This window comes from Staurois parvus, unplaced genomic scaffold, assembly GCF_062004578.1.
Source record: "Staurois parvus isolate SC_StPar_1 unplaced genomic scaffold, SC_StPar_1.0 ptg000018l, whole genome shotgun sequence".
NCBI lineage: Eukaryota > Metazoa > Chordata > Amphibia > Anura > Ranidae > Staurois > Staurois parvus.
This window is the reverse complement of record NW_028317814.1, coordinates 13,586,262-13,658,350: the sequence shown is the minus strand read 5'-3', so window position 1 is coordinate 13,658,350 and position 72,089 is coordinate 13,586,262. Positions and strand designations below refer to the sequence as shown.

General features: G+C 42.2%; 2 protein-coding genes across 2 annotated transcripts; one reads left to right on the top strand and one right to left on the bottom strand.

Annotated features, from left to right (window-relative positions):
* Positions 1 to 26,081: 26,081 nt before the first annotated feature.
* On the bottom strand, positions 26,082 to 34,908 carry LOC149473100 (small ribosomal subunit protein mS34-like; the record flags this gene model as incomplete). Its single annotated transcript, XM_089683891.1, has 3 exons — positions 26,082 to 26,374; positions 31,073 to 31,115; positions 34,810 to 34,908. Coding segments are annotated over 3 exons (435 nt in total), but the record flags the coding sequence as incomplete, so codon positions are not given.
* Positions 34,908 to 55,822, top strand: LOC149473099 (structure-specific endonuclease subunit EME2-like). Its single transcript, XM_089683879.1, has 8 exons — positions 34,908 to 34,914; positions 36,866 to 37,002; positions 42,339 to 42,430; positions 45,985 to 46,089; positions 48,169 to 48,271; positions 50,033 to 50,148; positions 53,161 to 53,350; positions 55,592 to 55,822. The coding sequence occupies exons 1-8, from the start codon at positions 34,908 to 34,910 to the stop codon at positions 55,820 to 55,822; spliced, it is 981 nt and encodes a 326-aa protein (XP_089540005.1).
* Positions 55,823 to 72,089: the final 16,267 nt, after the last annotated feature.

Below are 72,089 nucleotides of genomic sequence, written 5' to 3'. Positions count from 1 at the left end.
ACATGCAGCGGGCAAAATAACTATTGAACACGTCACCATTTTTTTAGGTAAATGTATTTCTAAAGTTGCAATTGACATGAACTTTTCACCACATGTCGATAAAAACCCATGCAATCAATACATACAAAGAGACCAAAACAAATATGTTCAGGAGATAAGGTATGTGTAATAAAATGGAATGACACAGGGAAGAAGTATTGAACACATGGAGAAGGGGAGATGCACAAAGGCATGGAAAGTCAAGACACCAACTGACATCTTTCAGTAATTAGAAAGCAATCCTGTCCATTGTCAGTGCAAATGAATATCAGCTGGTTCAGTCTCAACTGATGGCCTATAAAAGGGTGTCTCATTACCAAGGTGTCACACAAGAAACATCTCATGATGAGTAAAATCAATGAGCTCTCTCAAGACCTTTGCAACTTTACAGTTGCAAAACATACTAATGGCAGTGGTTACAGAAGGATTTTTAAACTTCTGAATGTTTCTGTGAGCACTGTTGGGGCCATAATCCAGAAGTAGAACATCATTTCACCATAAACCAGCCACAACCAGGTGGTGCTCACAAGATTTCTGATAGAAGAGTGAAAAGTATTTTCAAAAAGGTTGTCCAAGAGCCAAAGACCACTTGTGGAGAGCTTCAGACAGAAAGAGACATTTAAAGTTTGCTGCACAACATTTAGACAAGCCTGTGAAATACTGGGAGAATATAGTCTGGTCAGATGAGACCAAATTTGAACTCTTTGGATGCCATAATACACACCATGTTTGGAGGTCAAATGGCACTGCACGTCACTCCAAAAACACTATACCGACAGTGAAATTTGGAGGCGGGAACATCATGGTGTGGGGCTGTTTTTCAGCATACGGTACTGGCAAACTTCATGTCATTGAAGGAAGGATGAATGGAAAAATGTATCAAGACATTCCTGATAAGAATCTGCTGCCATCTACCAGGATCATGAAGATGAAACGAGGGTGGACATTTCAGCAAGACATTGTTCCCAAACACAAAGCCAAGGAAACTCTCATTTGGTTTCAAAGAAAGAAGATAAAGCTGCTAGAATGGCCCAGTCAATCACCTGACTTGAATCCAATAGAAAATCTATGGAAAGAACTAAAGACCAGATTTCCTAGAAGGGGCCCACGGAACCTTCAAGGTATGAAGACTGTGTGGAAGAGTGGGCCAAAATCACATCTGAGGAGTACATGTGACTAGTTTCTTCATACAAGAGGTGTCTTGAAGCTGTCATTACAAAGTAAGGATTTTGAACAAAGTATTAAACTTCAGTTAATGTGTTCAATACTTTTTCCCTGTGTCATTTCATTTTATTACACATAACTTAATCTCTGAGAGAGAGAGATACACACACACACACACACACACACACACACACACACACACATTAGGTGTCTAAGGACTATATGTTACCAGTAAAAATACTAAATGAACCCTCTGCATGGTGCTATAGCCCCCTTCTAGTAATCTTTGCATGAACACAGCAATTTTTAGTTCACATGCATTGCAATACATGTTTAAGCTGGCCAACTGCGTCAAAGTAATCCCTCTCTGGCCAGCCCTACTCTACTCTAACTCTAGTCTACTCTAACTCTAGTCTACTCAAACTAATTTTTTTTTTTTTTTTTATATATATATATGTATATGTATTTTATATATATATATTTGTTTATATTTGTATATGTTTTATAGTTTTTAATTTTATTACCATACTCCTAATCTTCTCTACCGTAGTTTACTCTAGTTTACATTAGTAGTAGTGGTAGTAGTAGTAGTTTACATTATTGTACTCCAACTCTACTCCACCTCTTCTCTAATTCCTGCTACTCTTCTCCTACTCTAGTCCTCTCCTGCTCCTTCTCTACTCCTCCTCCACTTTTTACATTTTTACTAGTTTACATTAGTAGTAGTAGTAGTAGTTTACATTAGTGTACTCCAACTCTACTTCACCTCTTCTCTAATTCCTGCTACTCTTCTCCTACTCTACTCCTCTCCTGCTCCTTCTCTACTCCTCCTCCACTTTTTATATTTTTACTAGTTTACATTAGTAGTAGTAGTAGTTTACATTTGTGTACTCCAACTCTACTCCAATTCCTGCTACTCTTCTACTCTACTCCTCTCCTGCTCCTTCTCTACTCCTCCTCCACTTTACTCCTCCCATATCCTGCTTCTACTCTACTCCTCTTCCTATGCTACTCCTCTCCTTCTCCTCCTCTTTCTCTACTGTACTGTATCTCTAGCCTGCTGCTGTACTCAATACTTACCTCCTCATATTTGGTATATGATTTGTTGCATAGTGAATATGAAAAATCAGTTGTTAGAAATTGGATGGTCCAACCAAAATTATGCCTATGTGGGTTTGGGTGGTTTTGGTGGTGGACGCTTGCGTTTCCTGGGAAATCGGGTAAATTTTTGATTTTCCAGGCATTGAATAAAATGTGGTCTTAGGAGCTTTATATTGTACTTACACTCTGGATTACCTCCAGGAGTCAAAAGCTCAACCATATTTGCAGCTGAATACATGACACAACTGGGATCATTTGCTGGCTGCTGCTGCACTTTTAATAATGTAATGTGTTTTAGTCGGTCTTTCAGAAGAACTCTATAGCATTGTTCAGTCTGTTTAAAGGCAGCTGATGTATAATCGATCACCAGTTGACTGTCGGCCATCACCACCCGATTACCATTATAGGCCGTTACAAAAACATGTCCTGGCAGTAGGTGTAACTGAATGGTTGGTTTTAACACTGGTATTACAATTGAGCCAACCATTCTTATGTGCATGTTCTGTGTGTGTTGAAATTGATTTTTCATTATTTTGACTACAGCCTGGACAACAGCAGAGCTGACAGACTGATCATTTTCAATGTCAGCCTTGTCCTGCATGCGGAGTCCCAATTGTGGGATCCAGGCTGCAGTAGGGTCAAGTTTTAAAACCTTCGCCTGTGGCTCGCTGTCTTTACATGGTGGCCTCTTTCTTTTCCTCTTTCCACGATCCTGCTGGCGTTCCAACGTAGGTGGGTCCTCTGTAGAGCGGCTTGTTGAAGCTGAAGAAGATAAATCATCTAACATATTATTATATGCCGTGCTACTTTGCTATATATTTATATACAGTATATATATGTGTTTTTGCGTTTTTTGCACACGTTTAAAAAATCATTTAGGGCCTAAAGATGACACAAAACTCCAAAACATTATATATATTTTCTGAAATCAGAGACCTTAGAGCAGGGGTCCTCAAACTTTTTAAACAGGTGGCCAGTTCACTGACCTTCACACTGTTGGGGGGTCGGACTATAGTTTGAAAAAATATGAACAAATTCCTTTGCACACCGCACATATCTTATTTGTAGTGCAAAAAAAACAGGAAAAAACAATACAATATTAAAAATGCACTGCACGCGGTAACGCACTGGACACCGCAATGCACTGTAACTCACTGAACACCAAAATGCACTGTACACTGTAATTCACTGGACACCAAAATGCACTGCACACTGTAATGCACTGTACACTGTAATTCACTGTACACCACAATACACTGTACACTGTAACGCACTAGACACCAACATGCACTGTACACTGTAACGCACTGGACACCAACATGCACTGTACACTGTAACGCACTGGACACCAACATGCACTGTACACTGTAACCCACTTGACACCGCATTGCACTGTACACTGTAATGCACTGGACCTGGTGCATTGTATGCTCTCCTCCTCCTCTCCTGTTGCTCCTCTGGCTGCAGAGAAATCAGCCTTAAGTCAGGGGGTGATTCTTCACCAGGCTGCCGCATGCTTGGTCCTCACAGCCGAGAACCCAGCAAGCAGCCTAGCTATTTGCTGGCGCCATATTTTGTTTTTTTTTTTTGGGTCAGGTAGATTACTTTGGCGAGCCGTATCTGGCCCACAGGCCATAGTTTGAGGACCCATTGCCCTAGAGAATAAAATAGTGGTAGTTCCAGTTTTTTTTATGTCACACGATATTATCGCAAAGGTCTATGAAATGCAAAATTTCAGTAAAAAATACACTTAAGTTAATTTTAGGGCACAAAAAGCAAAAAATTATCTATTTTTTTAGTAAAATATAAAAGACGAGGTTGCATCGAGTAAATAGATATCCAACATGTCGAACCTTAAATTTGCGCACACTTGTGTAATGGTAACAAACTTTAGTAACCCTATATTTTCTATAGGTGACACTTTTAAAGCCCCTTATAGGTCATCAGTTTAGCGTTACAGAGGATATCTCGTGCTAGAATTATTGCTCTCATTCTGGCGTGTGTTGCGATATGTAACGTGTATCGCAATCATCGCTTTCATGCGTAGACGCCCCTGCGCACGCTTTTATGTTTGTACGTGCGTACATATGTGGGGGTGGGGAGTCCTTGAAAAATTTGTTGGGGTTATATATTTGGATGTAACTTTTAATTTTTTAAAAATTAAACTTTTTTTTTTTTTTTACTTAACTTTTTTTTTCATCACACATGGGACAAAAAGTGATGATTTTTGGTGACAGATTCTCTTTTTTTAAAAACATACAGGGTCTAAAAGACCCTGCATGTCCCTCCTGTGCTCCACTGAATTTAATGCTGTGCATATCGCAACGCATTACATTTTATTCCAGCCTTGATGTCCGGTAATCTGCCGACGGGGACCCGGAAGTGACGTCACATCACTTCCAGGTCAGGACAAGAAGGGGAAGGGAACAGATGTGTTCGCTCTCCTCCCTCTGCTATACACGTTGGCAGTCACTGAAATGGTCCTGAGCCCGCAGATGGGCAAGCGGAGCCGGGGCAGAGGCTGGCAACATAGTAGGCTGTGTGGAAGCAATCGGGCGGCAGCGTTGCCACCTGAATGCTTCCACCTGACAGGTGAGCCCTGCTGCTTGCCCGCAGCAGGGCTACAGGTAACAAAAAACTACCTGACCGACGCCCGGAACTACATGTCCTCGGCGTCGGCCCATATGAATTGCACATCCCTGAGAGAGATATACAGTCATATATATAAAAGCAAAGTGAAAACCATAGATATATGTAAACCTTAACTTATAGCAGATATTCAAAGCCCAGTTCTATCCACATAAAAACACTTGTGATTGGTGCTGCTTCTCCTTTAAAATGCTCACTCATCAGACTGTATGGACCCCTTAATAATAATCAGGCCTGAATGCATGTTGGATGTAATCTCCACACTCTCCTGCTGTTATACTCCACCTTGCTCTTCTCCAACCTTGGAAGGTAAAAATATCTGTACCGCCAGTTAGCTCCTTTCCTTTAACCATCAGACTCCCAGAGTCGGTCACCAAACTGTCACTTCATAAAGCTCATGTGATGACACAGACCAGAAAGAACCCTCATCATTTTCCATCTGTATTATTTTTAACACACATATAAAAACATAAGCATATGTATTGACGTTGCCCTGTGCCTGATCCTGCACCCGGAATGACAAGCCTGCATAAGCTGTAAGGGAACCCCGCTGCTCCACTACTCACCTGGAGCCAGAGTGTGTCACAACTTAAGCAGAGGTGAGGTCACCAACTGAAGTCACAACCAGGGGCGGACTGACCCTTTGGAAACTCGGGCACTGCCCAAGGGCCCGGGGTCAGTAGGGGGCCCCATGAGATGCCCCTGGTACCTTTTTCATAGACTTTTCTGAGTTTGGGCAAGGACACAGGGGCCCCATGATCTCCTATTGCCCGGGGGACCCATGAGTTGTCAGTCCGCCCCTGGTCACAACCTACACATTTTGCAACATCCGAACGTCATCAAGCAGAGGTACGGCTGCGACATCCTCCACTCGCTAAGAACTATTTTACAATGAACCATCTGCATGTAAGTTAGCCAGCTGGGCCATGATATATTATTATAAGCAATTATTTTTTTACAAATATCATGTGGAAGAGCAGGATTACAATTAAGAACCAATAAGATCAACCAATTTGTACCCAGTAATAATAAAAATCCATAAACCGTTATCTAAGAAAATTGCCATTTAGTGATGTTGTAATACATAACCATCATCATCAAAAATGCATATACAATCTAATGTCATCTAGTGGCCATTTATGAAAAATAGTAAAATGAAAATAAAAATGAAAAAATGTGTGCTCCCCATTTATAAAATCGCTATCAACACCTATCTAGCTTAGTTTGAATGATAAAATCTCAGAAGTATGAAATATCTCCTCCTTGATACTGGAGATAAAACAATTGAGATCTTTCTCTATCTTCAAATCCTGTGGGCTCAGGGCTTCCAATTTGTAAATCCCCTGGGTTTTCTTTCTAGAATTATTCCCCAGTTGTGTTTTCTTCACTATTTTTGTTTGCATATTAGGGTCACCTACACACACACATATATATATATATATATATATATATATACTGTATATGGCTTGTTCTTTATTCTAGGAAACTATATTCTAAAGTTGAGTGATAATTCACAGACTTATAGGTAGAGCTGCCTAGCGGGTACATCTGAAAGCAGCGGCTGGGTTCATTTGCTAGTAGCACACTAAAAAAATTAGAGCTTTCAAAAATAGACGTGTTAATAGTTTATGTAATTTCCATTTTGCTCATAAAAATAAACAGCAGAGAATCCCAAATCAAATCAATATTTGGTGTGACCACCCTGTGCCTTCAAAACAGCATGAATTCTTTAAATCTTCTAGGTACACTTGCACACAGTTTTGAAGGCACTTGACAGGTAAGTTGTTCCTAAACATCTTGGAAATAACAACAGATCTTTAGATGTAGGCTGCCTCAAATCCTTCTTTCTCCTTATGTAATCACATACAGACTGGATGATGTTGAAATCAGGGCTCTGTGGGGGCCAAGCCATTATTTTCTGGACTCCTTTTTCTTGTGTACACTGAAGATAGTTCTTAATGACATTGGCTGCATGTTTGAGTGTCGTTGTTCTGCTGCGGAATAAATTAGGGGCCAATCACACACCACAATGATGGTATGGCATGATGGATAAGTATCTGCCTGTATTTCTCAGCTTTGAGAACATCATTGATCCTGACCAAATCTCCAACTCCAAATCTTCAGCTCCATTTGCAGAAATACAGCCCCAAACTTGCAAGGAACCTCCACCATGCTTCTGTTACCTGCAGACACTCATTATTGTACTGCTCCCAAGCCCTTTGCAAACAAACTGCCTTCTACTACAACCAAATAGTTCAAATTTTGACTCATCGGCCCAGAACACCTGCTGCCATTTTTCTGCACCCCGGTTCCTATGTTTTCATGCATAAGATATGGAAACAAGGCCTAGGCGACTCAACTATGCATGAAAACTGGCGTGCAAAAAAATGACAGCAGATGCTGTGGTCCAATGAGTCAAAATATGAAATATTTGGCTGTGGCAAAAGGCAGGTAGTTTGCCAAAGGGCTGGAGTGCGGTACAATAATGAGTGTCTGCAGGCAATAATGAAGCATAGTGGAGATTCCATGCAAGTTTGGGGCTGCATTTCTGGAAGTGGAGTTGGAGATTTGCTTAAGATCAATGGAGTCCTCAATGCTGAGAGATACAGGCAGATAATTATCCATCATGCCATACCATCAGAGAGGCGTGTGATTGGCCCAAATGTATTCCTCAGCAGGAGAATGACCCCAAACATACAGCCAATGTCATTAAGAACTATCTCCAGTGTAAACAAGAACGAGAGTCTTGGTAGTGATGGTTTGGCCCCCATAGAGCCCTGATCTCAACATTATCATGTCTGTCTGTGACTACATGAAAAAACAGAAAGAGTTGCGGCAGCCTACAGCCATAGAAGATCTTTGGTTAGTTCTCCAAGATGTTTGGAACAACCTACCTGCCGGGTTCCTTCAGAAACTGTATGCAGGTGTACCTGGAAGAATTTATGCTGTTTTGAAGGCAGAGGGTGGTCACACCAAATATTGATTTGATTTGGATTCCTCTTCTGTTCAATTACTTTCCATTTTGTTCATTAATAAAAATAAATGATTAACACTTCTATTTCTGAAAGCATTCCTTATTGACAGCAATATATATATAAAATCTGTCTAAAGTTCCTCAAAGTATAGGTGGAAGAACTACTCACCCCCCTGCCTCTAGGTCAGGCTGTTCTCCACCTCCTACCCACTCCTAGCACAACCCCTTGTCTGAGCCGCCCCCTCCTTCTAGCATTGCTCTACATCTGCCTGAGCTACATGCAAACAGCCTATAGAAGTAGATGCATGTCACAATCTGGATCATCTGCACGGCCCTGTGTGCACACAATCTGCATTTGGGGCTGCGCAGCTATCACATTTTGACATGTGGCTGTGTCATTGCAGCTGCTGCATCTGCATCCGCTTCTGTAGTTTGTTTCTGCATCCACCCTGAGCTGCATGCAGGCAAAGGCAGCCTGCACACAGGACGGGGTCCAATGCCCATCTGAATGAGGCTTTAATTGCGATATTTGGCATGGATGCGCTTCATATTGTTGCGCTCTACTACTCCGTGCCTGGTGGGTGACAGAGAAGTTGAGGGCTCATGCACATAGGCCCTCTGAGCCATATAGTGTAATACCAGGCATATCTTTGCCATAGGTCTTATGTATAGTTGGCTGCCAACAGCCTGTAGAAATCAATACCAGAATGATATACGCAGCAGCTGTATTCATATTTACACATCCCAGCAGTAATTCCATACAGGGACAAATACCTACAGGGATGCAGAGCATATGTCCCTATACACATCAATCACAAAACTCCAGTACCACGGGGGATGGGCATTAATAAATGGGAACTGCTGCTGTGTGTTGCACCTTGGCATTGATTTCTACTAGCTGAATGCAAGACCTGTTATTTGCTAGCACAGGAACATGCCCAGTTTTTATACAGTACAGCTCTCAGTTCCCATGTGCATGAGCCATTAGAACACATCTTTGCATGAACGATAACCCCCACTGACTACGGGAATTATAGGCCCCTTCTAGCAACAATAGTTACCCCAGCAGGAAGAATATATACCCCAATAACAACAGTAGATGTATGAGCAACAATAAATAGCAAGAATAGTTACCCCAGCAGGAAGAATATATACCCCAACAACAACAGTAGATGTATGAGCAACAATAGATAGCAGTAATAGTTACCCCAGCAGCAAGCATATATACCCCAACAACAACAGTAGATGTATGAGCAACAATAGATAGCAAGAATAGTTACCCCAGCAGCAAGAATATATACCCCAACAACAACAGTAGATGTATGAGCAACAATAGATAGCAAGAATAGTTACCCCAGCAGCAAGAATATATACCCCAACAACAACAGTAGATGTATGAGCAACAATAGATAGCAGTAATAGTTACCCCAGCAGCAAGAATATATACCCCAACAACAACAGTAGGTGTATGAGCAACAATAGATAGCAAGAATAGTTACCCCAGCAGCAACAATAATTAGCCAAGCATCAAGAAAAGATAGCCCAGCAGTAACAATAGATACCCCAGCAGCAATAATGTGCCTCTTAGCAGCAACAATAGATGCCCATACTGTTCCTCAGCAGCAACAATAGATCCACATTCTCTATGTAACATGAACAATTAGTTATGGGGAAACTGTGCACTCAGCCAGGAGGAGCGAGGACACTAGGAGTGGGCACAGGCAGCAAACCTACAGGCAGCAGATCTCTCTCAGTCCCTGCAGCCTGTTCCTGGCTCCCCTGTCAAGGCATATCCCCTACCCTATACAGGGAGAGGGCAGCTTCACATAGATCTCTGCTGGAGACTGTCAGAACTGCTGCAGCCGCCGGCCAGCACTATAGAGGCAGCGTTGGCAAATGCATCCGCCTGCTTACTCTGTGGCCGGCACAGCTGCAGAGAGCTGAGAAAGTCCCACTCGTTCCCCGCGTACATCAGTGGGGGTGTCAGACCCTAGTTCAGCCAGAAGGAAAGCCCTGTGTATATATATATCTATCTCACACATGGACATGTTTTCTGTTCAGCATTAGGGACTCAAGCCTCCACATCACAAGGCCCCAATGATGAAGAGAACTGAATGACATGTCACTTGGGACACTTCAATAACATTCTAGCAAAATGTAAACAACCCCATCCACCAAAATGTGATCTAGTGAATGAATTCTACAAATTCTACATAATTAGGGGATTAAAAATGCATTGTATGACAAGTGTATTATAAGGAAAAATCTATTGTTGCTATTAGCAACCAGTCAGAATTCATTTCACAGCCTGGTGCAGCACTGACAGCTAGAGGCTGACTGGTTGCTAGGGGCAACAAGAGATTTCTGTCACAGCACACTTCTCCTACATCATCCCCAGACAGGGCTTTCAGTGATTGCTGCATAGGGATGATGGCAGGCTGTACATAACACACAGCCCTGATACCCAAAGGGATGCTGGGACTTGTAGTCTGCACAGACTCCAGCCTCAGGCTCATCACTACATCCTATATCATGGCATATGGGAGGGGCCTGGAAACCACAGGGCAGACCTACCACACCAAACCCCACCCACAGGGAGAATAACTAGTCCTCTAGAGGAGGGGTAGGCCTTGTAGGTGGGGCTAGCACTGTAATTGGGATTACTGGTGGGCCATTCAGATTCCTAGGGACACTGCTGGGGACAGGCCCATCAAAACAGAGAAACGGTAACCATAGCAACGGTTTAAAAAATTTATTTAATAACACTCACTTATTGTCTCTGGGCGTTCAGACGTCATCTCCGGTCTTCTCTGAAACGAAATCACTGTAAAATCGCTGTGGATGTGACTAGAAATTTCCATTCAAGTCTCTCTGCTTCCCTCCTCTCCAATCTCTCAAAGCAGAGTGAGCTGTTAGTGTCAGAAGTGACAGTTGGAGGTCACCTGACCCTGACCGACCAATCACTGGAGACTTTCTTCATTTTCTTGCACTCCGGCTAAACTGCACGATTTGTGGCTCACAATGACTTTATATTCCTAATAAATTATATATTTTCCGAAAGCAGAGACTCTGGAGAACACATTGATGCTAGTTTCAAATTTTTATCTTACAGCATACTAGCACAGCGGTTTAATAAACCCCCTATTGTTAGTAAAAAAATGTATATAAGTTAGTTTTGATGTATACAAACACTAAAAAATTCTCATTGTTTGATGAAATATAAAAGATAAGGTTGAGCCAAGTACAAACCCAACATGTCAAGCCATAAAATTGAAATGGCAACAAACTTTGATACCCCAAATTATCCATAGGTGATGCTTTAAAGGGCTCTTTGCAGGTCATCAGTTTTGTCTTTTTAGATCTGTCCTAATAAAGAAATGGTTTTATCGGATGGCAGTCATTCCTCCATGCTTAGATCTAAGCTAGACTAGCACTTGATAGTCCTGGCAGACAAGGGTGGACCAGCCTGGAGCAGTAGTTTTGGTGTTCTTCAGTTCACAGTTAACCATGAATGATGGCCCTAGAATTGTTCTCTCATTCATATTTAATATGTGTGATACAATCAGTTTTTCTTTGGCACACTCTACATACGTGTTTACATTTGTATGTGCATGCACTTATGTAGACGGTGGGGGGCATTACCCCTTGGTGACCAAAGGTAAAACAAATGTTAATGCCTGAACACCATTTTGCAACTTTGGCAAGTGTTAGTACAACTGTACATATCGGTGCGACTACTTATTGTATCCAGGTCCATTATACCATGGTGTATTTCAGGACAAATGGGGCTTTCTTATAGTGGTAAATGGTAATGGATAGCTCCTGATTTTTATTTTTATTATCAAAGGGAAACTGATTCAAATTATTTAAAAAGAAAAGCAAAAACTTATTTTTAAAAATTTAGCTTTTGTATTTTTTGCTATTACCATGCTTTACCACCAAGAAACAACCCAAAATAATATCTCCTACTCCTGATGATCGCAGCGATACCACATATGTGTACATTATTTGTTTGTACCCGTAGTACAGCCCATAGACAACAGTGTGTATTTTGCTTTTTTTATCCTACCTAAACAGTACTAATTAATAATTTAAAAAAAAAAATTATTTTTTAAATCCTACTTAAAATATACTGTCCTTGACCTTTTACCTTTACCTTAACCCTAATGCTGACCCTGGCATTGATTTAGATCGTACCATGGTATAGCTAATTTTTTCTTTGTTTTCATTTTTTCTAATATATTTTCTTTACACACATTTGTTTATTTACTTCTTCCTCTCGTGCAAGAAGAGAAAGATACAATGTATCCTCCTCCCACCTAGAGTAGGAAACACATGATCCACAATAATATAAAAATCCTGGGCACATGCTACATACGTGTTTACTTTTAAATATGCGTGGGGGTGGCGGCTTAAAACAATTTTTTTAATTCATTTTTTTCACAGGAACAGGTGTCTCCACTACGCCATTTCATTTCACTTCTTGCTCTAGTGGAAATGCTAACATTCTGCATTTTGTCGCACTTTCTGTCCCAGTGGCAGTGGTCTGCAGGATGCATAGAGAGGGTGAAGGGTGAATCTCCCCAGATGGGGACACCAATAGAAAAAAAGAAAAAGACAAAAATCGAACCCTTCCCCCAGACTATTTCAGTTTCATTCAGTAACAATGGTTGCTAAAACCAATGAAATGCAAAAAAAAAAAAAAATCCTTGCCCAGAGTAGTACAATATTACTATGGTAACATTGTATTGCTTTGGGCACCATGTGTTGAAAATGGTAATAAAATAAAAAAGTAATAAAAAAACTGAAAAAAATAATTAAATTATTATTTATTTTTACATACTGTCACCAGGTCAGTGTCCCTAATCACCACCACACCACTTATATGATAATACTGGACTGGACTGGTGACAATATGTTAAAAAAAAAATATATATATATATATTTATTTACAACTTCAAAAAACTTGCCGTGCCTCTTACTAAATAACTTTGGCTGTCTATTTTCCAAAAATGGGTCATTTGGGGGGTATTGGTACTGTCCTGGCATTTTTGGGCCTCAAGAATTGAGATTGGCCATCAGTACATTAGAATTGATTGATTGGTAGATATACAGTGGGGATCAAAAGTTTGGGCACCCCAGCTAAAAATTTGTATTAATGTGCATAAAGAAGCCAAGGAAAGATGGAAAAATCTCCAAAAGGCATCAAATTACAGATTAGACATTATTATAATATGTCAACAAAAGTTAGATTTTATTTCCATCATTTACACTTTCAAAATAACAGAAAACAAAAAAATGGCATCTGCAAAAGTTTGGGCACCCTGCAGAATTTATAGCATGCACTGCCCCCTTTGCAAATCTGAGACCTGCCATTGTCATGGATTGTTCTCAATCATCATCTGGGAAGACCAGGTGATGTCAAGCTCAAAGGTTTTAAATGCCCAGACTCATCTGACCTTGCCCCAACAATCAGCACCATGGGTTCTTCTAAGCAGTTGTCTAGAAAACTGAAACTGAAAATCGTTGACGCTCACAAAGCTGGAGAAAGCTATAAGAAGATAGCAAAGCATTTTCAGATGTCAATATCCTCTGTTTGAAATGTAATTAAGAAATGGCAATCATCAGGAACAGTGGAAGTTAAAGCAACATCTGGAAGACCAAGAAAAATATCAGACAGAACAGCTCACAGGATTGTGAGAAAAACAATTCAAAACCCACGTTTGACTGCACAATCCCTCCAGAAAGATCTGGCAGACACTGGAGTTGTGGTACACTATTCCACTATAAAGAGATACTTGTACAAATATGGTCTTCATGGAAGAGTCATCAGAAGAAAACCTCTTCTACGTCCTCACCACAAAAATCATCGTTTGAACTTTGCAAATGAACATATAGACAAGCCTGATGCATTTTGGAAACAAGTTCTGTGGACCGATGAGGTTAAAATTGAACTTTTTGGCCGGAATGAGCAAAGGTACGTTTGGAGAAGAAGGGGCACAGAATTTAATGAAAAGAACCTCTGTCCAACTGTTAAGCATGGGGTTGGATCAATCATGCTTTGGGGTTGTGTTGCAGCCAGTGGCACAGGGAACATCTCACGAGTAGAAGGAAAAATGGATTCAATAAAATTTCAGCAAATTTTGGATGGTAACTTGATGCCATCTGTGAAAAAGCTGAAGTTAAAGAGAGGATGGCTTCTACAAATGGATAATGATCCTAAACACACCTCAAAATCCATGGGGGATTACATCAAGAGGCGTAAACGGAAGGTTTTGCCATGGCCTTCACAATCTCCTGACCTCAACATAATTGAAAATCTATGGATAGACCTTAAAAGAGCAGTGCGTGACAGACAGCCCAGAAATCTCAAAGAACTGGAAGACTTTTGTAAGGAAGAATGGGCAAAGATACCTCAAACAAGAATTGAAAGACTCTTGGCTGGCTACTGAAGGAATCAGCCTTTCAGCATTACCATACCGCCATTTTGTCTCTTAGCCTAAGCTCTGCCATTTTAAGATAAGTATCCATTTTAAAACTTAGTACTTAAAGATGAATTTGTGTTTTAAGACTGTTTTTTACTTTCGATAAGAGCCTAAGGTTCCTCTTTTCCCTTCAGGTATAACTTCCCTTTTTCTTTTAGCTAGCACAAGACTGAAAGTCTGCGGTTGGATATATCCTGTTGCAAGATTATTAATAATTATAGCCAATGTTAAATAGGGAAATTGTCTACTTTCTATACTGAACAAAAGGTCATGTTTGACGCACTTAATAATAATTTACATAAATGCCAAATGATTGGGCATGACTGACGTATGTAATATTCTGATTGGTTTATGCATATCTGACAATTGATTGGTTCTTCTATTTCCATGCATTGTTTTAAGTTTCATATATAAGTTTAAACACGGAAGAATAAATTCAGTTCCTTCTGAGATACCACCTTGTGTCTGTGTGCATTTCCTGTGTCTCAGAGGGGGCTCCAGGCCTGAGGACAGACACTGATCAAGGCCAGGGACTGACGGGGGTCAGTGGCTCGAGAGGAACGACAGTCAATTCCTTTCAATTGGGGGCTCGTGTCCGGGATGAGATAATCACCCTTCGGTAAGTAAGATTTTTTGTCATTCTGCCAAATAAGTCTCTTGCCGTTAAGGCTCTGATAAAAATTTCATGCCCTATTGTAGCACTGGACCTCACGTCATAAGACGCCAGTGGCCAGGCGCAGAGTGCTGTGGGAAGCACTCTGGAAAGACCGGAGCAGTTTTGGGAACTGCAAGTCTCTTAAGAGAAGGGACTGAAAAGAGTTTCTTTAAGAAGAAACCAGAAAAAGTCCGGGGTTGATCAGTTCTGTCCTGCAACTCTTTGCTTTTCTTCCTATCGCATAGAAGTATAAGATAATTTGTTTGTGTGACACAAGTGTCCAGGTGGTAAGTGTATGGACCAGCGGTTACTGAAGGTATTGTCAATTTCAGTGTGACATGCCCCACCCCTTCAGCTAAACCTTATTGGTTGATGATCTGGATGGGGTGATTGCGTGGCAACACTGAGTTGGGTGCCTATGTAAATGTCTTGTTCAAATTGTGTTGTAGGCTTATTGTTAGAAAAAGTGGGAGGTAGTCAGAGTCAGGATATTATTAGAAGTATTGTATATCCAGGTTATAATCTCCACTTTTGGTCAACCACTAGAGAAAGACCCAATCAATATCTTAAGTCCAGACATTTTTATAAAGTAAATTGTCATTTGGAAGTTGACCCCTGTCTTTTGGGACAGCCTATAGGACAGATTTGTAACACAGACCTTTGTAAGTGTAAAAAATGGGAAGTGGTCGAAGTAAGGATAAACTCCCCCCCCCAAATGTTGGTGAGATATGTAAAGATTATGTAGCCCGTATCTGTGGGACAGATTACTATCTAGTTAACCCCTGGGTGGATAAATTAGCAGACTGGAGTGAATTCATGGGAAGTGTTGACCCGTTTCCCCGTGATGGGAGTAATGATACTTTTCATATGGATATGATTAGGGGTCTCTGTCTGGGGGATAAACAGGCTTTTCCATGGTATGAGGGAGATCCTGCGTGGGATCAGAAATATATGGCCAGAGGAGGACAAAATTGGTTAGAATTTGCCCCTCTCTGGTTTCATAGACAAACTGGGAAACAAAATAAAGCCAAAGCTAGAAATGTAGATGCCACTAAAAGACATGCATTAGAGTCAGAAATAGACAGACCCACACACCCTCTCATGCCATTCCCTCCCCCATATGTCCCACCTGTCCCACAGCCCACAAAACTTTATCCATCTCTAAGAAGATATTGATTTTTTAGCCGGACATTATGCAGTCCAGCACCCCACTGCACCTCCAGCACCAACACTTCCACAGACCCCTCAAATACCTAATGCTGTTCACATTTGTACCACACAGCCTAGTACAGTTCAAACTCCCGCGCACTCCCAGGGTGTGGTTCAAATTCCTACCACACAGGGAGTGACAGGGGGAATAGCTGTTTCTTCAACTACTGAAGCAGATGACTCACTTGTTGATGATTCCGCTAGTTCAGGCTCTCTGCTGTTCAGAGCAGCTAATAGTCTAGGTATAGTGGACATGCTAAGTCCATCACACACACGCCATAATACCCAATATGGTATTGATTCCAATACACAACAGATGCCCTTCATGACAATAGGAGACAATCTATTAAATAAACCCATTGAGATAGAAGACATAAATAGGATTGTCAAACATTGTCCAAGACCCACTGTTTCTTCAACGGCTACTGTGAGCTATTTGAAGAAAGCATGTAAAGGTAGAAATTACACACAAGAGGATATGCGCCTTATCCTCGATGGAATATTGGGACAAATTTCCCCTTGGAATTGGGGTAATGTTGGGACCATATCCATCTTAGAAGCAGGCAACATTACTGCCACAAATTATAAATTAAACACAGAAGATGATAGGGACAATATGTGGAGAGAGGTCTCAGAAGAAATGGAATGAGCTTTCCAGTCTAGATCCTCCCTCCCTACCGCAGTAGCCTGCAAGCAAAAGTCAGGAGAAACTGTGTTAGATTTTTGGAAAAGATTTAATGAGACATGGACACAAGAGGCAGGATTGACATTGCAAGACACCATGCATAGTCTACTGATTCAGACTTTCCTGTCCAATCTAAAACCCAGTGTCATGTTAACTGTAAAACAGATGATTTCTGAATGGCCCACTTGTACCAGAGAACAATTTCAATTAAAATTGACTGAGAAAGATGCTGCCGGATGTCTAGAGATACCCAAGGCGGTGGCCACTCATTTTCAGGAAGATCCTTTTCCCCACACAAACCCGCCGTACAAGAGAAGGGGGGGTTTCAATAACCGAGGCAGAGGCCGGTTTAGGGGAAGAGGGAGGAATAATAGGGGACGGGACACGGGTTGTTTCAACTGTGGGGCTGAGGATCATTGGAGAAATCAATGTCCATATGAAACTCAGGACCACGCCCAGCATAGCCCCTCCCCAGGCCAACCACAAAGGGACCTCCCACAGCAGAATGTGAGGTTTCCTATCTCTTGGCAGACACAATCACAAAATAAATGAAGGTGCCCAGAAGGTGGTATCCCAGCATTCCCGCTTGTCTCTCATTCTTATAAGGAACAACCCCTTGTATCCTTACATATACAGGGCAAATTAATCCCATTTTTGTTGGACTCCGGGGCCACTCGTTCGAGTCTGAGTGAGGATTATTATAAGGGAGAGGTAATGAATGCTGAACCTTCCATGGGAATAAATGGGATACTGACCAAGACTTATAAAACACCGCCTCTTCCAATTTTTGACCCCATACAGGGAATCACTCTGCTAGATCACTCATTCAGAATCATACCCAATTGTACAGTTAATTTGTTAGGGAGAGACCTCCTGGGAGAGTTGAACATCAACTTGAAATCCACAAAGAGAGGTGGTATTGTGGCTCACTCTGCCAAAATGCCAATCATCCCTGCCATGACAATGATTACTAAAGAAGACCCCTCATTTCCTGCTGGAATAATTAATGACAAAGTTTGGGCAAAAAGTGCCTTGGATGTGGGATCCATTTCCTGCACTCCATATAAGGCCACACTGAAACCATGGGCTCAACCTGTGTTTCACAAACAATACCCTTTGTCAAAAGAAAAGGAGGAAGGAATAACGCCCATGGTGGAACACTTTCTCAAGGAAGGAGTTCTTGAAGAGGTGATTTCACCATACAACAGCCCAATAAATCCAGTTAAGAAGCCGGACGGCTCTTACAGATTTGTGCAGGACCTGAGGGCCATTAATGATCTTGTGATTCCCATTGCCCCAATAGTGCCTGATGTACCAACACTCATTTCCTCCATCCCAGCTGATGCTGAGTTTTTCACAGTGATTGATCTGACAAATGCATTTTTTTCAATCCCTGTTGCCAAGGAGACACGCCCAATTTTTGCGTTTCATTACAGGAGAAAGACCCTTGCTTGGTGTAAGTTACCGCAAGGGTATGTAGATTTGCCTGTGGTCTACTCTGTCGTCCTCCAGGCTACCTTAAAGCCATGGACTCCTCGCCATGGTTCAGTTTTGGTTCAATACGCAGATGATTTGCTTCTCTGTAGTGTTAATCGGGCAGCCAGCCAGGGGGATAGTGTAGATCTCATGAACTGGTTATATGAATGTGGTCATAAAGTGTCTAAGAAAAAGCTACAATGGTGTCAGAAAACTGTTGAATACCTTGGTTTTGTTCTCACAAAAGGTGAAAGGAAAGTCAGCCACAAAAGAGCTGCGGCTCTTATGGGTCTGCCCCTCCCATTGACCAAGAAAGACATGCTAACCTTTCTTGGTATGATTGGTTACTGCCGCCAATGGATACCTGACTGTTCCTACTATGACAACATTTTGAGACAAGCCACAGGTTCAGAAATGTCCGATCTTGTGAAATGGTCAGATGATATGTGCAATGCTTTTGTGTATCTGAAAAATGCTATGGTAATAGCCCCTGGTCTTGGTCTGCCCGCATATGATCAAATGTTTCATCTGTATGCTAGGGAAAATTGTAAAACTATGGCAGGGATCCTGGCCCAGGAGCATGGAGGAAAACTCCGCCCTGTTGCTTTTTTCTCAAAAATGGTTCCAGTACAGGTCCAAGGCATGCCTGCGTGTCTCAGAGCACTAGCATCATGCGCTATGGTGGTCCAAATGGCTACGTCACTCACTCTGGGACATGAGACCACCTTACATACCACCCACAATGTGTCTATTCTACTCAAGAATATACATACCCAACACATGTCAGCCCAGAGACTTAGTGGATATGAGGTTATACTGTTGTCAAACCCTAAGTTGAGAATAAAATATACCTCTCCCACTTCAGGTCCAGCTCCAATTTTGAATGCCTTATTAGGCTTAAAGGGAGAGCAGGATGAAGTTGTTCCACAGCATGATTGCCTGGAATTGATTCATCAGGACACCTCCCCAAGACAGGATATGTCTTCTGTGGCTCTTCCAGAGGCACAGAATGTTTTTGTAGATGGCTCTTGCTCGAGACCCACTAATACTGTTTACCATGCAGGATATGCGGTGGTGCAGTTGCCAGATAAAGTACTTGAAGCAAAACCCATCCCATACCAGTCAGCTCAGGCCGCTGAGCTGATAGCCCTTACAAGAGCATGTCAGCTTTTTGAGGGACAGGATGTAAATATTTACACAGATTCCAGATATGCGTTTGGCGTGTGCCACGATTTTGGAATAATTTGGGAAAAGAGAGGAAAATCCATCTCACATTCATCTCTGGTGAAGGCTTTACTCAAAGCCATACAACTGCCAAGATCCCTTGCTATCCTACACTGTAGGGCACACACAAATGAACAAACTGATATTGCAAAGGGAAATGCTCTAGCTGACAAAGTAGCAAAAGAGGCGGCCCTTACCCAGCCTGCCATGATCCAGATGCCAATGCTCACCCCTGAAATGCCACTGATGGATCAAACATTGCAGGATTTACAGACATATGCTACCTCAGAAGATATTAAGCAGTGGAATGCAGCTGGTGTGACCAAAGATCCATAAACTGGACTTTGTGTCACAGAGGGGAGACCATGCATTCCAAAGGCTAGTGCACCTCTGTTCATCTCACAGTATCATGGAGTAGGTCACAGGGGATGGCAGGTTACATGTGAACTGCTGGATAATGATTTTTTCATTCCTGGCCTTCCCTCTTTGGTAAAATCTTATGTGTCTAGATGCATTACATGCATAAGGAATAACCCAAACAATCCTCACAAGGCAAGACATGAACACCTGACATACCCATCAACACCTTTTACCCACCTACAAGTAGACTTTACACACATGCCAAAGGTAGGAAAAAGACAAGAATATCTTTTGGTAATTGTGGACATGTTTAGCCGCTGGGTAGAAAACTTTGTAACCACAAAAGAAGATGCCCAAACTGTAGTGAGGATCCTCACACGGGAAATTATTCCCAGGTGGGGATGTCCACTCCAGATTAATTCTGACAACGGTCCAGCATTTGTGGCCAAGGTATGTCAGGAATGTCCCACTCCCTGGGCCAGACAGCCACTCATGGTAGAAAGAGGGGATTTGGAATTGATTCAGGAGGAATATGTGAGAAAACGTATTGAAACTTTGGACAAGGTTGAAAGAAATGTTGCTCGCACCTTTCCTCTTTCTTCACAGGAACCAACTCACTCTTTCCAAGTCGGGGACCGTGTGGTGATACAAGCCCTCCATAGGAATCGGAAGCAAGAGTATCCCTTTGGGCCCCCTACTTCTGTGATCGCTGTCACCAGGACCGCTGTCCTGACTGAGGATTCCAAGGCCTGGATCCATGCCAGTCGTGTAAAAAGGGTGAACCAAGCCCCTAAGAAGCAAGACAAAGACACAGATAGAGAAGAAGAAAAAGGAAGTGAAGCCGGTGTAAAAGTCTTTGAAGAAGATGACCTTTCTGATGCTCTCACAGAACTCTGGGCAGACATTTTGCTTCCTCATACTAGCAACCCTGACTGTGTTCCTCCCAGTATGGACAATAACTAACTGTATTTATCACCCAGATGATTATGGAGTGATTAAGAGTATATGTAATACCCCCATCCAAGCTAATGACCCAGATAATGCAGAACCAGTGCACACACAAAACCATAGTACACAACATTCTAGTGTCAGAAAGAAACGAGGTCTAACCCGCACTAAGAGAAGGATGAGAAGAATGTCAATACAAGATAAGGGATGGGGGTTACAGGAAACACCAGTCTTGACTACTGAGGATGTAAATCAGACCATAGTGTTTACTCTGACTAAAAACCAGGTGTTTGACCCGACTAAAGTTACTTATGATATTGGACCTTATAATGTGTACATGTGTGGGAGGAATAAGCCCTGTGGTTACTGGGAGAATATATGGTGGACAACAGACCCTCATAAATGGGAGACCCAATCAGCTAGAATTCCCCTAGAGGACATAGGCACCTATCAAAGAATCTCTATAGCAAAAGGCCAAGGGAATATCATTTTCACAATAAGGAACCCACAGGTCAGAGATAGTGGGGAATATAGGTTGGGAATAACTGTGTCAGGAACAGACCCCTGGGCCAACCTCATATTACAGGTAAAACCCTCCCCAAGAGTCCATGTCAATACCATAGACAATTCATTCCCCAAAGTTAGGGATCGACTGGATAATGAGGTGACAGGAGTAGTGATGCAATCAGAAGACAGATTAAGCATTGAAACTGGTTACTCTGACAAAAATGAATGGATTGAATGGGTGAGATGGACCACTAAGAGCAAGGGACAGGGAGACTGTGTTTCATGTGCCAATCCCCGCCCCCTACTTGCCACAGTTCCTTTGTTAGAAGAAGAAACTAATATGTCCTGCCTAATTAGAATGTATAAAGATAACATCACTGAGAAGGAATGTTCTGATTTTGTTAAGAAGTTCCCTGTTACCGGATTACGAAATTTACCTTTGGCCTCTAAACCGGTACCAGGAAATTTCACCTGCTTTGAACATGATGATGCTAAGGGTAAAGATTTAGGTACATTTCCACCTAATTACTGTATTAAGACCAACCACACCTCCGCAGAAGGCTACCGGAAGGAATGGTTTCAGGACCACCGGCAGCAACTGTCAGATGTGTGGTGGCTGTGTGGAGATATGAGACTCAGAGCCAGACTCCCCAGCAGATGGAAGGGAAGCTGCGCTCTGACCCATCTTCTCATGCCTTTCTTTATGATCAAAGTAGAAGATGGGATAAGAAGCTTGCCCATCTTGGAAAAATCCAGATCTAGAAGGTATAAAAGAAATGCACCCAGTGGTTCCTTTGACAATAGAGTTTACATAGATGTACCAAGAGGAGTCCCTGATGAATTTAAAGCTCAGGACCAGATTGCTGCAGGGTTTGCCTCTATTGCTATATGGGTACAGCCTAACAAAAATGTGGATTGGATTATTTACATTTATTATAATCAACAAAGGTTTGTTAACTATACTAGAGATGCTCTAAAGGGGGTCTCTGCCCAACTTGATGCAACATCCCTTACTGCTTGGCAAAACCGCATTGCTCTTGATATGTTATTAGCTGAGAAAGGAGGGGTATGTAAAATGTTTGGTTCCTACTGCTGTACTTTTATCCCCAATAACACCGCTCCTGATGGAAGCATTACTAGAGCCCTTCAAGGCCTCCAAATGTTGTCTGAAGAATTGGCTGAAAACTCAGGAGTAGAAAATCCACTAGCTGGTTTATTTGAAAATTGGTTTGGTAAATGGGGAACCCTGATGAAAACTATGCTGATTTCCATAGTAATGGCTGCTGCAGTATTAACTCTGTGTGGTTGCTATTGTATCCCCTGCATCCGAGGTTTAATGCAGAAACTTATTGACGCCACCATTACTAGAACCATGTGGAATCAGTATCTTGATAAAGGACCTACTAAGGGCCCCAGGTACCAACCTGTAAAAAAGGTGTAAGGTCACGTGCGTGACCTAAGAGGGGGTTTGAAGGAATCAGCCTCTCAGCATTACCATACCGCCATTTTGTCTCTTAGCCTAAGCTCTGCCATTTTAAGATAAGTATCCATTTTAAAACTTAGTCAGTACTTAAAGATGAATTTGTGTTTTAAGACTGTTTTTTACTTTCGATAAGAGCCTAAGGTTCCTCTTTTCCCTTCAGGTGTAACTTCCCTTTTTCTTTTAGCTAGCACAAGACTGAAAGTCTGCGGTTGGATATATCCTGTTGCAAGATTATTAATAATTATAGCCAATGTTAAATAGGGAAATTGTCTACTTTCTATACTGAGCAAAATTTCATGTTTGACGCACTTAATAATAATTTACATAAATGCCAAATGATTGGGCATGACTGACGTATGTAATATTCTGATTGGTTTATGCATATCTGACAATTGATTGGTTCTTCTATTTCCATGCATTGTTTTAAGTTTCATATATAAGTTTAAACACGGAAGAATAAATTCAGTTCCTTCTGAGATACCACCTTGTGTCTGTGTGCATTTCCTGTGTCTCAGAGGGGGCTCCGGGCCTGAGGACAGACACTGATCAAGGCCAGGGACTGACGGGGGTCAGTGGCTCGAGAGGAACGAGAGTCAATTCCTTTCAGCTACAAAAAGCGTTTACAAGCTGTGATATTTGCCAAAGGGGGCAGTACAAGATATTAACTCTGCAGGGTGCCCAAACTTTTGCAGATGCCATTTTTTTGTTTTCTGTTATTTTGAAAGTGTAAATGATGGAAATAAAATCTAACTTTTGTTGACATATTATAAGAATGTCTAATCTGTAATTTGATGCCTTTTGGAGATTTTTCCATCTTTCCTTGGCTTCTTTATGCACATTAATACAAATATTTAGCTGGGGTGCCCAAACTTTCGATCCCCACTGTATATACCATGGTTTGTGGACTCTATAACTTTCCTACAGACTAATAATATACAATAATTTGGGTTATTTTCATAACAGAAACAAAGAAAAATGCGTGGTTTTTTTTTCAAAAGTTTGTGTTTTTTTGTTTATTTAGCAAAAAAAAACTCAGTGGTGAATAAATACCACCATAAAAAGCACCTTACAGCATCTGTCTCCATCCTGGGGATAATGGGATCCTGCCGACATTGGGGATCCCTGTAGACCTGCTCCGCTGCCTGGAGCGGGGAATCGGGTTCTGTTTGACCCCCATCCGTAGAGCTGGAGGTTCACGGCCTACGTGGCTTCCGAGAGGGGCCACACTATATGCCACGGCTCATATATCCCCTCCCCTCGATGTGCTAGTGTCCTGCGATACCATGGGCAGAGTTGCTTCCCTCTGATGTGGGTTCAGTTTCCACCTAGTTTAAACTTATTCAGTAATATTCAAGAAAATATTTTTCCTAACAAATTCATTCAAGACCATATTGCAAAAATGAATACACCTCAATGAAAGTCTTAGACGCAAAGCTAAGTTTTAGACAATAAAATCCTAATTAACAAGAATTCAACTACAGGTGAGTCTAAATATTCATTAAACAGGTGTACAGCAGTTGATTATAAAAGGGCATTACTTAACAAAGAAAACCCCTCCCATTTCATGCTGTCAGCAATGGCACCACATGGAAGAGAAATGTCACAAGGCCTGAGAAAGAAAATAATTTCTTTACACAAGAAAGGTGAAGGCTACAAGAAGATCAGCAACACTTTATTTATCAGTCAGAATTCTGTATCAAAAGTGATACAAAAATTTAAAAAATATGGAACTGCAACCATCTCACAGAGACTTCCAGGCTGTCCACGGAAGTTGACACCTCGACAAGAGCGTCTTCTGATGAGAGGGGTTAAAGAAAATCTCCATGCAAGTTCATTGCAGTTGTCTAAAATAGAAAGCAAAAACTGGGGCAATTGTTTCCTATGACGCAATATGGCGTATACTGCAATGGCATGCATAGGAATGGCATGCATGGGTGTCATCCACATAGGAAACCTCTCCCATGCACAAAAAATCCTGCCTAGAATTTGCCAGGGAGCATACTCAAAAAGAAGACTACTGGGACTCTGTACTCTGGAGTGATGAGACCAAGATAAATGTTTTTGGAACTGATGGCTTCAAAACTGTACGGTGTTGCAAAGGTGAGGAGTACAAAGAAAAATGCATGGTGCCTACAGTGAAACATAGTGGTGGCAATGCCCTTCTGTGCTGCCGCATGAGTGCTGCTGGTGTCGGGGAGCTGAATTTAATTCATGGTATCATGAATTCACTGATGTACTGCTCTGTATTGAAAGAGAAGTTGTGCACTTTTCCAACATGACAATGATCCAAAACACACATCTAAGGCCACTGTTGCATTTCTGAAGAACAAGGTGAAAGTGATTCAGTGGCCAAGTATGTCTCCTGATCTGAACCCAATCGAACACCTATGGGGAAATCTTAAAAGACAAGTTGAGCATCACTTTCCATCCAGCATCCAGGCTCTAAGAGGTTGTTCTCGAAGAATGGAAAAATGTAGATGTTGCAATGTTGCCAACTTGTTCATTCCAAGCTTAGAAGACTTGGTGCTGTCCTTACAAATCATGGAGGTCATACAAAATACTAGATATAGTAGTTTTTGTTGTGGGGTGTATTCATTTTTGCATCAACTAATTGGAGTAAAACTGAAGATTTTGTAATCTACGTTATACTATTAACCTTACTTTCATGTAATGAGCAAAACAAATGTTACATAAAACTCAGTTTTGCCAACATTTTGGAAATTGTTCTTGTGTTGAGATGTTGAATAAAATCTTACTTTTCAAAAGGGGTGTACTCATTTATGCTGAGCACTGCATATATGGAATGCCTTTAAATTCTCAGTAGCACATAATGGTGTGATTTTATATAAAGTTTTATTACAGCCCAGTAAACATCAAATAGGAAAGTCCAACAGTTACTTATGGTGTCATTGAGTAAAAATGACAATTTTCAATTACGGAAGGTGTTGTGTAGTCTTTACTCAGTATGGTCTATAACTGAAAACAACCCTCAACAAAGAGCAGAGCCCACAACCCCAATTACCATGGCACTTTGTTGCCATTTTGGTTTGAAGGTCACGCTGCTGACAATAAACTGTACATGAATCCATGTTTCTAGGAAGTAGCAGAAGTCCATGGCCTTATCACACTGGTGTCCCTGTTTTGGCTCTCCTCACTTTAAGCTCCTTTTGGAGCTCATGATCAGATTCCCGTAATCTCCCAATGTCCAGCATGGGCTCTGTTAAAGGCTTTCCTTCTTTCTGCAACTGAGCCAGAGCAATAGCCCTCAGTAGTGGTGGGTATGGCACATAGCGGACAGGTTCTGGCTCCGGCAGAGGGATAAATTGCTTGAAGTTCTCTTCTTCATGCCGTGGTATAAGACGCCAGTCATGGTACATGACTTTGCTGATCTCCTGCTCTTCAGGCACGGTTTTACCTGGGTGAATGAAGAAGATGACCATCAATATAAGATCATCAAGTCACTCTACCTAAGATAGGCTCTGCTTATGATCCTGGATGAGAAATACGCTATATGGCCAAAGCTACAAGGACCCCACTCCAAATAATTGAGTGAATGTGTTTTAGTGAAGGGTACTGTTCATTCTACAATTCTCTAGCATACAAAGACATTTAGATTTGGATGTCAAGCCTACTACACACGGGCCAAATGTCGAGCGGTATTTTGGCATCTTCCAATTTTTATTGGATATTTGGCCCGATGTGGTAGCCGGTCTGTCAGAAGCCAGACGTTCGGTCGGCTTCTGTCAAAGAGGCATGATTGAAGAAGGTCTGCTGATCAGCTCCTGATCAGTGCTCTCAGCCAATGGCTGACAGTGTTGACCGAAGTGTTCTGTCCGGGATGGGGGGCATCCCTGTCAGAACCCAATAGCACAGCAGGGGAGCTCGCTGTACCAATATCGGATCATTAGTATACTATGACATACAAAGCCATCCACAACACTGCCCCAATTTACATATCTGATCTTATCTCTATCACCCAAACCGTACTCTTTGCTCCTCGCAAGACCTCCTACTCTCTAGCTCCCTTATCTCCTCCTCCCATGCTCATCTCCAAGACTTCTCCAAGGCATCACCCATTCTCTGGAACTCCCTACCCAAATCTATCAGACTATCACCTACTCTACTTACCTTTAGGCGATCATTAAAATCTCTCTCTTCAGGGAAGCCTATCCCGCCCTCTGCTAATACTGGAATCCTCTATGCTTCCAACCACTCCATCCCCCACAGTTTTACCTATTGTACCACTCACCCCTCCCTCCTAGATTGTAAGCTCCAAGGATCAGGGCCCTCAATTCCCTCTTGTATTGAACTGTATTGTTACTGTATTGTCTCCCACTATAATGTAAAGCGCTGAGCAAACCATTGGCGCTATAAAAATCCTATATAACAATAATAATTAGTACAGTGGCTCCTCCTGAGCTGTCCGTTTTTTTTCTCATTCAGTGTGTACCAGGCTTTAGTGCAAATAAAAAAAGTATCATGGACAATACTCGATTGTTCCTAAAGACATTCAGACAATTACAATCTGGTGGCAATTGTTCAATACGAATACCCTTAATTAACCTGAGATGTCCAACAAACTCATATGGGTTTGATGGTCAATAAATGTCCGCAAATCGTTAACCATATAGTGTACTTCACTCTCTTTCTTAACTACCTGCCGACCGCAGATAGCCGAATGACGGCTTCACTGCGGCCGGCCAGTTCTGAGTGGACGTCATATGACGTCCCCCCAGAACGCGCTCTCCTGCGCGCCCCAGGGGGCGCGCACCCGGCGATCTCCGTGATCGCTGTGTCCTACAGACACAGCTGATCACGTGATGTGGTAAAAGGCCAATCACAGCGCCTTTTACCACCTGATCAGCGGTGTCCAATGACACGCTGATCAGAGGGAAATGCAAGTGCCGGTTCTCGGCTGCACTTTCCTCACGCTGTCAGATCGTGAGGAAAGTACTGCCGAGAACCTGCAGTTGTCAGAGCGGGGATCGGCACCGATCATCAGGGCACTGATGATCAGTGCCCTGATGATCGGTGCCCAGCAGTGCCACCCGCAAGTTCCGCCCACCTGTGCCCAGCAGTGCGCCCACTAGCTCCGCCCACCTGTGCCCAGCAGATCACCCACCTGTGCCCAGCAGTGCATCCACCTGTGCCACTCTGCAGTGCCACCTACCTGTGCCCAGAAGTGCCACCTACATGTGCCCAACAGTGCCACCCACCTGTGCCCACCCACCTGTGCCCACCAGTGCCACCCACCTGTGCCCACCCACCAGTGCTGCCCACCAGTGCCACCCACCAGTGCAGCCCAGCAGTGCTGCCAGTCAGTGCCACCAGTCAGTGCCCAGGGGTTGTGCCAGTCAGTGCTGCCAGTCAGTGCCCAGCAGTGATGCCAGTCAGTGCCGTCTATCAGTACCCATCATCAGTGTCACCTATCAGTGCCACCTATCAGTGCTGCATATTAGTGCCGCCTATCCGTGACACCTCATTAGTGCTGTCTATCAGTGCCGCCTATCCGTGCCACCTCATTAGTACTGCCTATCAGTGCCCTTTAGTGCTGCCTATCAGTGCCCATCAGGGCCGCCTATCAGTGCCCATCAGTGCTGCCTCATTAACGCACATCAGTGAAGGAGAAAAAAATGCCTGTTTGAAAAATGTTATAATAGAAACAAAGAAACTTTTTTTTTTTTCAAATTTTTTGCACTTTTTTATTTATAGCGCAAAAAGTAAAGCGCCCAGTGGCGATTAAATACCACCAAAAGAAAGCTCTATTTGTGAGAAAAAAATTATCAAAATTTCATATGGGTACAATGTTGCATGACCGTGCAATTGTCAATCAAAGTGCGGCAGCGCTGAAAGCTGAAAATTGGCCTGGTAAATAAGGGGGTATAAGTGCCTGGTAGGCAAGTGGTTAAACAGCTTAGTTCATCAATTACTTTTCTACACTGTTTACCAAACTATTCACTGCAAACTCTACAAAGAATTAAAAGGAAACAATAGGGGTTATCTACTTAAACTGGAGGGTGCAAAAGCTGGTGCAGCTCTGCATAGAAACCAATCAGCTTCCAGGTTTTGTCAAAGCTTAATTGAACAAGCTGAAGTTAGAAGCTGATTGGCTACCATGCACAGCTGCACCAGATCCTGAACGCTCCAGTTTTAGTAAATCTATTCCTATGTATATGTGTAAGAATTTATACTAGAATTTGGAAAATTAATATAATGAGTTAGTTTGGCCAATTATTTTTTTTTTTCACATTTCATAACCCCTCATTTGCTGTGGTTTCAGTTTGTGTTGCTTGCCTATGAGTAAAAGGTCGGATGTTGCAATCAAATTTTATGGCATACTCCCTTTCAGATGCTATCATTTGAAGGCTGCACTGGGTTCTAAGCAGTCCTGCCAGAAAGACTTGCTTTTTTTTTTTTTCTTCAATAAAGTCATCTGCAGACAACAGGATCTATGAAAACAGAATTATATAACAAAATGCATCCACAAGATTCCTCTACGTTGATATGTTCCCTCAAGACTAGCTGGACGGGATCATCAGAGAGCATGTACGCACGGTTTTAAGCAAACTCCCACACCCCTTCCTTTATAGAAAACAGTATTTTAGATGTCATCCAGACATTTTTACCACCAACCTTAATTATTAAACTAATTGTAAAGGATTGCTTTTTATTTTTTTTTAACCACTTCCTGTCCAGCTGTTGTATATAAACGGCCAGACGGTGGCAGTACAGGGTCGGGTAAACATTTATAAACAGCCTCCCCGCCCCCTGCTTGTGCGCACTCCCTGGGAGCACTGTGATCTAGTGCCCGCTGTGTCCTCCGGACACAGTGGAACACCGATCGTCGTATGGGACCTCTGTGCAAGGTACCGATCATGTAATCACTGATTGGCCAATCAGTGATCACATGCAGAGTATTAAGCAAGATGTTACTTCTGACATCATTGCTTACTACGTGTGAAATCTGTGAATGATCACAGAGGTCACATGGTACAAAGCTATTCACAACAGCCTTGTACCATGTGACAAGCTGTGACCAATCACAGCTCACACAGTAGTTCTCAATGGCTACAAGAATGCAGCCAGAGAGAAGGAGCAATGATTGCTTTTATAGCCTTTATGGGTGTAAAAGCAATCAGTGTAAAAAAAAAAAAAAAAAAAAAATCTTCATCACCCCCCACAAGTAGTAGTGTCACCATGGTGACACTGTACTGCTAGGGCGACAGTATGTTAAAATAATAATAATAATAATAAAAAAATAAAATAAAAATGTACAAACAAATGTTTAAAAATTATAATTTTGGTTATAAACTAATTTGGGTTATTTATTTTTTTTTTTTTACTAAAAAGATAAACGGAATAAATTTTGGCCAAGATTTACGATGAAATATTATTTGCAAACTTTTGTAAGAAAAACACTTTTTTTCAAAATTTTGGGACTTTTTCATTTACATAGCAAAAAAAAATCTCAGTGGTGAATAAATACCACCAAAATAAAGCTTTATCTGTTTAAAAAAAATGCTAAAAAATTCATATGGGTACAGTGATGCATGACCGCGCAATTGTCATTCAAAGTGTGATAGCACTGAAAGCTGAAAATTGGCCTGGACAGGAAGGGGGTAAAAGTGTCCGGACTTGAAGTGGTTAAATAACAAACATGTTATACTTAACTGCTGTGTGCAATGGTTTTGCACAGAGCAGCCCCAATTCTCCTCTCCGTGAGTTCCCCTGCTGGCACTCCTGGCTCTTTGCCCCCACCGAGTGCCCTCATAGCAAGCATGCTTGCTTCCGAGCTGGCTCTGTGTGTCCATAGACGCACAGAGCGCGGCTCCTCCCTGGCTCTGATTGACAGCAGTGGGAACCAATGAGGAGGGAGAGAGCCAAGAGAACGGCTGCTCCTGTGCACACTGCTGGATTGAGATTGGGCTCAGGTGAGTACAAGGGGAAGCTACATGCAGAAGGTTTTTTTTACCTTAATACACATTAACTTTCCCTTAATAATTTCTTTGAACTAAAATATTAACATGGATTTCTATTAAACTTTTTACAGTATGTTTTTGGTCTGTTGCTTTTTTTTTTAATTTGTAATGACATTTAATGTACCAGGACCTACCGCGATATGTTAAATAACCCCAGGCTTGCCCATGGTCCATGTTCTGGAAGACACAAACACAAGTTAAAATATGTAAATTAAGATTAAAGAATGAGCACACTGTTAACAAAACCTAGCTAGTTTCATATATTATTTAGGAAAATCAAGCAAGTTGGCAAACATAACCTTTCAAATTTATCCATCCTCCTTCGGTCACCTTAGGTCTTCAGAGTTCTTCAGTGGTATTCTAGAATCCTGCAGCTATCTTCACTGGAGTACATCAAAGAAAACACCCCTTAAACCTCTTTATGTGTGCGTGCTCTTAGCTGACAGTCTTTCAATAACAACTCTAAATTATAATCTGTCCCTATCATAAGTATACACTGGAGGTTTAACTAAAGTTCTGCAAGATGTAGCTGGTACATCTATCATGAAATCAACAGCTCTCAGTTTGTGCTATCTAAACATACACTATATTGCCAAAAGTATTGGGACACCTGCCTTTACACACACATGAACTTTAATAGCCTCTCAGTCTTAGTCCGTAGGGTTCAATATTGAGTTGGCCCCGCCCTTTGCAGCTATAACAGCTTCAACTCTTCTGGGAAGGCCGTCCACAAGGTTTAGGAGGGTGTCTATGGGAAGGTTTGATCATTCTTCCAGAAGCACATTTGTCAGGTCAGGCACGAATGTTGGATGAGAAGGCCTGGCTCACAGTCTCCGCTCTAGTTCATCCCAAAGGTGTTCTATGGGGTTGAGGTCAGGACTCTGTGCAGGCCAGTCAAGTTCCTCCACCCCAAACTCAATCATCCATGTCTTTATGGACCTTCTTTTGTGCACTGGTGCACAATCATGTTGGAACAAGAAGGGAACATACCCAAACTGTTCCCACAAAGTTGGGAGCATGAAATTGTCCAAAATATCTTGGTATGCTGATGCCTTAAGAGTTCCCTTCACTGGAACTAAGGAGCCAAGCCCAACCCCTGAAAAACAACCCCACACCGTAATCCCCCCTCCACCAAACTTTACACTTGGCACAATGCAGTCAGGCAAGTACCGTTTTACTGGCAACCGCCAAACCCAGACACGTCCACTGGATTACCAGACAGAGAAACATCTCCACTGCTCTAGAGTCCAGTGGTGGCATGCTTTACACTACTGCATTCAATGCTTTGGATTGTACTTGGTGATGTAATGCCCGGATGCAGCTGCTTGGCCATGGAAACCCATTCCATGAAGCTCTCTACACACTGTTGTTGTGCTAATCTAAAGGCCACACAAAGTATGGAGGCCTTTAGCTACTTACTCTGCAGACAGTTGGCGACATCTGTACACTGTGCGATTCAGCATTCGCTGACCCCACTCTGTCATTTTACGTGGCCTACCACTTTGTGGCTGAGTTGCTGTTCTTCCCAGTTTGTTATAATACCACTAACAGTTGACCATGGAATATTTAGTAGTAAGGAAATGTCACGGATGGACTTACTGCACAGGTGGCAACCTATCACAGGACCACACTTCAATACACTGAGCTCCTGAGAGTGACCCATTCTTTCACAAATGTTTGTAGAAGGAGTCTGCATGCCTAGGTGATGATTTTATACACCTGTGGCCATGAAAATGATTGGAACCCCTGAATCCAATGATTTAGAGGGGTGTCCCAATACTTTTGGCAATATAGTGTATATACTGGAGCAGGGTGGATAAAAATCAATGATTTTTTAAAAAAAAATCTGATTTGTTTTTATTTAAATCTGATTTTTTTTATTTAAAATCGGATTTTTTTGAATAAAATGCTTTTTGAGAAAAATATATTACCATCCAAAGGTTATTCCATCATGAAATAAAGATTAGTTTTTTAATTATGTAGAATAAGGCTGTATATGTTTAATTTTTTTTGGTAAATAAATTCCATTACTACATTCACAATGTCATGCTCTTCCAGAGGTTTTTGTAAGATTATTGGGCAGTTTCTCTGCCTACAAGATATTATCACAGATGCTTGGTTTACTTTTGCAGTTCTCAAAACTGAATTTTACTCAGCGGAGATCACATGCCTCTTCTTCACAGCAAAAATGTTATAACATGAACAGTGTTAAGAAAAAGACCTTCATCCTAACTTCTACAAACCTATGAATACAGAATCAACCCCTTCACTGCTAAGTTTCAAGAAGTTCAGTGAATAGAATAGAAACAATATTTTTCTGATTGTTTGGAGTGGAATAGATCTGCACAAGAAGAAAGTGAAACTAAGTGTGAGGAGGAAGGGGCTGACAGTCTAAGTTTCTTAAAATATATATATTTTGTTTAGCCAAATTAGTTACCAAACATGGATGTTTGTTTAAGGAAATCACATATGCTGGAATGTTATTGTTTCAGTTGAATAAATCTATTTAAATTGTTATTATTAAGGTAATGATTATTTTTCTCCTTCCTAAGTACAACAGAAAAGTTGTCCAAATATGAATGATTAACCTATTAAACTGGGGATAAAAAAACTAATATGAAAAGTTGTTATTCTAAAAATCTTCATCTACTTGCATATTAAAGATATACCAGCAAGAATCAGTCTTTATGTAGAAAACTAGGATTTAAATCAAGCCTTACTGACTAGTGATTTAAATTGTGATTTAACTCAGTTTGATTTAAATCAAATCCACCCTGTACTGGAGTATTTGTTACATCTGAACCTATGTCACCATACAATAAATAATTTACTATAAGAATAGTGATATGTAGAACTGTAGGGAAAATTATGGCAATAGATCTAGGAAGGTTCTATGTATTATTAAAAGAGCAACCTCAATGACCCTTTACCATCCCTGTGTTCTATTTTTGTTCCCCTCCTATCTTGTTAGCAGGGTTACCTTCAAAATACATACTTACACATCCAGCTGATATAGTGTTGTCCTGGGTCAAACCACCGATCCACTGCAGCATTCCAGGTCTTGCTCCACCATCTCATTTACTTACAACATCAGGGGGGAACTATCTATTTTGGGTTCTTGTAGCTGGCCTCATGATGGCATGCATGTTTCACTTCATCAGGGGGCTGGCTGCAAGAACCAGAGCCTCAGCAAGCCCCCTGATGACGTGGCATTGTAAAGTACCCCAAGGCCTCCCTCCCTTGATGCACCAGGAGGGAAAAAAAAAATGAAATGAGGTTCCCATGGCATCACCACAGCCCCATATTACACATGACCCCACCTTGGCTTCTAGCCCACAAAAATGAACACAACATGCAGAAGACGTAAGAGGCAGGCAAGCAAGTGTGCTGTCTTGTCTACCATGTCCATGTGTGCAGTATCCTTAAGGGCTGATTCACACTAGAATGCTGCGCGGGTTTCGTGCACCGCATTCTGAATGCGCTGCCCTTGCGACCTGCAGTGGGTGTCAGTGCAATATTACTGACACAGTAAACGCAGTGCATTGGCCCACACCACATTGCATGGTACAAAAGTACCATGCAATCCAGTTGTAGTGCGTTTACAAAAGTAGTGCATGCACTAATTTAGGTGCAGTGCAGTACAATTTCAGCCCATTTAAAATGAATAGGCTGAAATCGTACTGCACATAACTGCATATGAATCGTACAGGAACGTGCAGCGCATACCGGTGCGATTCCTAGTGTGAATCAGTCCTTAGAGTCTGATGAGCTTAAATACCATGATGTGTATTCTGGCTAAGATTGTCAGCGCCACTTTCTACCCTCTCAATTTTGCAGGACGGCGGTCATGATCTTCTGAACTCTCCCTCACCTCAGCTCTGTAATCCACTTTGACCTTAGTAATATTCCAGTAGCAAGGCTCATCGAATTGCTCCAGCCAGGACTTCTTGGTCACCTCTATGTTCTTACATGCAGGGTTTACAAACAAATGGGGCACATTGAGAACTGGCAATATATATATACAGTCATGGCCGAAATTGTTGGCACCCTTGATATTTCTCCAGGAAATCATGTATTTCTCACGAAACGTATTGCATTAACACATGTTTTGCTATACACATGTTTATTCCCTTTGTGTGTATTGGGACAAAACAAAAAAAGGGAGGAAAGAAAGCAAATTCGACATAATGTCACACAAACCTCCAAAAATGGGCTGGACAAAAGTATTGGCACCCTTTCACAACTGCGGATAAATAAGAATGTTACAAGCATGTGATGCTCCTGTAAACTCACCTGGGGCAAGTAACAGGTGTGGGCAATATAGAAATCACACCTGAAAGCAGATAAAAAGGAGAGACGTTCACTTAACCTTTGCATTGTGTGTCTGTCTGTGCCACACTAAGCATGGACAACAGAAAGAGGAGACGAGAACTGTCTGAGGACCTGAGAACCAAAATTGTGGCAAAATATCAACAATCTCAAGGTTACAAGTCCATCTCCAGAGAACTAGATTTGCCTTTGTCCACAGTGCGCAACATTATCAAGAAGTTTGCAACCCATGGCACTGTAGCTAATCTCCCTGGTCGTGGACGGATGAGGAAAATTGATGAAAGATTGCAACGCAGAATAGTCCGGATGGTGGATAAGCAGCCCCAAACATGTTCCAAAGACATTCAAGCTGTCCTGCAGGCTCAGGGAGCATCAGTGTCAGCGCGAACTATCCGTCGACATTTAAATGAAATGAAACGCTATGGCAGGAGACCCAGGAGGACCCCACTGCTGACACAGAGACATAAAAAAGCAAGACTACAGTTTGCCAAAATGTACTTGAGTAAGCCAAAAGCCTTCTGGGAAAACGTCTTGTGGACAGATGAGACCAAGATAGAGCTTTTCGGTAAAGCACATCATTCTACTGTTTACCGAAAACGGAATGAGGCCTACAAAGAACAAAACACAGTACCTACGGTAAAATATGGTGGAGGTTCAATGATGTTTTGGGGTTGTTTTGCTGCCTCTGGCACTGGGTGCCTTGACTGTGTGCAAGGCATCATGAAATCTGAGGATTACCAAAGGATTTTGGGTCGCACTGTAGGGCCCAGTGTCAGAAAGCTGGGTTTGCGTCCAAGATCCTGGGTCTTCCAGCAGGACAATGACCCCAAACATACGTCAAAAAGCACTCAGAAATGGATGGCAAAGAAGCGCTGGAGAGTTCTGAAGTGGCCAGCAATGAGCCCAGATCTAAATCCCATTGAACACCTGTGGAGAGATCTTAAAATTGCTGTTGGGAAAAGGTGTCCTTCCAATAAGAGAGACCTGGAGCTGTTTGCAAAGGAAGAGTGGTCCAAAATTCCGGGTGAGAGGTGTCAGAAGCTTATTGATGGTTATAGGAAGCGACTGATTTCAGTTATGTTTTCCAAAGGGTGTGCAACCAAATATTAAGTTAAGGGTGCCAATACTTTTGTCCAGCCCATTTTTGGGGTTTTGTGTGACATTATGTCATATTTGCTTTTCTGCCTCTGTTTTATATTTGTTCCAATACATACAAAGGGAATAAACATGTGTATAGCAAAACATGTGTTAATGCAATACCTTTTTTGTGTGAAATACTTGATTTTCAGGAAAAATATCAAGGGTGCCAACAATTTCGGCCATGACTGTATATATATATATATATATAGTCTTTTGGCGCAAGCTACCATTTCAGATTAGTGTTTGGCAGCTTTTTTGGAGGACCAGAAGAGGGTATCTGCAAGGTTAGGCCTTGTGTTCTTACATGTAGAGTTTACAAGCAAATTTGACTCATTGAGAGTTGGCACTATATAAATTGTCTTTTGGTGCTTGCTAACATTACAGATCAACTTTTTGCATCATTGCAAATCACACATATATGTCTACATTGCGTTGTTGATTGATCTCTTATTGCGCAGGTCTTCTCCAAGATGCAGGGTCAGAAGGTATGCTGGAAGCTCTGAGTTCAGCTGGGTATACTTACTCCTTAGAGCCACACTCTGTGCCATGGAGCATTACCTGGAGAAGAGAGATGCCTGCTGACTGGACATGTGTAGTAAGTTGTGATTGGAACAGACAACACGTTTTTGTATTAGAGCCGCTTTAATTTAAAGTGGAAGGATCAGTCAACTCCAAACTGATATTTTAGTTCTTTGTAGGTGCTGCTGAGATAAAATGCCTGTTAGTTCTTTATATCTCCTGGGGATTCTCTTATTGAGATCTTTGTTGAGCATCACAGGTTTTCACAACTGATGTGGCCATTATGAGATGTCCCATTCTCTCTATTGGGTTTTCATATTTATTCTAGACTGCGGAAAACATAGCCAGAGCAAAGGTGGCCAGGAACAGTCATGGATTATAGCAGGAAGATCTCCCTGTAAGAGCAATCAAGATCTAAGAAAGAAACCTGGGGCAGTCTCAGTCTGCCAGACGTCACCTGCAATAAAATATCCATCTGAGAGGGTTAGTCCTATTTGAGGAAATCTGTACTATTATTATTATGCAGGATTTATATAGCGCCAGCAGTTTGCACAAAGGATGACAGTACAGTTACAATACAAATTAATACAGGAGGGATCAGAGGGCCCTGCTCAGTAGAGCTTACAATCTAAGAGGGAGGGTCAATTGATACAAAAAGTAATAACTGCGGGGGATGGGCTGATAGAGAAAAATACATGTACCGTTGCTAGGAGGGGGCAGGATAAGCCTCTCTTAAGAGATGAGGTTTTTAGGGATTGTCTAAAAGTGGACAGGGTAGGAGATAGTCGGACACATTGGGGAAGGGAGTTTCAGAGGATGGGAGTACCTTTGGAAAAGTACTGAAGGCAAGAATAAGAGGAGGTAACAAAGGAGCTGGAGAGCAGGAGGTCTTGGGAGGAAGGAAAAGAACTGGAAGACTGGAATTTTGAGACTAGGTTAGTGATGTAGCTGGGGGCTGAGTTGTGGATGGCTTTAGAAGTTGTTGTAAGTACCTTGAATTTAATTAGTTGAGTAAGCGGAAGCCAGTGGAGGTATTGTCAGAGAGGGGTGGAGGACACTGAATGGAAGCCAGTAGAGGGATTGTCAGAGAGGGGTGGAGGACACTGAATGGAAGCCAGTGGAGGGATTGTCAGAGAGGGGTGGAGGACACTGAATGGAAGCCAGTGGAGGGATTGGCAGAGAGGGGTGGAGGACACTGAATGGGGGCCAGTGGAGGGATTGGCAGAGAGCGGTGGAGGACACTGAATGGAAGTCAGTGGAGGGATTGGCAGAGAGGGGTGGAGGACACTGAATGGAAGCCAGTGGAGGGATTGGCAGAGAGGGGTGGAGAACACTGAATGGAAGCCAGTGGAGGGATTGGCAGAGAGGGATGGAGAACACTGAATGGATGCCAGTGGAGGGATTGGCAGAGAGGGGTGGAGGACACTGAATGGAAGCCAGTGGAGGGATTGGCAGAGAGGGGTGGAGGACACTGAATGGAAGCCAGTGGAGGGATTGGCAGAGAGGGGTGGAGGACACTGAATGGAGGCCAGTAGAGGGATTGGCAGAGAGGGGTGGAGGACACTGAATGGAGGCCAGTGGAGGGATTGGCAGAGAGGGGTGGCAGACACTGAACAATTGGTAAGAGCAAATAGGAGCTGTCAGTACTAAAGTCTCTTTTGGAAATTCTAGTTGCTGGACTATTATGCTAACCCAAAGGCTTTCAGTACTTTGAGTCAATAACTCAGATTAGATGAGCCGTTCTGATTTTTCTCTGGGTTCATTAGCTAAATTCTTGCCCTAGGTTGGAAGTAGAGATGAGCGAATCGAACCAGGCGAAGTGGAATTCGTTTCGAATTTCAGGAAAAATTCGATTCGTGCCGAATCCGAATATTAGCCAACTTCGGATGCACGAATCGAATTTTTCCCGATCAGCCGGCAAAAAGTGTCCCTGCAGAGAGCTCCACTATTTCTGACAGTTCTCTGACAGTTCCTTCACATTTACAGCGGTTGAAACATTGTATCTATTTGTTTCCATTTAGGATACAGATGTTTTTATTCGGAAACAGATACAATGTTTCAACCGCTGTAAATGTGAAGGAACTGTCAGAGAACTGTCAGAAATAGCGGAGCTCTCTGCAGATACACTTTTTGCTGTACTGGAATACTTCTTCTTTTCATTCTTCTTTTCATTCTTCTCATTCTTCTTTTCATTCTTCTTTTCATTCTTCTTCTCATTCTTCTTTTCATTCTTCTTCTTTTCATTTTTCTTTTCATTCTTCTCATTCTTCTTTTCATTCTTCTTTTCATTCTTCTTCTTCTTTTCATTCTTCTTCTTTTCATTCTTCTTCTTTTCATTCTTCTCATTCTTCTTTTCATTCTTCTTTTCATTCTTCTTCTTCTTCTTTTCATTCTTCTTCTTCTTCTTTTCATTCTTCTTCTTCTTCTTCTTTTCATTCTTCTTCTTCTTCTTTTCATTCTTCTTTTCATTCTTCTTCTTCTTCTTTTCATTCTTCTTCTTCTTTTCATTCTTCTTTTCATTCTTCTTCTTCTTCTTTTCATTCTTCTTCTTCTTCTTTTCATTCTTCTTTTCATTCTTCTTCTTCTTCTTTTCATTCTTCTCATTCTTCTTTTCATTCTTCTTTTCATTCTTCTTCTTCTTCTTTTCATTCTTCTTCTTTTCATTCTTCTTCTTCTTCTTCTTCGTTGTGCCCCGTGACTGCCCAAATGAGTGAAGTGTGCGGTGATTCTAAGATCGACGGCACTCATCTGCATGTCATACTGACTGACAGTATTATTTCTCTTCCCCAGCAGACTCCAAGGGCATTTAAATTAAAGGTACAGTGTTCTGCACTAATATAAAGGCTCTCTGAAGCCTAGAAACCCTTTTAATAAGTTAAATTCGCAGCGAATAAATTCGCATTGAATCAAATTTCTCCCGCAAATTCGGCGAATCAGCCGAATTGAATTTTTGAATAATTCGCTCATCTCTAGTTGGAAGCTCTAAATTTATTGATGCCAAAAATAGCCAAACAACAAACATTTTCAGGGGAAGGTCAGTAATGAAGGCATCCAGGCTGTGTCAGTACTGGTTTCCTTTATGTTATTATGTTAAAAAGAGAATAATACATTCTAATAATTCATATTTTATGAGAAAAGGTTTCCATTGTATTCTTTTTATGGCACCACCTTTGTGCACAAACAGCAAGCCACTGCACACAATGTAATTCTCACACACTGTTTTCTGTAATTCCTTTTACCTATATGCAGAATACATTTTTTAAACCTGAATGCCAAATGCTAAGCATGTATATAATGTCATCATGTAATCTGGTAAGTATTCAGTAAACTATAATCAATGTATCATAAAACTAGCATACAGTGTTAAAGTGGAATTTCACACAAAAGAGGGAGTTCTTCTTTTTTGCCGCCAACTCACCCCCCAACATGTTTGGTCATACGTTGTTACGTTACGGTCATACTGGGGGGGGGGGTCGAGCGGGTATCTAGTTTTGACAGGTATCTGCTCCCACTTCCACTTGGATCGCTTAGGCAATCCGAGTGAAACTTCGCCCAGGCGATCCAAGAGAAACTTCACCCCCCTCTTAACCCGCAACATTTTGGGACACATCACAAGTCCCAGAAAGCTGCAAGACCATTCACAAAGTGCAGCTCAACTTGTGCATGCGCAGTAGGTAGCTGGCTGTGAAGCTGTTAGGGCTCACTGCGCACTTCAATTAATAAACATGCTTGCACCGGGCTGCCAAAGACCAGTGAGTAACCAGCCCAGGTGAGGGCGGCACTTGATCCATGGATATCTAAATATCCTTATAATGAAAGTCAGTAGCTACAGTATTTGTAGCTGCTGACTTTTAATTTTTTGGGGGGACTTTGAAAATCCTCTGACTTGATATCAGCCTGCACAGGGGGCACTAAGACTGAGAGAGGTATTCTGAGCTTATCATGGCTAACACTGGGAGCAGCCTCCAAGGGTGGGAATCAGAGGGATGAGATCATCAGTATTGGGCAGGGTGGATAAAAATCAATGCTTTTTTAAAAAAATCTGATTTTTTTATTTAAATCGGATTTTTTTTAATAAAATGCTTTTTGAGGAAAATATATTACCATCCAAAGGTTATTCCATCATGAAATAAAGATTAGTTTTTTAATTATGTAGAATAAGGCTGTATATGTTTAATTTTTTGGGTAAATAAATTCCATGAATCCATTCACAATGTCTTGCTCTTCCAGAGGTTTTTGTAAGATTATTGGGCAGTTTCTCTGCCTACAAGATATTATCACAGATGCTTGGTTTACTTTTGCAGTTCTCAAAACTGAATTTGACTCAGCGGAGATCACATGCCTCTTCTTCACAGCAAAAATGTTTTAACATGAACAGAGTTAAGAAAAAGACCTTCATCCTAACTTCTACAAACCTATGAATACAGAATCAACCCCTTCACTGCTAAGTTTCAAGAAGTTCAGTGAATAGAATAGAAACAATATTTTTCTGATTGTTTGGAGTGGAATAGATCTGCACAAGAAAAAAGTGAAACTAAGTGTGAGGAGGAAGGGGCTGACAGTCTAAGTTTCTTAAAATATATATATTTTGTTTAGCCAAATTAGTAAATAAACATGGATGTTTGTTTAAGCAAATAACATATGCTGGAATGTTATTGTTTCAGTTGAATAAATCTATTTAAATTGTTATTATTAAGGTAATGATTATTTTTCTCCTTCCTAAGTACAACAGAAATGTTGTCCAAATATGAATGATTAACCTATTAAACTGGGGATAAAAAAACTAATATGAAAAGTTGTTATTCTAAAAATCTTCATCTACTTGCATATTAAAGTTATACCAGCAAGAATTAGTCTTTATGTAGAAAACTCTGATTTAAATCAAGCCTTACTGACTAGTGATTTAAATCGTAATTTAAATCAGTTTGATTTAAATCAAATCCACCCTGGTATTGGGGGATTAAGTAAGAAAATTGTTACTCTACCGGGACCAAAGAAGAGAATTTTTACCAAAACAACAGCAAAATTATACAACAAGAACACAAACAGTAACACTAGCACTGTAATAATATGTTATGAGGCAAAAAGAAGTATGTGTGTGTGTGTGTGGGGGGGGGGGGGGGATAAGGAGTGCACATAAGACCTACTACAAATATTTACTCAGAATGGTGATATAATGCCAGCTATTGAGAGCTGCTATCTTGGGGTGTCCTCTCTTCCTCTTAGATTTGGTTCACACCTGCAGATGCAACCAAATGCAGGTGCATTTCCATGTGTGGCATGAATGGCAGCCTGTTCATTTCCATGGACTGCTCTACACACGAGAAACACAGAAATTAAGTTCCGAACTCTTTTCATTCAGCTAACACAAAAATATTTATGGATTTTCCAATCGCTGTTTTTATATTCCAGGATGGTCTGGATCTATGTAAAGGGAAAGAAGAGCAAATGCTGATTCTGGTGGAGCCTAGAGAATTTCTCAAGAGTGTCTTCTATTACATTCAGGTAAAATTTGGAAAGGTGAAGAACATGCAGATTTATATATATTCTGTATCTGCCACCCCTCTCTGCCAATCCCTCCACTGGCTTCCCATTGCCCAACGGATAAAATTCAAAACATTAACAATAACATATAAAGCCATTTATAACTCTGCCCCAAATTACATCACCAATCTTGTCTCCAAATATCATCCAAACCGTACTCTCCGCTCCTTGCACGACCTTCTACTCTCTAGCTCCCTTGTCTCCTCCTCCCATGCTCATCTCCAGGACTTCTCCAGAGCTTCCCCCATGCTCTGGAACTCTCTACCCCAATTTATCAGAATATCGCCTACTCTGCTCACTTTTAGGTGATCTCTGAAAACCTATCTCTTCAGGAAAGCCTATCCTGCCCTCAGCTAATAATGGAATCTTCTACTCCTCCTACCAGTCCATCCCCCACAGTTACTAACTTTTGAACCACTAGCCCCTCCCTCTTAGATTGTAAGCTCCAAGGAGCAAGGCCCTCCTATCCCTCTTGTATTGTTGCTGTATTGTCTCCCGTTATATTGTAAAACGCTGAGCAAACTGTTGGCGCTATATAAATCCTGTATAATAATATACTAATAATAATATAGGGACCCATGGGGCATATAGCTCAATATCCATGTGCCATATGTACAATAATTGCATTTGCTGAGGTCAATTATAATAGATGTAAAAAAAGGTTTACAGTATGTGTCCTAGATTTTTTATTTTTTTGTGCTTAAAGTGTTACTAAACCCACAACAGTAAAATCAGTCTGTAGATGCAGTAAATCATGCTTGTTATACTCACTGTGGAACCTAAGGGGTTAATCCTCTGCACTGTGTAAAAATTATGTTTGATCCAGACTTCTCTGATCCTCCCCTTCTACTGCTGTCCCCAATCCATCTGCTGATAGAACAGAGCCTTGGAGACAAGCTGCACATGCACAGTTTGGTGTGTATTGCTAGAGACCTTTTTTTATTTTCTTGGGAGAGTGCATATATCCAGCACAGGGTCAATAAGCACTGTCCAGACAGAGGTTTAGGGGTCATGCAGCCTCATAAGTCAGTCGGGAGAATGAAAACTCCTCCTACCATCTTTATCCAGTACTCTGCTGGACATTGATAGAAGTCTCAAGACTGCTCTACCCGCTGATAAAATAAAAGGTACTTAGCAGTTTATATTTACTAAAATAATTATATTTCCATGTTCTATGTACTGTGGGAGGCCAGATATAGTTAATGCAGGGTCCAGGGTTTAGTAACACTTTAAAGTGGAGTTCTACTCACTTGTCAAAAAATAACTCATTAGCTACAAAAACTGCTGACTTTTAAAAAACAGCCATTTACCTGTCCCTCGGTCCTGTGGTGTGTCTCCCGCAGCCCGTTTCACCGGCCGTCCTGGATTCCAGGAGGCCAGCAGGCCGTCATGTATTCCAGGAGGCCGGCATCTTCAGTGTGGGCACCCAGCTGTGATAGCTTGCGGCTTCACAGCCGGGTACCCACTGCACATGCGCGAGTAGTGCTGCACTTCCTGAATGGTCCTGTAGTCTTCTGGGACCTGTCACGTGTCCCAAAAGACTACAGAGAGGGAGGGAGGACAACTTCTGTTTCCAATCGCCTAGGCAATCAGACCGGAAATGGGAGCAGGTACCTGTCAAATTTGGGCACCCAAAGGTGCCAGTCCTTAATGGGGAGCGGGGGAGCAGTCCTTAAAGCGGAACTTCACCTTTTGGGAGGAGCTCCGCCTTAAGGCTCAGTTTACATCTGTGCGTTTAACTGCGTTTTTATCAAGTTCCTGTGAGTTATGTGTGGATCAGTTTATTAATTTCAGTGGGCTTCCCTACATGTAGGAATCATGGTAAAGAAGCCCCTGACCCCTGTTAAAAATTATGCCGCATCAAAACGTACCCTGCATTTCAGTATGTGTGAAAACAGACGCATGGGAGTGCCATTAGGAGTTGATAAATACTACTACTACTAATAATAATAATTAATTAATTCAGAAATATTGGCACTGCCACGTGTCTGCCAAAGGACAGCCCTTTTGTTACCATTTAGTAACTTATATAAAGAGAAGTACAGACTCCTGTAGTGTTGGCTCTGAAGAAGAGGTTGTGTCCTCGAAACGCGTTAGCCAGTTGGTCATCCAGGGTTCCATCGTATGGACTCAGATGTTGTTTGGATCATACACCTTGTTCAGTTTGACATACCTGTGTTATTATGTCCATTGTGAGTATGATACCTATTTTTGTTTCTTTAATACATTATTTTAAACGATAATGCACTAGGTCGGTGCGCCCTTTTTCTGTTTCTCCATTTGTATCCAGTGTATTCGGACCACCCCGGTCTGTTGAGGGCAGCAAGCAGTGCATATTCCAGAAAATTCCAGAACATTCTTATTAGGTCTACTGAGTCCTTTCCTAGCGCAGGAGTAAAGTGTTTGTTGTACAGGATGTTTTGCGTCAGGAAAGTGCACAATTTTGTTCACAACCAACAGTAGTGTGAATCTTACCTTAGAGAGACTTGAAGTAGTAAAATGTTGCTAAATGTCTATGTATATTTCAGTTGTTTTCATTTTGGGAGATTATACGTGGAAGTAGTTTAATTACAAAGGAATATGTAAGAAAAGGCATGTACTGTAGATGGATATAGAAAAGATATGAAGTATACAGATAGAACAAAGGGGAAAACAAGGGAGTGATGCGAACTGAACCCACATTTTCTTCCACTCAGGCTTTAGATCACCTGAGCAGCCATTTTTTTTAATAACAACAAAAAGGTACTTTTTTTACTCAAAAGAATGTCATGGTAAAATGTTCCCATATTGATTCATGTGCTTTCTAATTTGTAATGATAGATCCGCTTTCATTGGTATTAAAAGCATGGCATGATCGGGGTGGAGGTTGTGTTTAATCCTTTCACTGGCACTGACGTAAGGGCAGAACTGCTTGCAGTAGGCCATGTCAGTAATCCTTTTTGCAGTTGCATTCCCTTAAGCCAAGGGTCTCCAAACTTCCTAAACAAAGAGCCATTACTGTGCTTCAGACTTTTGGGGAGCCGGATTGTGGCCCTTGGGAGTAGAAAGGTCCTAACATGAGTAGGAAAACACAATGCCCCATTTTTGGTGTCAGTGGGAGGAATTGTGCTCCATCATTGGTGTCAATTGTTGATGTCATTAAAGGGAGTTGTGTCCCTTCATTGGGATCAGTGATGGGGGGAGGTATGGTTGGTATCAGTGGAAGAAATAGTGCCCTAAGGGCTGGAAAAAACAAGCAAAGGCCTGCATCTGGCCCCCGGGACACAGTTTGGAGACCACTGCCTTAGTCTATAAGCTAATAGCCACTACGCTGATCATGAACTTATGGCAGAGTGGTACCTGAGACTCTCCTAATTCATGAAGGGCCACAATCAGCAGCTGCCGATCATAACCAGTGAAAACATTGCCAAAGTGGTCTGGGTATGTGAGGTGAAAAAATGGACATCGGGCCCAGCAGTGAAAAAGTTAATAACAGCCTTGTAAGATCTAAAGTAGCTGATCCCTCTCCATTCCTGGCTCCTGAAAACGCCATGACTCCGACCTCTGTGTTTGGAATAGATAGGAAGTGTTCTGGAAAGAAGATCACCTTGGCTGTTTTGGGGCTACATGATTATAGAAGGTAAGTTGGATTACAGACTGCAACTTTCATTAAAGAGGACCTTTCACTTTTGAAATAATACCATTAGTCTGATTCAAGTTAAACATTTTTATTTACATTTTTTTGTCCAAAAAACTTTCTGTTCAAAGCTACAGTGTTCAATAGTCAGTCTGATTTTAAGATGCAAGTCTGGTTTACAGATTGAAATTTAAAGCAGAACTCCATGTAAAATTTTACTTTCCCATGCAGTGGGGCTGTGCGCTGCATGGGAAAACTGCTCGTTTTGTCCAGGGGTTTAGTGGAAAAGCTACAGTATATATATCCCGTCCTCCGATCCTCCGGAAAACCACGCTCCCCCAAGTCCAGCGGTGGACTGTTCCTGCCATCCTCAGGCTCTGAGACGGTCTGTTGGCATGATGACGTCAGGAACAGTCCATTGACAAGACCGCTAGTATGCGGGGGGGGGGAAGCGGCAAGGACCAGTGTTGCGCTCTGAGGATCATCTGATTCGGTAAGTATATTTTCACTCTTATGACCCCTAGACAAAAACGAGCAGATGGCCCGTGCAGTATGGGCACAGCACCACTGAATGGTTCAAAAAACATTTTGCCCCGATTTCTGCTTAAAGGTTAAGTGTTGAAGGTGAGGTTGCACACACATTAATAAAATCAAAAATGTGCATTTATTAAAAGAGAAGTATGGGCTATACAAAGAGAAAATCTTCTACTCACCTAGGTTGATGCAGCATCAATCTGATGCTGCATCTGTCCCCCACCGGCTATCCACTGAGAATTAAGTGATCAGACACTGCTGATCGCTCAGTTCTCCCCTCCACTCTGAGAAGGGAGCAGTGATTGTCAGTGACTGGCTCTCTGCTCTGCCCCTCCAGCACTCACTGGAGTGATAGGCGGGGGTGGGAGTGGCTGGCTCAGGATATCAGTGGATTGCTGAGAAGCTGAGTCAGTTGCCGGTCCAGGATTCTGGGTGGATTCCAACCATGTGGTTAGGATCTTTCGGAGCCTGGACTGGCTCTGTGAGGTCAGAAAATGGATCACAGGAGTGCAGACCAAGCTGCACACCTATGATCCATAGGAGACGATTGGCAATGCTTCTCTTTTAAATATATGCATTCAGTCCTGCAGAGCATTGCAAGTGTAATCAGTGCATAGTGGGTGTAGTTCACAGGCACCTGCATTATTTACCCCAAGTCCTCAGTTTTTTGCTAAAAACCGTGCACTAACAACACCAGACTTCTGGTTCCAAAAGCTAACGTAACAAAGAGGTGGGTTCTCTTTTTATAGTAAGTAAAGTGCAGCACTATAAATAAGTAAATAAATTATAATAATGTCCGTATAAATGAATATTCTTATGGTGACAATCCGTGTGTAGAGTACCCACTATGGCGGTACTTCAGTGCTTGTGCTTTTAAAAGTGGGGTAAGAATACGCACTCACCAGATGCGTAAAGAAATTACGCATATAGATCAATGATCGGAGGTCCCCTTTAATGAAGTGGAGTCATTGATTTCCTAGAGCTCACCCCTGAATCAAGATCTACCTTATTACACAGAGGAGGGAGTTCCTGCTACACAGGTTGCTACACCCACTCATCCCTTAAAGGGGACCTCTGGTTTACTGGATCCATATACCACCCAGAAGTGCCTGACATACCACCCATACAGAGGGAGGATATCTCTATACATGGCTTAATCCGCTTCCTTAAAGGGGACCTCTGATGATTGATTTAAATGCGTAATTTCTTTACACATCTGGTGAGTGCGTATTCTTACCCCACTTTTAAAAACACAAGCACTGAAGTACCGCCATAGTGGGCACTCTACACACGGATTGTCACCATAAGAATATTCATTTATACGGACATTATTATCATTTATTTAATTATTTATAGCGCTGCACTTTACTTACTGTTTTGACTGAAGTTTTATTTGGTTACCTTTAGTGCATAGCTGCTGACGTTGAAAGCACTCACTTTTTTATTTATTTATTTGGGGTTCTCTTTTTATGCTTGAAGACGGAAAACACTGAGATGGTATAAGTGAACTGACTGAGCTTTAATAGTAAATGTTTTTTTGACCACCAGATGTCAAAGACTGTCGCGTAAGATGGAGAGACACTCTCTAGAGCCAAGCCTTTGCTATGATGAACAGCCAGAAAGCCAAGTGACCAGGCGACATATAGATGAGGTTGGTAGCTAATCTACATTTAAATACCAGTCCTCGGTTAAAGACTTCTCCATACATCATCTTCTTTAGTATCATCTTCTAGGATTAGTTTTGGAAACTAAATTTTGAATACAATTTTTTGTTTTAAGCAAGAGCCTAAAATGAATTTTGTTTTGCTACATAGTTCTTTTACTTTGCTGCATTGTGTCCTAAAGGGGGGGGGACTATGTGGCCCAGTGAGCTTATGCAATACATTTTTGTCTTAAAGTGGAACTAAAGGCACACGTACTTACCTTAGTTCTAGTTCCAACAATCTGACACCCATAAAGTCCCTGCTCGGCGCTGTTCTCTTCTCCCTGGGTTCTTTTGGACCCTGGTTTTTGTCTGTTTTGATTGGCTGATGTGGGATGACATCACTCCCATACATGTGCAGGAGTGCAGTCATCCGGGCACGCTGGGAGTTTGCCAGTTTGTGCAGTTCAGTGTACATTCTACAGAGGACTGCAAATAGGCAGGAAAGTGTAACATTGCATTTTTTTTCTGCAATAAAAAGACTGCCTGTTCACAAATGTTTCTATTTTACATTTAGTTCCACTTTAAGTTTACATGTTCCAGACACCTCAGGTCCCATGCACACTAGACATTTAGCAACGAAGCATGAGATCCCAGCATCTTGATGCGGGCGGAAGGCAAAGGTTGCACCATCCAGCCTCACTGTCGGCAACTTGTAAAACTCTATGAGAGGCTGAAAGCTGCTGCGGCTGGACAGGCCTGGATGTTGCACTGAGTGTTCCTAATGTTTGTGGCAGTATCAGGGGTGGACTGACAACTCATGGGGCCCCCGGGCAATAGGGGATTATGGGGCCCCTGTGTCCTTGTCCAAACTCAAAAAAGCCTATGAAAAAGGTACCAGGGGCATCTCATGGGGCCCCCTACTGACCCCGGGCCCTCGGGCAGTGCCCGAGTTTCCAAATGGTCAGTCCGCCCCTGGGCAGTATGTGGCCAAGGATGAATGCTGGGAGTGCACACTGCATGTATTCTGGGTATTCGTTCCTGGGAACATACTGCCCTAAATGTTAGTACCACTCTGCGCACCATCCAGTCCCATCCATCCACAGCAGCTTTCAGCCTCTCATAGATTTTTTCAGACTGTCAGCAGTGGGGCTGGATGGTGAACTTTTCATTTGCACCAAAATGCCAGGATTTCAGGCACGGGGGGCTAAACACCCAGTGAGCAATGAGGCTTTTATGTTGAAGCCATAATATATTTTTCAAACTAGCTTCTGGGGAGAATTTACTAAAGATTTGTCACTTTATTTAACCTTCCTGTGTAATTTACAGTAGAAACTGAGTTATTGTCAAAACTTTTTGTAAACTGACTGCCAAGTGGCAAGATCAGCCCTCTTTCTGATCAGTTTCAGAGCTGTAATAAGAATCTCAGACCTTCTCTGCATCAGTGGCCCCGGCTTAGGTGTTTTTTTTTCTTTTGTTTTTTTTTTTACTTTTTGTAGTCATGAATGTAAAATTATTTTGTAAGAAAAGGAGCGACCTTTGCATCTCTTTACAAGATCCTTTTAGATTGGGGCAGCACCTAAATATGGGCGTAACATGGTGCAAAAAGATGGAGTTGCCCTTTAACTCTGATTTTTCTCTAGTTTATTATCACTGTTAGGCATGCTGTCAAATCTAAGTTTTAATGTGAAAGCATTATGTATATTCTAATAAAGTTTTCTCTGTGATGTCACCTTCTTTGATAACTGTTATCCTCCTCTGTGGAGGTAGGCACTTATCTTTCTACAGCTGTACCATGAGACCGAAGTCTTATTCTTGGATACATGGAGAGAACTGGGGCAACATGTGTGTGCTGTGACCAAGAGTATAGCTCAGCGCCCGTTCCGGTGAGTTCACAAAAAAGTGACTGGACAATGTAAATTCCTTGTGAGTGAAAGGTTATACAAGTGACATGAGCAGCCTTATAATCATTGCCCTGCTTTAATGGATTATTATTTAGATTTCTGTTTTTCAGCAAATCAGCATTTTCAGGTGGTATAAAGGAAAAAGAATTTACATTTAAAATGAATTGTCTATTTTGAATCCACTGAATGCCTACTAAATTATTTCCGTTTTAGGTGTACGCCAATAACCAAACTGCAACATCTTGAAATAACATACACTTAGAGCAGAGCTAAACCCTCTTGCCCTTTACAGCCAAGGAAGCTATTTTCTTAGCCTCTGTTTAATCATTTGACCTCTCGAAGGTTTTACCCCCTTCATGACCAGGGAATTTTTTTTATATTCACCACTGTGCTACTTTAACTGGCAATTGCTCAGTCATACAACACTGTACCCAAGTGAAATTTGAGTCTTCTTTTGGTGTTATTTTTTATTATATAAACAAAAAAAAACCCCAAAAAAGTTTGGGGAAATAAAACACAATATTTTCTACTTTCTGTTATAAAAAATAAAGAAATGTAAAAAATCTAATTTCTTCATAAATTTAGGCCAAAATGCTGCTACATGTCTTTGGTAAAGGAAAAATCCCACTAAGTGTATAATAATTGGTTTGTTTGAAAGTTATAGCATCTAAAAACTATGGTGTATATATACTGGAATTTACGCAGCTTTAACGCTGTGCTGGTGATCAGTGACTTACAGTTGGACTGTGATAGTGTGGTGGGCAATCTAGTGCTAACAGACCGTCACTGGGAGGTAAATTAAATGACACTGACATCACTAATACAGTGATCAGATATAATACTTTACACTGTCCCTGTACTAATTACACTGGCTTGGAAAGGGTTCACATCAAGGGGCAGTCAAGGGGTTAACTGTGTGCCTAACAAGTGTTGTATGTGTAATATGTGCTGCTTTTACTAAGGCCCCTTTCAACGGGGTGGACCAGTCAGCGGATCAACTGTCTTCTATGAGCGGTCGAATGGAAAACAACCGCCTGTGTGTTTCCATCCAACTGCCATCCCATCCGATACGGTGGACAGAAGGGGAATGGATCCCCATCCATCTCTTTTCGACGGATCAAATCGGATTGGATGTCGTTGGGTGTAAACAGACACATGTCCATTTACACCCGCCGCTCCATAGAGGAGAATAGAGGTTTCAATGGGTCCACCTGAAAAACGGGCAGATGGACCCGATCAGAACGTCTATGTGAAAGGGGCCCAAGAGATCTGGCTGTTTTTTTTCCCTATTATTTGAAAAGACCTTGCGAGCCAAGTAATAAAATTCCTATTGTTGGATCGCAAACTTCTAGCACATAACTACCAATGTGAAAAAGCGTGAAATAAAAATGTAGTATTGCGCTCACAACCTTCCAATCTATATATATAGACAAATAAAAATGTGTATATGATATACATAAATAACTGAATAAGTGAATCTGTAGAAATCAACTCACATAAGCAAAATATAAAACAGTGAAAAAAAACTAAAAGAAAATAATATAATAATATTGTATAATAATAATGTCCCACAAAAAATATAAGTGACTTTGTGCTGAAAAATCTTCAATATCTTTTAAATGGGTGACTGCTTGTGCCTCCTCCCTCAAGTGAAGATGTGCGCTCACCTCATAGATAGCCTGCAATTAGGCTATTAAAGCTTGCGGTTCACCTCCTTGGAACCTACTTGTTTAGGAATTGATGTTGATAAGATAACCATGAAATGCGACATGTGCTGTTGAAAAGTATCCTCTCACTGGGTGCTACTCCACTGTCTTCTTATTTCCATGCGATCCTCCATATATAAGAAAAATCCTGACATGGTGCTTTATCGTTTTAAAAGCTTTTAATGTGAAGCTGACAGGTAGCACTCACATAAATCGTATAGTGGTAGTACAACTGATTCAAATATCCACTGGCTGTCGGAGCTGTGCGCTCGTGGTCCGATATCCGGACTGACTCCCTCCGAGTGACGTGAACAGTCCCACGTCACTCGGAGGGAGTGGGACTGTTCACGTCACTCGGAGGGAGTCAGTCCGGATATCGGACCACGAGCGCACAGCTCCGACAGCCAGTGGATATTTGAATCAGTTGTACTACCACTATACGATTTATGTGAGTGCTACCTGTCAGCTTCACATTAAAAGCTTTTAAAACGATAAAGCACCATGTCAGGATTTTTCTTATATATGGAGGATCGCATGGAAATAAGAAGACAGTGGAGTAGCACCCAGTGAGAGGATACTTTTCTACAGCACATGTCGCATTTCATGGTTATCTTATCAACATCAATTCCTAAACAAGTAGGTTCCAAGGAGGTGAACCGCAAGCTTTAATAGCCTAATTGCAGGCTATCTATGAGGTGAGCGCACATCTTCACTTGAGGGAGGAGGCACAAGCAGTCACCCATTTAAAAGATATTGAAGATTTTTCAGCACAAAGTCACTTATATTTTTTGTGGGACATTATTATTATACAATATTATTATATTATTTTCTTTTAGTTTTTTTTCACTGTTTTATATTTTGCTTATGTGAGTTGATTTCTACAGATTCACTTATTCAGTTATTTATGTATATCATATACACATTTTTATTTGTCTATATATATAGATTGGAAGGTTGTGAGCGCAATACTATGTTTTTTTTCCCTGCTTTTCAGGGAGAAGAAACAGACAGATCGCTGTTCTGTGTACAGAGTCCTGTGTGTTTGTAAACACAGGGCTGTGTGCTGTGAATGGATACAGCCAATCAGCAGGTGTCAGCCATAAATCATTGGATGAAACCTGCTGACAAAATTGCACAGTGTCCAGTCTCAGTGGGGGTCAGCAGTGGGCACACGCATGCATGCCCCAAATTTTTCTTTTCTTTGCAGCAAACATTGAGGTCAGATGACCTATAAGTGATGGTGCAGCAAGGTGGACCGTGGTAAACAACGTTCTCTCTCTGTCTGCAGGTTGCACTGGGAGGCTCAGAGCTACTCCTTCTGCACCTCAGCAGGCACCTGGCGAGGGTGGGGACCCAAAGGATCGCTCACTGGCTTACCATTGGCCTGGAAGAGACAGATTCAGCAGTTTAATAGAGTCAGTCCAGCAATGGCTGCAACTATAACAGAGGCCTATCCTTCTCCACAACTCCTTATGCAGGTCAGTGTCTTTGTGTAATGTGTTTTCTGCCCAGGATCCACATGCAATGGGGGAGATTTACTAAAGCTGGTGCAGCTGTGCATAGTAACCAATCAGCTTCAATCTTCAGCTTGTTCAGTTATCCTTTGACAATAAAACCTAGAAGCTGATTGGCTACCATGCACAACTGCACCAGATTCTGTGTGCACCAGTTTTAGCAAATCTCCCCCACTATTTTTCACACTAAAGGGAAAGCTTGAGCATCTGCAGATATTAGACAGAGGAGTGTATAGCCATAGGGATCATTGGTCACTCCTATCAAAACAATGGACCATCTTCTAAGGCAGGGTCTCCAAACTTTCCAAACAAAGGGCCAGTTTAACCTCTTGACACATGCAAATGTGCGGCCTCCCGGTGTCTGGGCCTAGACGCTGAGCGGCCGCACATTTGCGTTCTATTAAAAAAACATATGTGCTGAGAGCACACGCCTGCGCACTCCCAGCACACATGTCCAGTACTCATGGAAAGGTCCCAATCTCCTCTTTCGATCGCGACCTTTCCCGATCATGTGACAGTGTGTCACGGCGGTCACATGACGCTAAACCCTGCCCCGCCTCCCGACTTCTGAAACCCTTAAAGGGCCAGGAGGCGCCGGTGCCAAGGGGTAATGTCCTTTAGACTTTCTGGGGGCTGGATTAGGAGTAAAAAAAGTCCCTGATGTTAGTGGGGAAAAGTCATTGACGCCATCTTTGGTGTCATTGGGAGGAAATTTGCCTCATCATTGGTATCAGTGAGATAAATTCTGTCCCATCTTTGGTGTCATTGGGAGGAATTGTGCCTCATCGTTGGTGTCATTGAGATGAATTGTACCCCATCATTAATGTCATATGGCCCTATTGTTAGTGTCATTGGGAGAAATTGTGTCCCATCCTTGGTGTCATTGGCAGGAATAGTGCCCCCTCATTGGTGTCAGTGAGGGTAATTATGCCCCATTGTTGGTATCATTGGATGAAATAGTTCCCCAAGGGCCAGATAAAAGCAAGTAAAGGGCCGCATCTGGTCCCCGGGCCACAGTTTGGAGACCACTGTTCTAAGGCATGCCGTAGAAAAGCACATATCTGAAATTGACTGGAAGTAAGACATTTACTTAGTTACATCAAGCTGATGTACAGTATATATAAAAATAGACCTTGTTTTTTAATTGCTTGTATAAGATGGTTTTGAAATTTTACAATCTTTCCCAAAGCCCCTCTCATCTACTATTCCCCACTGACAGGTAAGCTCAGTGGCCAATAGGGAGGCACAGGAGCCAGGAGAGGGGGAGGGGGTGTCAACCCTCACCATTACTCTTTTAAGGCAATATTTGCATATTCGAGCACCCCAGAATATGGGGATCTCTGGTGGATCTGGAAAATATTAAAAGGAAAGTGCTTCAAGTATTTCTTAGACTTTACCATACTAGTCTGGAAGGTATTAAAAGGTAAGTGCTTCAAGTATTTCTTAGACTTTACCATACTAGTCTGGAAGGTATTAAAAGGTAAGTGCTTCAAGTATTTCTTAGACTTTACCATACTAGTCTGGAAGGTATTAAAAGGTAAGTGCTTCAAGTATTTCTTAGACTTTACCATACTAGTCTGGAAGGTATTAAAAGGTAAGTGCTTCAAGTATTTCTTAGACTTTACCATATTAGTCTGGAAGGTATTAAAAGGTAAGTGCTTCAAGTATTTCTTAGACTTTACCTTACTAGTTTAATAGAAACATACATTGATGCTGTTCTGTAATCATTATTACATCATATTAATGTATTTTTTTCAGTGTCAGCAGTGTAAGCACCATGTTTGGCTTGGTATCAGCCTGCATTCCCCTGTACAGCAGAGCTCAGAAAGGAGGAAGCACAATCAGCCAGGTGTTGCTGCAGTGCAAAAGGAGCATGCTGATAAAAGAGCAGTGATGAAGGGATGAGCGCAGTGTGCTGCTTCTCCTTTCATTGCCCTGACACAGGGTGGGGTGGAAAATAGATCTGTAAGTAAAAATGAATCCACAGCAGAGACAAATCAAGTCCCCTCCCCTTCCAGGCAGGGATGTGCTGTGAGGCAGAGCTGTGTAAATGGTAAGACCGGATGGACAGAAACACAAATCCTTTAGCAGGTAAATAAGCTCACATGTACGCATTTCATCTGTTCCGTATTAATTCTAGTAGTCGGTGTATAAAGCTGATGTTATTCAAAGAAAGTAAATTCTGTATCTTTTCTCTCTATCCAGGCATATGTGGCATGTAATACTGATAAAGAGAGACTATCTCTCCTCAGTAACCTGAGGGTACCACGTGCTGGAGGTGCCACAGATGATATGGAGTATCCAGATGAAGATGTCACACAGTCTAATGACCAAGACCAGACAAGAGAGAGGCGCATTGGTCCTGATTTGTCACGACGCATCTGGCTGTTCATGACCTCAACCAATCCAGAACTGGTATTGGACTTAAATTCCTAGTACATAATCACTGGTGCTTTTGTACTGTTATTTGGCAGTAAAGTATTTATAATAAAAATATGTTTCCAATCATTGCAGTAAGGAAAATGTGCCTGTGTGTTTTAATGACTGGCTCATTCACACCCTATGGAAAGATCTATAGTCACTTTAGATCAGTGGTTGTCAACGTATGAGATAAAGGGGGCATCAAATGTGGCCCCTGACATCACCAAAGGACCGCACATACTGTTCAATATATATAATGCTTGAGTGGACTGTCGGAGACTTCAGACTTTAATAGATGAAAATGAGGGCTAGAGAGTGTAGACGTGCCACATTTTGGGCTGGGGGTGTGCTTTTGAAGACAATAGAAAACAGGGAACACGTTACATGAAACTAGTAAACATCAATTCTATTGCCCCAATCGATGTTTACACTATAGACCACTAAGGTCTGAGGGCCACACATCATATATGAAAGGGCCACATGCCTACAGTCAATAAAGTGGTACTTTAGCTAAAATAATAAAAATGGGCAAACAGGCAGGAAGTTTAATGCAGAAAAGACATGCTTTGTCTCTTCTGCACTGAAGTTACTTACCTGCTGATGATTTTTAGGTGACAGGTTCTCAGTCTAAAAGATGTCTCCTCTGTACTTCACTGAGTGTACTGCAATGCAAATCGCACTGCAATACATTCCTTCCCGACTCTGCTAGCCAACGAAAGTGACAAGTGACCTGGAAAAGATGTCATACACATAGTTTTCTGGGTCACAGCAAGAAGGGGAGGAGAGTGGACGTGTGTCCACTCTCCTCCCTCCCCTCCACCACATAAAATACCCCTCAAAATAATTATGAGGCCACTCCCATATACACTATATTGTCAAAAGTATTGTTCGGCCTGCCTTTACACGCACATGAACTTTAATGGCATCCCAGTCTTGGTCCATAGGGTTCAATATTTAGTTGGCCCCGACCTTTACAGCTTCAACTCTTCTGCTGTCCACGAGATTTAGGAGGGTGTCTATGGGAATGTTTGACCATTCTTCCAGAAGCACATTTGTGAGATCAGGCACTGATGTCGAACGAGAAGGCCTGGCTCACAGTCTCCGCTCTAATTTATCCCAAAGGTGTTCTACCGGGTTAAGGTCAGGACTCTGTGCAGGCCAGTCAATACCTTCCACCCCAAACTCACTCATCCATGTCTTTATGGACCTTGCTTTGTGCACTGGTGCGCAGTCATGTTGGAACAGGAAGGGGTCATCCACAAACTGTTCCCACAAAGTTGGGAGCAGGAAATTGTCCAAAATGTCTTGGTATGCTGACGCCTTAAGAGTTCCCTTCACTGGAATTAAGGGGCCAAGCCAAACCCGTGAAAAACAACCTCACACCATAATCCCCCCTCCACCAAACTTTACACTTGGCACAATGCAGTTTGCCAAATACCAGTCTCATGGCAACCGCCAAACCCATCGGATTGCCAGACAGAGAAGCGTGATTGGTCACTCCAGAGAACACATCTTCACTTCTCTAGAGTTCAGTGGCGGCATGCTTTACACCACTGTATCCGATGCTTTGCATTGCGCTTAGTGATGTAAAGCTTGGATGCAGCTGCTCAGCCATGGAAACCCATTCCATGAAGCTCTCTACACACTGTTGTTGAACTAATATGAAGGCAGCCTTTAGCTATTGACTCTGCAGACAGTTGATGACTTTGCGCACTGTGCGCTTCAGCATGCACTGACCCCGCTCTGTGATTTTACATGGCTTAATTGCTGTTGTTACCACTTTGTTACAATACCACTAACAGTTGACCGTGGAATATTTAGTAGCAAGGAAATGTCACGGATGGACTTATTGCACGGGTGGCAACCTATCACGGTACCACACTTGAATTCACTGAGTTCCTGAGAGCGACCCATTCTTTCACAAATGTTTGTAGAAGCAGTCTGCATGCCTAGGTGCTTGATTTTATACACCTATGGCCATGGAAATTATTGGAACAGCTAAATCCAATGATTTGGAGGGGTGTCTCAATACTTTTGGCAATATAGTGTGTATGGAGGGAGGGGTGTAGAGGTGAACAGAGGAAGGGAGTGGCTGCAGAGGTGAGCAATGGAGGTGATATGGGGGGTGCAGTGGTGACCAGTGGATGGCGGGTGGTACAGAAATGACCAATAGAGGAAGGATGCAGAGGTGACCAGTGGATAGAAGAGGGGGGGGGGGTTGCAGAGATGACCAACGTATGAAGGTAAGGGATGCAGAGATTGCTGGTGAATGGAGGTGGGGGTAGAGGTGACCAATGGATGGAAAAGGGGTGCAAAGGTAAGCAGAGAAGGAAGGAGGTACAGCAGTGACCAGCGGATGGAGAGGGTGCAGAGATGACCAGTGGATGGAGGGGGTGCAGAGGTGACCAGTAGATGATGGGAGGTGGGTAAAGAGGTGACCAGTGGATTAAGGAAAGAGGTGGAGAGGTAACCAGAGGATGGAGGTGGGGGAAGAATTGACCAGCAGGTGGAGGGGGTGCAGAGGTGATCAGTGGATGAAAGGAGGTCGGGGCAGTGTAGGATCGTCTTTAAATTTTAAGTCAATGTAGAACTCTCCATTTTTTTTCTGTGGTCAGCGTAATTGCTCCATTACATTGGTGGTTAATGTAAATGTTCCATTATATTGGTGGTCAGTGTAATGCTCAGATTACATTGGTGGTCGGGGTAGAAAGCCCTCATACTGACCACCAATGTAAAGGGGGATCTGAAGATTTTACACTTTGAAAAAAAAACTAATTTGCTCATGTTCGCCAGGGCAATCTTCTTCCTACTGACCACCAAAGTCAGGGCATTCTTCTTCCACCAGACAATGTTGCCAGATATTCAGCCTCCCACTAACCACAAGTATTTGTTTCTAACCACTGAAGCTAAGGCATTTTCCCCTACTGACCACTGCTGCTGAGGCTTCTTCCTTCCACTGATGCTGGGGTATTTGTTCTGCCATTGACCAGAAATGTAAGTACATTCTCCAGCACTGCTATGTACATTGCATAGTCCTGACCGCTATGCTCTATATACGGTTTAGAGCAGTGGTTCTCAACCTTCCTAATGCCGTGACCCTTTAATACAGTTCCTCATGTTGTGTTGACCCCCAACCATAAAATTATTTATCCAGTAATTATAATTCATGAGTGTCGTTTTACCTCCAATACTGCTGCTTTCAACACAGCAGCTGCTTTCTACACAGTAGCTGCTCTTTACACATCGGAAATATGTGTTTTCTGATGGTCTTAGGGGACCCCTGTGAAAGGGTCGTTTGACCCCCAAAGGGGGCACGACCCACAGGTTGAGAACCACTGGTTTAGAGCGTCACATAGACCTGATATGCTATGTTATGTTTTACATACAGTAATTATGCATAAAGTGTTTATTTTCTCAAAAGTTGCTCATTGCTGTGTAGTTTGTAACTATTTTAAACCAATACTAAAGGATACTTTTTTTGCTTTAAAATAAAAAAAGATGTTATACTTCCCTGCTCTGTAGAAGGATATTCTGTGATATTGCACAGAGCGGCTCCTTAACTCCTCTTTTGGGGTCCCCTGCCAGTGCTGTCTGCTCCCCTTTCCTCTGGGTGCCCCTTCAGTAAGCCGTGTGCTAAGGGGCACCCGTGCAGCAGCGGTTCCGAGCAAGGCTGTATGCATCCATAGACACACACAGCACTGGTAAGCCACATCTGTGCTCCCTCCTCAGAAGTTTGATGACAGCAGTAGGAGCCTTTGAACCCAGGAAGTGGAGGGGCAGTGCTGCAGCCAAGACAGCACGGGATTGGTGAGATGAGCCAGCTAGATGTTTAGGGGCAGGGGGGCTAGGACAGGTATTGCAGTACTTTTTTAACTTTAATGGTAAAAAAGGTTTTGCGTTTAGAAGCACTTTAATGAAATTCTTCTTCAAGGTAGGCTCAGACAAAGTGTTAGCTATCTGTCTATATTCTGTTTCATTTCAGTAAAATATTCCTTTAAGTTAAAGTGGAACTACACTGCATTTGAGCACCACAAACCAAGATCGCTATTTAATTCATTTTTAATATGCAAAGCAAACTCCCCCATCAAGCCATGTCTCCATGGTTTATTGTCCTTTTATAAATCACTTTGAAAAACAACTCCCTAGTGTTTCTGGCTGCTGCCATCTTGAGTAAGGGCAGATGATTCATGTAACATTCACTTCCTGGAATTTATCTGCCCTTAGCTCAGGAATACAGGCAGGAAGGTGTGCTTAGCTGAGAAAACCCCTCCTCCCCTCCCGAAGACTCCTGGGATGTATGACCTCATTTGCTGGCAGCAAAAAAATTAAAATAATCAATGTTGAGAAAGTGGAGTTCCACTTTAAGCAAGGTGGGTGGGGTGAGGGAAAGTAAGTAAACATGTCGCTTTTCATAAATTACACTACATGGCCCCCATCCTTTATTTTCCATACATGAGCATCCATTACCTGTGATTGTGCAAACCGGGACATCCTGGTATATGTTGGGCAGCACAGTGGCTAAAATGTTAGCACTTCCACCTGGCAGTACAGGGTCGTTGGTTCAAATCCAAACCACAGCACCACCTGCCTGGAGTTTGCATGTTCTCCCTGTGCCTGCTTGGGTTTCCTCCGGGTACTCCGGTTTCCTCCCACACTCCAAAGACATGCTGGTAGGTTAATTGGCTCCTGACTAAATTGTCCCTAGTATGTGTATGTATGAATGTGAGTTAGGGACCTTAGATTGTACGCCCCTTGAGGGTTAGCGACTGATGTGAATGTACAATATATATGTAAAGCGCTGTGTAAATTGATGGCACTATATAAATACCTGGAATAAATAAATATGTGGAGATTATATTATTATTATTATACAGGATTTATATAGCGCCAACAGTTTGCTCAGCGCTTTACAATATAACGGGAGACAATACAGCAACAATAAATAAAGAAAAATAGTGAAGCGCTTACATTACATAAAAATTAATATAAAATAAAAAGTGCCTTCAAAAATTATAATAAATATAATAATATGTGACAACTCTATATAATATACGCTAATATCTCCCTCTATTGGAGGAAGAAAAATGGTGCAACCAAACTTATTAAATTGGTGAATTAACACACACTGTGAAAGATACTATTTTGCAGGGCATATAATCAAAAGGACTCCACAAATCAAATTAAGAGTGAATATACAAGTGAATAAAAACTCATATAATATATCAATTAACCACTAAAATATCGTGCCTAATTTACACACATTATATATACATCATAGGTGATAAAATGTCCATGCATGTGACTCTGTGCTTTTAAAACCACTCGTGTTCTCCACTTCTAGGTGTAAAATGAATCCTCCAAATGGCAGCAATGCCTGCTCACCTCCCCTCCTTGACCCTCACAGGGCCGCAGAGCTGTTTCCACCTCAGTGGTATATCCCTCCTGGCAAACTCCTTATTCCTTCTCCTCTCTTAGTTCTCCACTCCAAACTCTTGCACAGGCTCTACAGTCCATTGGTCCGCCACTCATGCTGGTAGGTTAATTGGTTCCTGTCTAAATTGGCCCTAGTGTGTGTATGTATGAATGTGAGTTAGGGACCTTAGATTGTACGCCCCTTGAGGGTTAGCGACTGATGTGAATGTACAATATGTATGTAAAGTGCTGTGTAAATTGATGGTGCTGTATAAGTACCTGAAATAAATAAATATGTGGAGATTATATTATTATTATTATATAGCCAACAGTTTGCTCAGCGCTTTACAATATAACGGGAGACAATACAGCAACAATACAGTTCAATACAAGAGGGTTAGGGGGGCCCTGCTCCTTGGAGCTTACATTCTAAGATATCGTCTGAATCAAGGAGCACTACAAGCCCCAGCAGAGCCAGAATTTCCCACTAAGTGCTTTAGAGTCCAAGTCTAAGAGTCCGCTGAAGTCGGTGAGTGAGTGGGATCATTGGTGGGGAGCACAGCATGTGAATTTGCCACTAATTGTATGGAGAACAGCACACTGGCACTGATATTAATGTACTTTTGATATGATGGACTTTTTATAGTGATATTTGTTTACACGTTGTGTTGCACTTATGCGTTTGAATATCCAATAAGGCAACGCTTATCTACCCGTATTTGTACAAGTTTACTGCTGGCTGAAGGTCAGAAGTAAAGAATCACCAACCCAAGACAAGAATGCGGATCAGGTGCTGTCATTTTTTCTACCTCTCTGCTTATTTCAGGCCAGTGGCTCAGTATTGACACCATCTGGAGTCCTTGAGAAGTCACCTATTCCTGAGATTTCTTTCACTTTCATTTTGCTCTGTTTAGTATGGCGTCTGCTGCTATGAGAGAAGAACTGACTTGTGGTATCTGTCTGGAAATTTACATGGATCCCGTATCATTGAGATGTGGTCACTACTTCTGCCATGACTGCATAGTGAAGGCACTAGACACCCAGGAAGGGGGTAGATCTTATACCTGTCCTGAATGCAGAGGAAAGTACCCAAAGAGGACTTGTCTGAAGAAGAACAGGAAGCTACGTAATATAGTGGAATACTTCAGATCAATGCAGAGAGAACAGGAGAAAACCGGGGTATCATGTATGTATTCTATTTCATTTTCTGTTCCCGTGTTTGTATCCTTAAGTCTGTTGGTATGAGATCACATGGAAGTCTTTATTGTCTTTTGTGCTCAGGGAGTGTTTCTCCAGCTTTAGCAACCCCACAACCACTTTAAGCAGGGCTCTCATTCTGAACCCTGGTCTCAGATAAGTAGATTCTAGTATTGGAATCTTAGTCTTGTGTTCCAGTATAGAGGCTCCGAGGCAGAGGATGATGTGAATATAATGCGGAGTAAGTAGTAGAGTTTAGACTAGGATCCAAACACACCAGAGTTCATCCCTATTTAGCACTACCTTGCTGTGCAATAAAATTGTTAAATGTCCCCCACAATGTATGAAGAGGACATGCCAGGCTGGTGATTTAGGAGCTCACTGGCCAATTTAAATAGCTTCTTGTTGTTTCTTAGATTGTATTTCTGGCATACCACACCTTGTTCGCAACTCACCTGCATCTATCCATGAATTCTCTGTTTCCTGTCCACAACTTGTTCATCTCTACACAACCCTTCTCCATACACCCTCTGCTCCCTGACCACACGTAATCTACCAATGCCCAACACCTCTCCATGAACCCCTGCTACCCATTCTGTTCTGTATATATTTGTCATAAGGGTATTCTGCCTGTGTTTCCATTTTTGCCCTCCACTCTCCTTCTGTAATCTCAATCAGTGCTCTGCTACCTGTCCCCACCTCGCTCACCTCTTCTCAACATCTCCCTATGAACCCTCTCCAACTTGTTCCCACCTCTCACCTCTCCCACCCGCTTTCTTCCTGCCCACACTTCATTCACCTCTCCCTGTTTCCTCTCCATGAACCCTCTGCCTGCCCACACCTTACTTACCTCTGCCTGACACCTCTTCATGAACCCTCTGCTTGCCATCTACACCTCACTCACATCTCTTTGTTTCCTTTCTATGAACCCTTTGCTGCTTGTCCACACCTCCCAATACTAGCTATTTTATGCCTTGTCCACATCTCACTTGCATTTCTCCATAAACCCTCTGCTGCCTGACCACAACTGACCCACTTCTCCCTAACACCTCTCCATGAACCCCTGCTGCCTGACTACACCTTATTAATTTCCTATATGTCCTATATTTTTTACTTTAAGAGCATTCTGCTCATGTTTCCATTTTTGCCATCCACTCTCCTTCTCTAATCTCAATCTATTGCTTGCCCACTTCTCGTTCACATTTCTCAGGAGCCCTCTTCCTACCTGCCCACACCTTGCTTACCTCAACCTGACACCTCTTCATGAACTCTTATTTTTGTGTCCACACATCACTCACCTCACTCATCTCTACCTGTCTGTTCTCTGTGAACATTCCGCTGCCTGCCTACAACTTACTCTCCTCTTCCCGACACCTCTTTGTGAACCCTCTGATTCGTGTCCCCACGTCACTCACCTCTCCGTTTCTATTCCAGGAATCCTTTGTTGCCCAACCACACCTTGCTTACCTCTGTCCTACACCTTTCCATGAACCCTTTACTACCTTACTACACATCACTCCTCTATTTCTGATACAGAACTTCTCCATGAAACCTGTGCTGGCTGTCCACACCTAAATCACATTGACCAACACCATTTCATGAACCCTTTGTTGCCTGACCACACCTCACTCACTATTTCCAGGTAACTCCTCATAAACCTTCAATGACCCCATATAACTCACCTTGTCATCTTTCCTACTTGTACAATATTCCTTTGGCCACCTAATCTTCACCTTTTGATCACTTTCGTCCCATGTAATTCTCAGAATATTTTTCACATTTCCCTTGTGTTTCCAGTTACCATTTCCAGTCTGATGAGTGAATTCGTTCAGTTGGCCATAGGGCTGCCTATCAGATTTGTCAGAGAGGCAGCCAAATGGACAACTAAGGCAACTTGCACAGCAGACTGACAATGCCACTGTCAATTGGAAGATAGTGGCTTAGCACTATCAGTCTGCAACCTTCAGGTTGCTAGGGCTTGGTTTGCTTTGATATGATTGAAGACTGTTTTGTATTTAAGTTAAATCAAGAGCCTTCCCCGACAGATTCAAGGCAATGCTTGGAGCATAAAGCTAACACTTTGTTGTAGGTTTTTTGTTTTTTCTGACTGCACTTATTAATTTTTGATTGAAGTGGGTAAGTTTTTGTCAGCTCTCTCTATGTCTGCCCCATGTCTTTATTGCTTATACACTTTATTGATTGAATAAAGCATGCTTTATTTTTAGCGTATGTACTTTACAGTGTTTGGATGTCTTCTTTCCATTCTCCAGTCCCCTTTACAGGCTTGGGTTCACCCGGTAGCCACAACTCCTACCACTGAAACCAGCACAGGTACACTTTCCTCAATGGGAACCAGAACCTTTACTGGCCTAGAACGTCGCAAGCTTATCCAGCAGCAGTTGGTGTTATTGCTACATGCACACAAGTGTCAACGACAGCAGAAAGGCAGTGGTGTCATGCATGTATGCAGTCTTCCCCATTGTCTTACCATGAAGAATGTTCTGAATCACATGCCACATTGTAAAGCTGGGAGAACCTGCCAGGGTAAGCTGTTATCAAATGTACCAAGTTGTTAAAATAACCTTTACTGCTGCTCCGTATTCACTGTACCATGTTCCCAACTAGAGATGAGCGAATTATTCAAAAATTCGATTCGGCTGATTCGGCGAATTTCAGGAAGAAATTCGATTCGATGCGAATTTATTCGCTACGAAGTTAACTTATAAAAAGGGTTTCTAGGCTTCAGAGAGCCTTTAAATTAGTGCAGAACACTGTACCTTTAATTTAAATGCCCTTGGAGATGAGGAAGGAGAAGGAGAAGGAGAAGGATGAGAAGAAGGAGAAGGAGAAGGATGAGAAGAAGGAGAAGGATGAGAAGAAGGAGAAGGAGAAGGAGAAGGATGAGAAGAAGGAGAAGGATGAGAAGATGGAGAAGGAGAAGGATGAGAAGAAGGAGAAGGATGAGAAGAAGGAGAAGGATGAGAAGAAGGAGAAGGATGAGAAGAAGGATGAGAAGAAGGAGAAGGATGAGAAGAAGGATGAGAAGGATGAGAAGAAGGATGAGAAGAAGGAGAAGGATGAGAAGAAGGAGAAGGAGAAGGATGAGAAGAAGGAGAAGGATGAGAAGAAGGAGAAGGATGAGAAGAAGGATGAGAAGAAGGATGAGAAGAAGGAGAAGGATGAGAAGAAGGACAGTTCTGTGACAGTTTCTGTCTATTTCTAACAGTTCTGTGACATTCACTCCATACAGCGGTTTCAACCGCTGTATGGAGGGAATGTCACAGAACTGTCAGAAATAGCCTATTTCTGACAGTTCTGGGACATTCACTTCATACAGCGGTTGAAACATTGTATCTATTTGTTTCCATAAATGACATTCTGCAGATACACTTAGAGGAGCTCTGCAGATACACTTTTTGCCGGCTTGGAATTATTCTTATTTTCATCCTACTTCTTCTTCTTCTTCTTCTTCTTCTTCATCCTCATCCTCATCCTCTTCTTCTTCTTCTGAGGATGAGGATGAAGAAGAAGAAGAAGAAGAAGTAGGATGAAAATAAGAATAATTCCAAGCCGGCAAAAAGTGTATCTGCAGAGCTCCTCTAAGTGTATCTGCAGAATAGAGGAGCTCTGCAGATACACTTTTTGCCGGCTTGGAATTATTCTTATTTTCATCCTACTTCTTCTTCTTCTTCATCCTCATCCTCAGAAGAAGAAGAAGAGGATGAGGATGAGGATGAAGAGGAAGAAGAAGAAGTAGGATGAAAATAAGAAGAATTCCAAGCCGGCAAAAAGTGTATCTGCAGAGCTCCTCTATTCTGCAGATATACTTAGAAGAGCTCTGCAGATACACTTTTTGCCGGCTTGGAATTATTCTTATTTTCATCCTACTTCTTCTTCTTCTTCTTCTTCTTCATCCTCATCCTCATCCTCTTCTTCTTCTTCTGAGGATGAGGATGAAGAAGAAGAAGAAGAAGAAGAAGTAGGATGAAAATAAGATTAATTCCAAGCCGGCAAAAAGTGTATCTGCAGAGCTCCTCTAAGTGTATCTGCAGAATAGAGGAGCTCTGCAGATACACTTTTTGCCGGCTTGGAATTATTCTTATTTTCATCCTACTTCTTCTTCTTCTTCATCCTCATCCTCAGAAGAAGAAGAAGAGGATGAGGATGAAGAGGAAGAAGAAGAAGAAGAAGAAGTAGGATGAAAATAAGAATAATTCCAAGCCGGCAAAAAGTGTATCTGCAGAGCTCCTCTATTCTGCAGATACACTTAGAGGAGCTCTGCAGATACACTTTTTGCCGGCTTGGAATTATTCTTATTTTCATCCTACTTCTTCTTCTTCTTCTTCATCCTCATCCTCTTCTTCTTCTTCTGAGGATGAGGATGAAGAAGAAGAAGAAGAAGTAGGATGAAAATAAGAATTCCAAACCGGCAAAAAGTGTATCTGCAGAGTTCCTCTATTTCTGACAGTTCTCTGACAGCTCCTTCACATGTACAGCGGTTGAAACATCTGTTTCCGAATAAAAACATCTGTATCCTAAATGGAAACTAATAGATACAATGTTTCAACCGCTGTACATGTGAAGGAACTGTCAGAGAAATGTCAGAAATAGCGGAGCTCTCTGCAGGGACACTTTTGCCGGCTGATCGGGAAAAATCCGATTCGCGCACCCGAAGTAGGCAAATATTCGGATTCGCCGCGAATCGAATTTTTCCTGAAATTCGTATCGAATTCCGGTTCGCCTGGTTCGATTCGCTCATCTCTATTCCCAACCTTTGACTCCCTACTTTTAGATATTTTTTTCCATTGCCTTCAGTGCAAAAACTGTCAGGCTGCTCAGTCATTGTAGCTTCTGAATGTGACATCATAGTGCCTGTAAAATATGAAATTAAAAGAAAAAAGATGCAGAATGTGAATAGGATTCCAATATGTAAATCTTAGCGTTCAGGAGCCAGCTATTAAATCATTTTCGATGTCTTTACTGTATATTTCTTGGTTCCATAAAATTGCTGCTGGAAACCAAATTTGACTCTTCAATTCTACATTAAATAGCCCACCTTGCTTATGATTTGGTTGCCCGTTTGAGATGAAACAATTTTAAGCTTTTAGGTAGGCTAAAACTGAATGTTTTAAGAGTGTTTTATTTTATAACAGAGCTTTGTCTAAAGAATTGTAGGCTTCTTCTTCAACTTTTGAAATAAACCTGTGGGATTCACAAACGAAGATGTAGGTCTAAGTGAATTCTCCCTTTGAGGTAGACCGACGGTGCTCCAAAGGACAGTGTCTTCTTGGCACTTTAAATAGCATGAGAGTATAAGGTGAAGAGCCAGCAATCGCTCTCCAGATAAAACTACTTTATTAACCACTTCCAGTCCGCACACTTTTACCCCCTTCCTGTCCAGGCCAATTTTCAGCTTTCAGTGCTGTCACACTTTGAATAACAATTGCGCGGTCATGCAACACTTTACCCATATGAATTTTTTAGCATATTTTTGAGACAGATAAAGCTTTATTTTGGTGGTATTTATTCACCACTGGGATTTTTATTTTTTTTTTGCTATGTAAATGAAAATGTCCAAAAATTTTGAAAAAAAGTGTTTTTCTTATAAAATTTAGCAAATAAATAGTATTTCATCATAAATCTTGGCCAAAATTTATTCCGTTATCTTTTTAGTAAAAAAATAAAAATAACCCAAATTAGTTTATAACCCAAAATTATAATTTTTAAACATTTTTTTTATTTTTTTATATTCTTTTTTATGGGTTTTTTTTACATACTGTCACCTTAGCAGTACAGTGTCACCATGGTGACATTGTACTACTTGTGGGGGGTGATGAAGATTTTTTTTTTTTTTACACTGATTGCTTTTACACCCATAAAGGCTGTAAAAGCAATAATTTCTCTGTCTCTGTAGCTGCATTCTTGCAGCCATTGAGAACTACTGTGTGAGCTGTGATTGGTCACAGCTGTTGTAAATAGCCTTGTACCATGTGACCTCTGTGATCATTCACAGATTTCACACGTAGTAAGCAGTGATGTCAGAAGTGACATCTTCCCTACTACTCTTGCCAATCAGTGATCACATGATCGGGACCTCGCACAGAGGTCCCTGTAACAGCGTATACCCAGAAATGGACGCAGTTCAACCATTTTGGCTTCAACCTCCATCTTGGCAAAGGGATTAACCATCCTGACAAATATATTTCTCCCTCATTCTTCCCCCCTCCCTTTCTGAGAGTCCCAGCGACATTTGGCCAGTGTGTATGTGTGTCACAGAAGGGTCATAGGAGCTATAAAGCCCCCCAAGGGAGCCGGGGCCTCCCTGTCCAAAGATCCTGAAAATTGTAACACCTCAGAAGAGATAAGGTAAGCTTTCCCAGGAGTTGAAAGAGATTCCGACCTAATAAACCTAACTCAGCGTATGTGACAGAATCAGATAACCATTGTTAAAATCCATTTTCCCCCTATGTCTCATATCTTGGAATATGAGAGACTTACATAAAAACCTGACATATCGTCAGATTGGCTACAAAAAGGCGAACAGTTTGTTGGATTACTTGCCTTGTCTCGAATACACAGGAAAGCAGAAAAGTAGATCTCGTGAACCGTTCAGTATAGAATTACATATTTCACCTCTAATCAATCCTCAGACGTGTCTGCATAATAATCTACCTGCGGGTGGAATGTCACTTGTGCAGATGGAAAGTTAAGGGCCAAAATATGAGTAACGGGAGATTTTGGCTCTAGTTGAGGTATCCACCCATACCTCCACGCCCTACACGGGGTATTGGTCCTTGACTTCAGAGACACCCCCTGCTGGGGACTACAAAATAGGCTGTCAGGCCTAAGAGTGGGAGTTGAAGACGTCTCCCATTTTAACATCAATGCCACCTGGGGAGACCCGTGCCCTTTTGCTCTGAAACTTGGATCTGCTAACCCAGGATTTTGGCAAGTACCTTAACCCTTTCACCTATCTCTGATATCTCTTTGCTGTGCTGTTGGTCTCTATATGTTTATATATATATCTTAGTTACCTCTTTTCTGTAAATATTTTTATTGCACCCGTTTGACCTTTTAGTAATAAATCTTTCCTTCTGAAAGTGTTGAACTGTTTCTATAGCGCTTTTATTGCAATTTACGAATTCCTGCCTCTAAAGAAAATGCTGCTGTTTGTTTAACCCTCTGTATAACTGTGTTATGCAGACGATTACCTCAACCATTATAGTGTTATTGCTGAGATTTCCGAGGTTCCTCTTTCTCTGTACAAAAAGGAGGTAGTGGCAGTGTGAAGGGTTAATTGCGTAATTAACCTGACCCAGTAACAATCGCTCAGGCTGCCGGTACATCGATTGTGGTCCAATTAGCTGGAAAATCATTGTGCAGGGTGCAGTTGGGTGTGGCATTGTTACGCACGTGACATCGCGGTTTTAGATCAGCTAGTCCTTCGGTCACAAGTTTGGTGAGAAGGCCTGGGGTCTGACGCCGCGATCGTGACAGTCCCATCTGACGATCGGTGTTCCACTGTGTCCGGAGGACACAGCGGGCTCCAGATCGTGGTGCTGCGTGCTCCCAGGGAGCGCGCACAAGCAGGGTGCGGGGAGGCCGTTTATAAACGGCCACTCCACCCTGCACTGCCACCGTCCAGCCGTTTATATACAACAGCAGGATGGGAAATGGTTAATAAAGGGTACAGTGTGCAAGTTACAGCAGCTTACGCATTTTGGTAAAAAAACATTATTCATAGCCATGGCTATGAATAAAGACCTAATAAAGACTGGTCACTGCTAATCTCTCTCCCTGTGCAGGGTGACTAGTCTTGTATCTGCCCCTATTGTATTTTGCAGGCAGCGTGTAGTGGGTGGGCCACATTAAATGAAATAAAGTTTTTATTTATATCTTACCCTACAGTATGCACTTACAGAATATTGTGCCTTTTCATCCCTTAGTTCCCCACTGCGCTTCCTCCAGGCAGATAATCTCTCATTGGAAGAATTGCACACGGCGTGACTGTCCTGTGTGCGCACCTGTAGGGAATGCCAGAAGCAACAGGAACCAGCTGTGTAAGTGTATTCATTGCCCATGTATTCTTTGGTGATATAGAACAATGTCCCACAAAAGGGCATAATTGTGAGCCATATCTGCCCTTACTGATGATAGAATATTGTGCATATGATATGTTGCAGAGCAAATGCAATTCCAAGCTTTAAAGTGACCCTGTTGTAATACCAGGATATAAACCCAAAGTACTCTGTAAAAGAAGGAGCTGAATACTTTCCTGTCCGGTGGGCAGAGAGTCCAGTATTTGTTTTATTCCAGAGCTAAAGGGTGCTGCTGCTATCTGACACTTCTGGGTGTGTCAGATAGTGTGTACTCACTGCACTCTGTGGTTCCATCTGCTGGTCACTATGTCACTCCAGCACCTTAAAGTAGTGTAGGAGCAAGTAGGTGATACTGCAGAACACGGCAGGGAAAACACTAACCTACAAACCCGGAAGTGTTGAAAAACAGTGATGCCACTAGCTCTGGAAGAGAAAGAACACTGAGAAGCTAAATACTGTGTTTCCCCGAAAATAAGACACCGACTTATAGTTATTTTTCCTCAAGAAGACACACTATGGCTTATTTTAAGGGGATGTCTTATTTTTATTAAGTATCGTACAGCAATCTACATTTATTCAAATATAGTTAAGTTGTCTTAAGCTGAAGCTTTTCCCCTATCCCCTGGTGTTTGTGGGGGGTGAGAGAGACCCACAGACTGTTGCTAGTCGGTGCTGGGGAGCAGCAGCTTTACTGGTGTTTGTGGGGGGTGAGAGAGACCCACAGACTGTTGCTGGTCGGTGCTGGGGAGCAGCAGCTTTACTGGTGTTTGTGGGGGTGAGAGAGACCCACAGACTGTTGCTGGTCAGTGCTGGGGAGCAGCAGCTTTACTGGTGTTTGTGGGGTTGAGAGAGACCCACAGACTGTTGCTGGTCGGTGCTGGGGAGCAGCAGCTTTACTGGTGTTTGTGAGGGTGAGAGAGACCCACAGACTGTTGCTGGTCAGTGCTGGGGAGCAGCAGCTTTACTGGTGTTTGTGGAGGTGAGAGAGACCCACAGACTGTTGCTGGTCGGTGCTGGGGAGCAGCAGCTTTACTGGTGTTTGTGGGGGCTGAGAGAGACCCACAGACTGTTGCTGGTCGGTGCTGGGGAGCAACAGCTTTACTGGTGTTTGTGGAGGTGAGAGAGACCCACAAACTGTTGGTCGGTGCTGGGGAGCAGCAGCTTTACTGGTGTTTGTGGGGGGTGAGAGAGACCCACAGACTTTTGCTGGTTGGTGCTGGGGAGCAGCAGCTTTACTGGTGTTTGTGGAGGTGAGAGAGACCCACAAACTGTTGGTCGGTGCTGGGGAGCAGCAGCTTTACTGGTGTTTGTGGGGGGTGAGAGAGACCCACAGACTGTTGCTGGTCGGTGCTGGGGAGCAGCAGCTTTACTGGTTTGTGGGGGGTGAGAGACACCCACAGACTGTTGCTGGTCGGTGCTGGGGAGCAGCAGCTTTACTGTTGTTTGTGGGGGTGAGAGAGACCGACACTGTTGCTGGTCGGTGCTGGGGAGAAGCAGCTTTACTGGTGTTTGTGGGAGGTGAGAGAGACCCACAGACTGTTGTTGGTCAGTGCTGGGGAGCAGCAGCTTTACTG

Bases quoted from the DNA above. Each gene is read 5' to 3' on its own strand.
- LOC149473099 (XM_089683879.1), top strand. The intron at 50,149-53,160 runs GTGAGTTCACAA...CTCTGTCTGCAG, and splicing joins ATAGCTCAGCGCCCGTTCCG to GTTGCACTGGGAGGCTCAGA. The intron at 53,351-55,591 runs GTCAGTGTCTTT...CTCTCTATCCAG, and splicing joins CTCCACAACTCCTTATGCAG to GCATATGTGGCATGTAATAC.